The 72,089-nt window shown below is 36.5% G+C and overlaps 3 protein-coding genes across 8 annotated transcripts in view; all 3 read left to right on the top strand.

Annotated features, from left to right (window-relative positions):
* The window catches only part of lrrc8c (leucine rich repeat containing 8 VRAC subunit C), a 14,515-nt gene extending 6,590 nt beyond the window's left edge, over positions 1-7,925 (top strand). For both annotated transcript variants that reach the window (XM_067459557.1, XM_067459558.1), the window contains one exon: positions 3,820-7,925. In XM_067459557.1, the coding sequence (XP_067315658.1) occupies positions 3,820-6,060 (2,241 nt within the window). In that variant the 3' untranslated portion in view covers positions 6,061-7,925. The remainder of the gene's footprint in view (positions 1-3,819) is intronic.
* Positions 7,926-31,977: 24,052 nt separating this feature from the next.
* On the top strand, positions 31,978-45,357 carry lrrc8db (leucine rich repeat containing 8 VRAC subunit Db). Of its 2 annotated transcripts, none has more exons than XM_067459556.1 (2): positions 31,978-32,098; positions 40,864-45,357. In XM_067459556.1, the coding sequence occupies exon 2, from the start codon at positions 40,866-40,868 to the stop codon at positions 43,380-43,382; it is 2,517 nt and encodes an 838-aa protein (XP_067315657.1). In that variant the 5' UTR covers positions 31,978-32,098; positions 40,864-40,865; the 3' UTR covers positions 43,383-45,357. The 2 variants fall into 2 exon arrangements, with proteins under 2 accessions (XP_067315657.1, XP_067315655.1); XM_067459554.1 differs by lacking the exon at positions 31,978-32,098 and adding an exon at positions 32,113-32,678.
* A 2,464-nt stretch (positions 45,358-47,821) lies between these two features.
* On the top strand, positions 47,822-58,177 carry znf326 (zinc finger protein 326). 4 transcript variants are annotated; one of them, XR_010908505.1, is made up of 14 exons: positions 47,822-48,026; positions 48,771-48,817; positions 48,944-49,016; positions 49,221-49,584; positions 49,665-49,821; positions 49,962-49,978; positions 50,048-50,093; positions 51,381-51,462; positions 52,397-52,544; positions 52,639-52,738; positions 52,906-53,036; positions 55,489-55,551; positions 57,443-57,538; positions 57,628-57,665. XR_010908505.1 is itself a non-coding variant. In XM_067458390.1 (13 exons), the coding sequence occupies exons 1-13, from the start codon at positions 48,022-48,024 to the stop codon at positions 57,727-57,729; spliced, it is 1,356 nt and encodes a 451-aa protein (XP_067314491.1). In that variant the 5' UTR covers positions 47,823-48,021; the 3' UTR covers positions 57,730-58,177. The 4 variants fall into 4 exon arrangements, 3 of the variants coding, with proteins under 3 accessions (XP_067314491.1, XP_067314492.1, XP_067314490.1); XM_067458390.1 differs by lacking the exon at positions 55,489-55,551 and having other exon boundaries at positions 47,823-48,026; positions 49,677-49,821; positions 57,628-58,177; XM_067458391.1 differs by lacking the exon at positions 55,489-55,551 and having other exon boundaries at positions 47,823-48,026; positions 52,397-52,526; positions 57,628-58,177.
* The last annotated feature ends 13,912 nt before the right edge of the window (positions 58,178-72,089 follow it).

The raw sequence follows: 72,089 nt of genomic DNA, 5'->3' as shown, positions 1-72,089 counted from the left end.
TTTTTCTTCCTGGTGTGTCCTTTAAAAATATTTAATGCAAAATTGAGTAGTTGTTGGACACCTTATCCTGCTAACCCAAAGGTATTCCACCTCCCTCTAGAATTCGAGTGGCCAGTGCAATGATTTCTCATTTCCTGCCTGAGTCATTACACTGATGTCAGAGCACCAAAATAGTTATCTTTAAAGAGATGCGCCTCATCAGATACTGTTACACTGTTCCCGGCAATCCAAAGGTGGTGTGGGATTTGAAATTCAATGCATAAAATGAGCCTCATCTACTGTTTTACACACTTGAGGTTTATCTATTTGCTCTGACGCTTTTGAGGTTTATTAGCTTTCATCTTTATTGTTTTATATCATAGGCCGTAAAAAAATATGGACGACGCGACTTAGTAATCGAAGCCTCCGAAGGGCAGAATATGGCGCTGACATCTTGCGCAGATTTGGGACCAGGTCTGCGCAGTAGAGATCTCAGGCCGGAATCTGCGCGGTAGAGAGCAGGAAGTAGAGGCGCGATATCAAAAGTCCGTCCACACTCGCAGATTCTGGACAATTTATTATGTTTCCCAAAGTATGGTCCGTAAACATGGTTTACTGACTCTGGTGAGGAGCAACTTGATTGGCCTGCACAAAAAACCTGTATGGCAAGCCGTTTTGACTTTTATCCATTCATAGGATTTGAGTTCTTGATCTCAACAATTTAATTCTTTGTCAGAAATGCTAATCTTTGGTATTTTAGGAATTAAATTGTTGATATCAAGAATTGAATTTAAGTGGCAGCAGATGGTGACATTTCACTAGTTGAAATTGAATTGTTGATATCAAGAATTGAATTTAAGTGGCAGCAGATTGTGACATTTCACTAGTTGAAATTGAATTGTTGATATCAAGAATTAATATTGTTGATATCCTGTGAATTAGGGCTGCACAATTAATCGAATTTCTAATCGCGATTTACAATTATGGATGCTACGATTATGTAATCTTCCAAAGCCGCTATTACTACAACCCCCCCCCACAGAAAACACATATTATTCTGCATGTTAAAAATAGCATGTTACTTTGTGACAGCAGTATGCTGACTGGTTGAATGCAAACAGCCTATTTGTTGTTTCGGTTAGCTTCTAAACACAAAATGAAGATGTTTATAAAACCTGCAATTTCTGTCCCTCCATTTCTGTCCATTCCCAGTGCCTTGGGCATCATAAATTATTAATGCTTAGGGCATCAAGATCGCCAACGGCGGGACTGTCCATTCCTCTCAAACTTTGGATCGAAAAGATCCAATAAATGTCATAAAAGCATTGTAAAAATAACTAATCGAGTGTCTAATCCAAATCCAAGTGTTCTGAAGAGACACAATATTGGCTTTTTTGATGACCAGATTTAAACAGGGACGTTTAAATGATTGCGAGACAAGCAAAAACAACATGAGAGTGAGTACATGCAGAATTAAAATTTGTAGATAGGCTAAACATTTACAGTTTAGGAAAAGTCATTTTGACACGCTTTCTTGCGATAAGAACTGTGATGGATTGCATTGATCATATAAAAGAAGCACTTCAGAAATAGTTGAACTTCCATTTATCATACAAAATTGCAGCTAAATTTTACATAGTTCTGAAATAAGTGCACAAACCTGCAATCACATGCTCAACCGCATCATGAGTTAACCCGCTACACTAACTGGCAGTTTGAAAGTAATTTATATTATTACAAAATGTTTTCCATAGTGTCTTGATTTACTCCACAACCAGAGATGACTGCCCAGCAGCTGCATCACATTATTGTTTAAATAACTAATTTATATTATTAGATGGTCTACTCAATAAAAAACGCAACACGCAAAACATATAATCAGCTGCTACTATGGCAGAGAAAAAAGAAAGAAAGAGGAGAGCCGCCAGCAGCTGGATTTCAGGGCTGAGGGGGTAGCTCCAGTTTGTCTCGACAAAGTTGGTCCAACATCTAAAAGCTGCTGAATTTGCTGTCGTGGCAGGCAAAATTTATTTTGAATAGCAGCTCCTGACATGGTAGCCAGGGGACTAAAGTTTTCACGTGTAAAAACTTAAATATTCGCTGTCTCGCTGCCATATTTTCACCAAACCCCTCCACAATCATTCCCTTTAAATAGGCTCCTAAGCCTCTCCTGTCTAATGGTTTGCCAGCTGATGTACCTTTGGATAATATAATTAAAAAGCTAACAACCATTAGTATAATGACAATTTTTTTAAGGATAATTTGAATCCTTGCATAAGCACGCACACGCACACGCGCACGCGCACGCACACGCACACACACACACACACACACACACACACACACACACACACACACACACACAAAACAATTCAATAGCCTAATTGAACACTGGGTATATTTTACAACTTCAGAATTATATTCATAGACTGAAATGTAAAGAAGCTTTTTGCACAGTGGTGGCCACTAGTGGAATTAACTGTTGTAGTGATAAGGTATAGCTATAGTGGTCCAGACCAACATTACGAAAGAATGACTTACAGAAGGTATTCTAAACAAAGATTGTTTCGAGGAACACATATTAACATTAAGGGATACCTTAAGGTATAAATTAAGAATGACGTAGTGTTAAGAAGGTTTCGGGAAATCCCCCATTAAACACTCTTTCAAGCTGTAGTAAAGTTAAAAAGCACACAGTTAATCAGAATAATATTCAGCATTAAGATTTGTCCACGCAAAAAATAATGGATTAACAAACCCCATTAATTAGAAGTGGGTATGCAATAGAGGTGGACACAATAATGACCATTCTGTATGTTCCTTTAATTTCTTAGTAATTAAACAATGTTTTACTGGACAAACTATGTCCCTTTAAATAAAACATAAAAAAGTCTGTAAATAGTGAGAGGGGGGCATTGGGAGATCAGCAGAAAAACAAACAAAGAACAGATGTGGTAACAGTGTTCAAGTGCTTGAATAGCAGTTGCCGACTTTAAACAAACGCCAATTCCACTGAATTGTTTTTATTCAGACCATTGACATTTCACTGTCTGAACAAGCCAGACATACAAGTTCCTCGCCATAGAAAAGCAGATGGGGGTGGATTTTCTAAAGGTTTAAAATGGGATGTGACCAAAAATGTTTAAAAACCACTGCTATAGGGCAAGCTATGTAGGTTTATGATTTAGTTTGAAGTGCTTAATGTAAAGCATGTCTCATGTTTAAGTCAACTTGCATCATGCACTTATCCGACAGCAGCTCACTCTTTGTCCTTAGTTATTTTTTAGTGTTTGCAACAACAAAACATATCAATATTACCAATATTGTCCTATCCTAGGGGAACAAATTTGGAGTTTGAAATTAAGTTTGCAAGCAGAGAAGTTCCGTATGTGAAGCGGGTAAAACAACACTGTATTTATTCTGTACACATGCATAACGAACCAAAAGACCTGTACCAAAAATGTTCAGTACAAATATGTATACCATTGCATCCCTAGTATTGACATAAATTCTGAAGTCTGGTGGCGTTCATTATTTATGAACTAATGCACTCGTATGATTCTGGCATTTAATAGCATTATGTATTATTGCTCCAGAATGGCAAATGTAACTCCCTCTGATGCAAGTTCTGTCAGCAGCTCCATGAAACATAATAAAGGCGTTTTCCCTCAAGATAATGTCCATAATGCATTTGGTGGCAAGGTTTTTGTTCTCTTTAGTCAGATTTCAGAAATGGGCTATAAAATATGCAAAACATTTAGATGAAAACTCAGCAATAGTCTCAGTATGTATTGATTTTATTGTGTTGATTCTAATATATATACTCTTTTATCCTTTTAGGTGATGCAGGACAAAATCATATGCCTTCCTCAAAGGACATTCTCACCAAACCAGACAGAGCTGATGTGCCCACCTCCTTCCTCAAATCATGTAGCGATAGTGCCTGTTCATGAGTTGAAAGGACTGAAGACAAACTTGGATATCCAGCAGTATAACTACATAAACCAAATGTGCTACGAAAAGGCACTGCATTGGTATGCCAAGTACTTCCCTTACCTGGTTCTCATTCATACCCTAATTTTCATGGTGTGCAGCAATTTCTGGTTCAAGTTTCCTGGCTCCAGCTCTAAAATTGAGCACTTTATATCCATCCTGGGAAAGTGTTTTGACTCTCCATGGACTACGAGAGCATTGTCAGAAGTGTCTGGGGAGAATCCTGAAGAGAAGGACAATAAGAAGAACAGTGCCAGTAGGTCAAACCTTGATACTCCAATTGGAGAGGGCAACCTGGAGAAGACTCAGTCTTTAAGATCAATTCCTGAAAAGATTGTTGTTGACAAGCCGGCAGCAAGTGTCCTTGACAAGAAAGAAGGAGAGCAAGCCAAGGCCTTGTTTGAGAAGGTCAAAAAATTCCGCCTGCACGTGGAGGAGGGTGATATATTATATATGATGTATGTCCGTCAGACTGTCGTAAAAGTGCTCAAATTTATCCTTATAATTGCGTACAACAGTGCCCTGGTGTCAAAGGTCAAGTTTAATGTTACCTGTACTGAGAACATGCAGGACATGACGGGTTACCGGTACTTTTGTTGCAATCATACTATGGCCCACCTGTTCTCCAAGCTCTCCTACTGTTATTTGTGTTTTGTCGGTGTTTACGGACTCACATGCCTTTATACATCCTACTGGCTGTTCTATATTTCTCTCAAGGAGTACTCCTTTGAATATGTTAGGCAAGAGACTGGGATTGATGACATCCCAGATGTAAAGAACGACTTTGCTTTCATGTTGCACATGATCGATCAGTATGATCCCCTATATTCCAAGAGATTTGCAGTGTTTTTGTCTGAGGTGAGCGAAAACAAGCTGAAACAGCTCAACCTTAACCACGAGTGGACCGCTGACAAGCTTCGGCAGAAGCTGCAAACCAACAACAATAACAGGCTAGAACTTCAACTCTTCATGCTGTCTGGTCTCCCAGATACCATCTTTGAGGTGACAGAGTTGCAGTCTTTGAAGCTTGAAATCATTAATAATGTTACCATACCAGCAGCCATTGCCCAACTAGAGGATCTCCAGGAGCTTTCGCTTTACCAGTGCTCGCTCAAGATCCACAGTGCAGCCACCTCATTCCTCAAGGAGAATTTGAAGGTGTTGCGAGTGAAGTTTGATGATGGCCGTGAACTTCCACAGTGGCTGTATGTGTTGCGGAACTTGGAAGAGCTCCATCTGATTGGCTCTTTGAGTTCTGATGCTGCAAAGAACGTAACCTTGGACTCTTTACGAGAGCTTAAAGCATTGAAGACCCTGACACTCAAGAGTAACTTCACCAAGATCCCTCAGTCCATCGTGGATGTGGCCAGCCATCTACAGCGCCTCTGTATTTGCAATGATGGCACCAAGCTGGTCATGCTTAACAACCTGAAGAAGATGGTGAATCTAATAGAACTTGAGTTGGTGCACTGTGACCTCGAACGCATACCACATGCCATTTTCAGTCTGACTAATCTGCAGAGGTTAGATCTGAAGGAGAACAATCTACGCTCCATTGAAGAGATCCTCAGCTTCCAGCACCTCCGTAAGCTGACCGTTCTGAAGCTTTGGCACAATGCCATCACTTTTATACCTGAACACATAAAAAAACTTGGGAGCTTGGAGCGCCTCTACTTAAGCCATAACAAGATTGAGATCCTACCTTCACACTTGTTCCTCTGCAACAAACTGCGCTACCTCGATGTTTCCAACAACGACATCCGTTTTATCCCACCAGAGATTGGCGTTCTCCAGAGTCTTCAATACTTCTCTGTTAGCTGTAACAAAATCGAAAATATTCCTGATGAGCTCTTCTTCTGTAAGAAACTCAAGACTCTGAAGCTGGGCAGAAACATGCTGTCTGTCCTTTCACCAAAGATTTCTTTCCTAGGTGTGCTGACTCATTTGGAGTTAAAGGGTAATCACTTCGAGTTTTTACCAGCTGAACTTGGCTCTTGTCGCGCCTTAAAACGCAGTGGACTTCTTGTAGAAGACGTGCTTTTTGAGACGCTGCCTTCAGACATCAGGGAGCAAATGCAAGAAGAGTGACTGCTTTGCTTTCATGCCAAATCTTGTAATCTGACTCCTTAAGAGACGAGACTCCAGATGTTCTGTCCTGTAGTTTGTATTGCGATCTATATGGGTGAGTACCTGCAATTTCATGTTTAAAGCTGGACTTATGCTTAATGGCGTTTTAATGCAAAAAGAAAAAAGTAATGAACACCTTTAAATGCCTTATATTGTATATTATAAAAAAGAGGTCATGTAAAACTAATTTTAAAACCGTTCATCTTAATTTTCTAAGATAATGTTGTTTTTTTATATCTGTAAGTCATAAAAATAGACAACTTGCGACAGGGATTCATTTACAGACAGTGGAATGCAATTCCATTGTATGCTTTCGCTTCATATGACTGACATTGATTTCATAACCCATTAAGCTTTTACAGGTCAAGTACTGTACAACATGTTTTGCACTGGAAATAGCAATATTAGAATTTGCACTGGAAACTTTAACATTCCTTTCATTTTAATTTTTTAATGTGTATATAGGACTTTGAAGTTTGATTTGAAGTATATATTATAGGAAAATATACAGTTCATTTAATCATGTATACTAGTAGTGTTTTTTCATGCATATTTACTCTAATACTTATAAAGCTTTTGTAGAGCAGGATCCGTGTGCATTGGTTTCTCAGGTAGACTTCACTTTTTTTTCTTTGCATAACTGTTATGAGGTTACACAATGCCTATGGAAAAAACGCTGTTGTTTTTGGATCTGGCCAGATAACCGCATTGTAGTATGCATCTTATAAACCAGTGGTACCAGCTTCAGCTGTCATATAGTTTTGTTTTTGTTGTTGTCGGTTACTCTGATTTGACTACTCCAGTGCAAGACAGAATTCAGATGCAGATATTGTTTTTTTTCTCTCTCTTTAGCCTTATATTGTTCAAGCATTTTTCTTATAAATCAAAAATATACTCTAATAGACATTATAATCATCATACTAGTCAACAATATTTGTCAATCTTGTATTGTACGCTGTAATTGTTTCTATTTCATGCTAATTTAAGGAAAACATTTCAGAAACTAATCTCTAAGATTATATGCAAATGCATTTTAAGAAATGTATTCTTTTATAATGCAAAAAAATTAAATAAAAGTCAAAGATCTCTCAAGGTGCAACAAGACAAATCAGGTAGACTTGGTTTCCTTAGTTTTTAGTATTCCTTAGCATTTTCTCTCAGCTACTCCAGGGAGATTACGAGTGTCTTTAGGTCATGTATGGTAATTAAACGTATCTGATATGATCTTGCCTTGAGAAAGGTGACTCGTCTGTACTAAGATAAGTATGTGGCCTTTTTCTATAGACTGCCAGTTACATTGCCATCATAAAGAGGCATTGAATCAGTGTTTTACATGTGTTACCAGAGTCTTGGAATTCATATATCTTTAGGAGCTTTAAGAAGTTAAAGGGATAATTCACTTTGAAATTAAATTTTGATATGTTTTAGCTTACCTCATGGACATCCGAGATGTAGGAGTATTTGTTTCCCCAGTAGTTTCAATTTTGATCATTTTAGGTCAAACCGTTCTTGTCTGTGCCTCACATAATGCAGGTCTATGGTCACCACCTCAAAGAGCATACACAGAGAAGTCCAAATTAAACAATCCCCCATCGTAAGTACACACTGATGGCCTAAGACACGAAACGAGCGTCGAGTATCGTTTTTACCTCTTGTACACCACAGGAAACACGCACGCGCACCCTCGGATCAGACACAAGAGGTAAAAACGATATAAATACTGTTTGTTTTCTCACACAAACCGCTCGTTTCGTGTCTTAGGCCATCAGTGTGTACTTACGATGGGGGATTGTTTAATTTGGACTTCTCTGTGTATGCTCTTTGAGGTGGTGACCATAGACCTGCATTATGTGAGGCACAGACAAGAACGGTTTGACCTAAAATGATCAAAATTGAAACTACTGGGGAAACAAATACTTCTCGGATTTCCATGAGGTAAGCTAAAACATATCAACATTTAATTTCAAAGTGAACTATCCCTTTAAGACTGAATACTTGAGTTATAGATTACCAGGCCTTTTGTGTGTTTTTCATGTTGTGTTTAAGCAATATTATCTACATGAATAGCTTTTTTTTTAATAGATATGTGAATACATACAGTAGACCTGTCTGAGGTTAGAAAGGTCATTTGCTGTTCTGGTCTTGTGTCTGCATGTTAAAGGTTGTAATAATGAAGATGCCAAAGTGCAACTCTGTGCATAAAATGAAGGATGTTGATTTACATTGGATATAAATGCTGAATGTAGTGCTACCATATGCCTTATTTTTCTGTTTTGTATCATTTGCATTCTACCAAAGTGTTTTTAATTTGTAAAACAGCATAAATAAAATGCCTTTTTTTAGTCCCTTGCATGGAGTTCAGTTAATGTTTCGTCATTCCCAAGGGAGAGTTGTCACCCAGGTGGCAGTATTGTGCACTAAATGCAACAGGATAGTCTGTGTATAGTGCTTAAGGATAATGTGCTGACCTCCTACACCAGAAAGTCTGACACATTGCTGGCATTGAAAATGAAATTACAAACAAGATGACAATTTCAAATTTAGATTTTTGAAGAGAGGACAGTATGATGAGGAGGACATTATTTGAATATGTCTGGGACTCTGGGTCATATTAAACCACTGAACATAAAACGTCATATGGAAACAAATTCACATGCAATTGCATCATTTAAATAATCACCTGAATTGCATGCCTTCATAATAATCTGTATGTGGGTGTTTTTTCCCATCATATCTCCTGTTTCAGTTACATGATCAGCTGTGATGTTATACAGTGAATATCCAATAGGCTATAGCTTCAGGCATTTTTTAAAAGGCATTTTTCTCTGCATTGCTTGTGGTAATTTGATACAAATTATGAATTTAAAGATTAAGAAATCTATTCTGTTTTCTGTATCATGTTCTCTAAATTAGACACATATCTTTATGCATCAGGAAAGTGCAGCTTACACTTTAAAACATGCTAAGTTGTCTCAACCCAAATTATGATCAAATATGGACAAACCCAGCCACCATATTACATTAAAATGTTTTTTAATTATATATATTTTTAACCCAATGGCTGGGTTTGTCCAAATTTAGGTTAAAACAACACAGGACGACAACACACACACACACACACACACACACACACACACACACACACACACACACACACACACACACACACACACACACACACACACACACACATATATATATATATATATATAGGGCTGGGCGATATGACGAAATATATCGTTTGGACGATAGAAAATGTCTATCGTTTTATATAAGGCTCTATCGCTTACGCCACGATAAGGCGATTATGGCAGAATTTTACGTCAAGATGCACCTCACGCCACGGCATGCCCATGCAATACATAAACGCGCTCCCTCTGTCTCTCTCTCGCTCTCTCACTCTCTCACTCACACACACACACGCGCTGCCGCCTCCCTTCCACTCACGTCACTTTTTTAAAATCCCCCACAGCGCGAAACACGAGTCCCGCAAACGCGCCGCAGAGGAGCTTGTTTGTAATCAGAGGACAAATGGCTCCTTAGTTTCGAAATGGTTTGGGTACAAGGTGATCGCGTTGAAAATAAAGGCGTTTGTCCAGCGTTAGAAGCTCATTTGAAACATTGCCGCGGCTCATTTAAGAAAATGACAGCTCCGAAGAGACGCCGCTTTAGTTTGAGGTAACGTTACTGCTAACAATAATAAAGAAAGACGATCAACACCTTATGTGTTACCACTGAAATGAAGATGTAATATATTTCCAAATGTAAGCCCATCTTAAGCGAAATGCACGCTTCATACTGTCGTCTGCTCTGGCTCTAACCTCGAGTGTTTACTTTTTGCAAACCTTGTGAGCGCGCAAACCCAAACGCTGTGACCTCGCGCCAAATGTTTTTATTGGTTTATTAAGTACAAACAGGCAAGTTATGAAAAATTGAGTGCGAGGGATATGTTCAATCACACAAAAAGATTTTGGAATGAGACGGCCAACTGTAGTAGCGTTTAGTCCACTCTATAATAGCCTAATTTAGAGATCACTTTTTTATTTATTTTAACCGACAACTTTGATCGGTTAACGTTGATACGGTCAGCCATCGGTCAAACGTTCATCGGTAAACATCCCTAGGCAGGTGTTAACTTTACTAACAGTCTTGCTTTAAAAAAAGGTTCTAAATAAAATAAAAATGTAGTCCATGCTACCTTTATTTGTTTTGTATATCATTTCAAACTGCATTTCCACATTGCAATTTTGTATAGACTATTCATAAACTGAATTAATAGAAAGGTTGCTATATCGTTATGTATATCGGTATCGGGATATCAAATGAGCTATATCGGGATATGAAATTTTGGCCATATCGCCCAGCCCTATATATATATATATATTTGTAATAACTATAGCTACAACAATAAGCATAGTTTGATGCTAATATATTGTTACAACTTTCACTGATTTGTGTTATAGCTGACTAAAGTGGACAGCAGTGTCTGGAAAGTTACTTTGGAAATGTAATAGGTTACAGATTACAAGTTACCCTATTTAAAATGTAATACGTAGTGTAACTATTTCAATTACTTTATTAAAGTAATGTAACTGATTACATTTGATTCGTTTTTAAGTTTTTAATGAATGTTTTCAGCTGTTAATAATTTACAAACATTTAAACCAGGCAGGGTTAACCTACAGTATATTCAACAATTATTACAGACAGACTTTTAAAATCCTTCATTACTTGAATTAAGATTATAATAATGGAATTTTAAAGCAGAGCCACCACAAAATAAGACTTTAGCATCTTTTTTTACTTCGATCGTTCTGAGGTAAATACAGATTTTAAATCTAAGAAAGTTAAATAGCTATGAGAGTGTTTCTGAATCAAATCTTAAGCTGTGATAGGAAACACTGACATCTAACAATGCCTTGGAAAAAAACAGCTCATCTTAAAAAATACAGCATATACATAAACACCCAAAATAGGAATATTAAAAAACATGTGTCCTGTTCTGTGCCCTCTGAAACATTTCATATTTTAGAGCAGTTAATATGATTTGGGAAAGGAATCAATTCAATCTGGATGTGTGTTTGTGCTCTTTATCTTCAAAATCTTATTGGACAATAGACTGACAGTAGTAGTTTTTACATTTCCAGCACTGGAATGCATTTTTATCACTTGCCATACTGGCAACTCTCAGACAGGTTGTAGCCTAAAGCTTTCAGCGTCAATGTGGATTGATGTAGTTTAGTTGGCAGACGCGGTACGCTGCAAAAAGAGAACCAGTCAAAAGCATCGGAATAACATAAAAAAACAGGGAATAACATAAAAAAAACAGGCAACAAAACAAATTAATATTATTCAACATAGCCTAACATTTTACACAAAATATTCAGATGTAACCTCCTATGTAATTGTTAAAAGGTTAGTTCACTCAAAAATGAAAATTCTGACATTAATTAATCACCCTCATTTTGTACGGGTGTCGAACGACCTGAGGGTGAGTGATTCATGTCAGAATATTCATTTTCTCAAATCAACCCTGTCTCAAATCAAGCCGTTCGACCGCGTGACGTCATACCGTGTGACCGTATGATGCCTCCAGACCCGCCCTGAGCGAGCTCATCATAGTCCGCCATTGTTGATACGCAGGAGCAGAATGGTGTCTAAGCGATTGTGGTGTTCTGTTATTTGGTGTAATAACACACACAGCAGTCATTTTGATCTTCCTAAATCGGAACCGCTGAAGACGCAGTGGCTGAGTTTTGTTTTCAAAGGGAATATTCTCCCCGATCAGCATCATGTTTTCATGTTTGCGCAAATCATTTCTCACCAGGCAACTTTATAAACGAGGATCAGTAAAAAGCAGGTTTGGCTAAGAAGCTGCTCCTGAAAGGATCGGTACCAGCTATTCGTAGTTGAAGTAGAAGAAGTGAGTGTAGTTTGAATCGCTTGCATGCTTCACGATGAATGCAGCTAAAGTTTACAGGGTAAGTTACAATACGCCATGCTTTCTATGTGCCGTTCTCAGTATAATTCATAATCCCACGTTTATAATGGACAACACGTTATGGTTATTGTATTACAAACTGTGTAAGTATTACAAGCTAGTGATAAAGTTGACGTTGACATGGTAACACTACTTTTGTAGATAGTTTATTATGGTGTCTGTTACTGTCAAAAAAAATTGTGTTGTAACAGTGATTACACTGCATAGATAACGGTATGCCTCACTGACAAGCCTACATTTACCAATAAAGAGGTTTTATTGGCATTAGCTGTAACATGGCGGGGTGAGCAAAGCTCATTATCATTTAAAGTCACATGCACTGAAAACAGAGCTGTTTTTGACCAGGTAAAATTAGTGTTCTCTTACAATACTAATTAGAATTTTTAATTAAAGTACAAAGTTTTCATTTAGACACTGAAGAATCATATTAACTTGTACAAAATGGCAATGTATGACCCCTTTCATTTGTGTTCCGAGGAAGGTCTTACGGGTGTCGAACGACATGAGGGTAGATAATGACAGAATTTTCATTTTTGGGTGAACTAACCCTTTAACATTTTCATAAGCAACTGTAATTTAATTTTCACATATTTTTCTCAGTAACTAACGAATTACAGTTACATTTATTGAGTAATTAAATTGCATAATGCCGTTACATTTAACTAGTTACTCCCCAACACTGTCTTCATTAACATCCTGCCATGTAAAAGATCTAAGGCAGGTAACTTACTTGCACCCTAAAATTAGTATGAAGGATTCATGGACAAGGATGCGTCACGATCGCTAAAGAAGTACAATTGTATGAATGTTGTATGAATGCAATCTGGATGTGTATACTACATTCGCCATGTTGCCCTTATCATGTGACTTACCAACATCAGTTGCATGACTTGGAAAGTAAAGTGTCTGTCATATGCACACTTCAGAATATGGCCGGAAGTAGGTCAACCGGGTACTTTCTGATTACTCTTATATGAATACTGTGAATTTGGGCATAATTATTTTGTAACACAGTTTTTTTTTGCCTGCTATAATAGGGAAGTATGTGATTTTAAATTCAGCCCAAATGTAGACCACGCTGCAGGGAGTAAATTAATTATTATTATAATTAAAAATTAATATTTCAAATATTTTAATCCAAAACACAGCATGTTGCGATAGTTATGAGTAAGTTCATTAATCTGTTTTCTGTGGAGAATTTTTGCAGGTCTATGAGGGAGAAAGTTATGCTGCGGACCTCAAGCTGATGACCCTGGACAGCGTGGTCTTGAAAAATGACCCTGAAGAGAAGATGACTATCTGTTCAACAATGAAAAGCCACGGTGCAGCAGCTGTCAAAGTGGAGCTGAAGCAAAAGGACACTTGCAATGTTGTGATTAGAGGAAACTGGATTTGAATGCAAAATAAATGGGTAGATTCAAAATCTAAAAGCATAACTAAAATCATATTGAAAAGGATTTATTCAAAGAACAATTATTTTCACGTTTTCAAAGAGAAAAATTTCTCATTTAATCTCTAGAAACATTTAGGCCTGATTTCACAGACAGGGCTTACTAAGCCATGACTAAGTCTTGGTTTAAATAGGACATTTAAAAGCTCAATATGTACGATTTTTTTAATTATACAAAATATCCAAATAATAAATACACTACACTGTAAAAAATTATATGTTCAATAAGTTATGACAACATATGTTTTTACATTGTTTTAACTCATCAAAATAAGTTAAGAAATGTTAAACTTTTTTTAAATTAGATATACAAGATGTAACTCATTTTTTAAAGTCAGTTTAACATAATAATTTAAGTTGAAATAACTTAAACATCCAAGTCGATTGTACTGCAAAAGTTCAAAATTTACCTTTTTTTTTACAGTGTAGATAATATACAATAATACATTATCTAGTATTTTTTGTGTATTTATACAAGAATAAATACACAAAAAACAGTAGAACTGTGTTATATGTTGTTGACTTGAGTACTTGCATTATCCCAGATGTTTCCAAGAATGTTTAAATACAGATAAAGAAGCAATTTTAACCAGGACACAGACCACGTCCATGCGTCGCGTATCAGTGACGTCATACCTGCCTTACTCTTGATTTCCGGTTTTATTTTGAATTGGTTTTATTTTTACTCTTTAATATATTGTATGTTTTATTAGACAAGGGAACAACTGTTTGGATTTATAGACAGATTATTGTACAGTAGCATTTTCTCCATCATACAATATGTTTTAAAACGAATTGCATGCCATTTAGCAACACAAACCACTAAGCATTTATTAATAAGATATTCTAATATCAATATAGCTTACTGCAGTATAGCAGCTGTGGAGCGAATGCACAGAGTAGCGTTATAACATAATTTTCAACACAGCGTTACCCCACATACACATGACTGAAGGAAGTTGGAGTATCACCTGTGGCCTAATAAATGTTCCGCTGCTGTCGAGCTGTGTCACACTCGTGCAATTGCTCAAGATGTCTCGTTCAGCTCCCACAGGACTCATACCACAGTAGTAATAGGGTTCAGCTTATGACAAAAAGATTTATGGCTTTGACCTTTTGACCTTTTGCCCGATTGAACTTCCGGGGTCACGGTCATGGAGGGGTTTCCGGTATGATTTATGACGTGACCTTTTGACCTTCCGGGGGGGTTATGGGGATTACGGGTATAATTTATGACGTCCCCTTTGACCTTCCGGGGTTGATGGGGATTACCGGTGTAATATATAATGTTTTTGACAGATGTTTTTATCCTTTGAAGTGGGTATGATATATTTGTGACGGAAAGTTTTTATCCTTTGAAGAGGGTATAATATATGATGTTTTGAAGTCGTTAATAATATATGAAGTCGTTAATAATGATAATATATGTTGTTTTTTATCCTTTGAAGAGGTTATGATATATATTTGTGACGGAAAGTTTTATCCTTTGAAGTTCGGGCTATCAGGACCCTCCTCCACCTCATTCCATATTATCATGTTGTACTGTGAAAAAACTGTCAAGTGTATCTCTCACAAGCATTCTCTTCTTTTCAAATAATATAAACGAAAATCTACCCCACAAAAGTTGAATGTTTATAAAATAGTTTAATAAAAAACAATATTTAAAAACCCTGAACCAACCATTTCAGTTTTAAATAAAATGGAGTCACAAAAAATTGCAAATTGCATCAAAAAGTGTTTATAGATTCGAAGTAAAAAAAAAAAACACACTGCTTATAAAGCAATACAATGTATGAAACGGTTCACACAAAATCATTTAGAGATATTATTTAGCAATATTTAGAGAGTCTGCATCTAACTTTCCACATCTTTTAAAAAATAATTAAATAATTAATTAATTAATATAATTTATAAGCTGTTTTGCTCATGGGTCAAATTTTGATCAGGGGAATACCTGAAACGCACACGCACACACACACACACACACACACACACACACACACACACACACACACACACACACACACACGGTAATTGGTTCTATAAAATTAACTTTTCTCTATTTTAAATGAATAAAAACAAATGTTACTCAAATTATTTGAACACTTTTAGTTATAGTTTTAGCAAAATATAATAATAAATATAAAAATAAATAAATATAAAAATACCTTTAATTTTTAGAGAGTTGAAGAAGATAAAAAGCAAATAGTTTAAGCCAAAACACCCTCCGATCCTCCCAGAGTACTCCACTATGAAATTAATGCTTCAGACCCTCTCTGGACGGGAGGGGTTAGAGCTGAGACTCTGTGCATCATGTCACAGCACATGTTAAATTTGTCTGCCAATGCCTTTCCAGAGCCAATATTTTGTTTGTACTAATTTTCTTTCAAAGTATAATCTTTAAAGTTTAAATGAGATCTAAAGCCAATCTTTAAAGTTTAAATAAAGTCATATGTTCTTTATCTTGCTATAAGACATCCGTATAAGATCTGATGCCACATTGTAGGAATGATTTTCCTTAAATTCAACCTAAAGTATATTCTTACTAAAATCGTGTGTTCAAAAACTTTAGCTTTTTTAAAATATAAAATCTTAGATCTTATTTCTACAAATATTCAAATCAGGTCTTAAACTATTAACCTTGTATGAACCCCATGCTATGAAACACATCGACAAAGTTTGTCATCTGTGGTCAAAGACACAGCATTAGTAACGTTTAATTTTACTCGTCTTATGTCTGAGCACGATCTTTAAATAATAACCGGTCATATCTTATACTACTACTACAATAGTCCAACATTTTATGGTAGCCGTGATCTAGGATTGTAAGTCGCATATGATTTTTATTTTCTTGCATCTTCCAAACTGGTCTTCATCAGTTTGAAAACATACCCCTTACATAAAATATACTATCAGTTATCTACTCAAAATGCATAGAATTTTGAAAATGTAATGCTCATGTATGTTGTTGAGACAGTTTGTCTGTTGGCCAGCATGAACAGACTTTGGGAGAGCGGATGACGCTAGCAGGGAGATTGCCCTTTGACCCCAACGATTTTGCAGGCCCTGCAAGGTAGTCATTCATTTCAGTTGTTATTCACAAAACAGCGCACAGTGAATCTGTAACATTTAAAATTGTGCATAAAAACCTTACTATTAAACTTACATTTTAAGATGGTACATGTCCCATGGATCTATATTTTACTTTTCTTAGTTCTACAAAGTTTCAATATCAATTAAACTCCTAGTTGACAATAATGTTTGCTGCAATGCACACAACTGTAAGATACACTACATATGTAAGATGGCAAAATAAAACACTGTATGACACTAGTTTAAAATTTGAAGAAAAAGTTTACCAAATGCATCTACATATCCGTTGTGTTCTGACACAAAGCCGTTAATTGGTACGTTTTGTTTTATAAAATGTACTTTTCCTATTTCTGCAAAGATTCATGCTACTTTTACTAGCCTGATAAAAATGTAGTTAATACATTGTGAAACAAGACAATCACGCTACCAAATACATTTGATTTTAAGAAAAAGCAATGTTTTAAAATACAACTAAACAAGATTATTTTCTCTTTTGACAAACTATTAGAAAAAATACTTTCTCTGTGATGTTGGAATAGACCTAGGTCTTTTTTAAGTATCACATCAGGCATGTAACAATCATGCAGTGCAATGATCCAGATGAAGCTTCTTATCAAACAAAGACAATTATATTTATCTTTCACTTGTGAATATTTGTACGCTACTATCACACTTACCATTTTTAATTGTCTTTACTATTGCCTTACGCATCCCAATCCAGCTAAGTTATGCGTTATTTCAACTGTTTATGTGTTTTTCCTTTATTATTTTTGGCACAATTGAATCGATATCGATTAAAGCTTATCGGCATTGCTTCTTCCCTATACGGATACAATCCAAACATGTTCTTTGTAGGAATTATGTGGGACACAAAACTCTGCGTAAATTCAAGAGGCCTAGAGTAAGAAAGCAGTGACATTGTATAAGAAAAAGTGTCCGCTTTATTGCCATACGCATCTCCCCCCCCCCCCCCCCCCCATTGCCTATTCTTAGTCATATGATCAAGATTACTGTTCACATTTTATTTGCCCGGCGGTATTTGTTTTGAGGTAAAGATTCCTATCTGGTCGTTGTCAGTGCAAGTTTGTGCAAATCATTTTAAGCATTTTTACTAAACGTCTGACTAAACTTATTTGTTTTCTTTTGACAAACCTACATTTCAAACGATTCACCTCCAATGTTCCACAACCACAGGGAAAACATTTTGTTTTGCAACACTCCTGAAACCTAATCTTAGTGAATTTTTCTCACCTAGAACACAAAACTTTGTTCATACCAAACAAATATGTTTTACACATGTTGACTATTTAACTATTTTTGTAGGTATCATGACATTTTAGAGGAATTACTAAAAGATTAAAACACCAAGAATCACAATGTTTGTTGATGATGTGATTGTCATATTTAGTTACATTTCAGATGACCGTTTTGTTTGTTGAAATTTTGTTGGCAAAGGCTCTTCTTTGAGCACCATCAACATTATAGGAATAAATGAAAATTAAGAAATGACACGACAGTCTTTCTATTTGACAGTGTTTGACTAAAGTGATATTTCTTTTACTGTCACTACAGTCTCAGTCTCATCTACGATGAGGAATCACATGAACCGTCACCGTGAAAAGTAAGTCTGCTGTTCTACAGCTGAAACATATACGCCTGTTGCATTCATTAAAGTTTGCGCTTGTTAAACAAAGTTAGACTCCTCTTATAAAGGTTATAGACACATTTTGAACATTAGCCTTATACGCGTTTTATCCATGCACAAATCTCTATGTAATTCGAGAAGTACATTTACGAAATTATCATTTTATAATCAATTTAGGAAAAAAAACATTCACAAGCAATTGTGAAAGTTTGTTATTTTGGATTTGTAAATAATGACTTTTACTACTCCACCAGATAGGCATGAGGTTTAGATGATTTTAAATGTGTGACCAAACTCTTCTTTTGACAAACCAACATTTCAAATTATGTAACGAATCGTTTCTTTCAACATCCCACTTGACATTAAAGATTGTGACGTGTCGTCAACTATCTTCGACATCTGACCCTGACGTCCGACACATCGGTTGTAATAAACAAGATGTGCTAAAAATTCCATCTGATTTGTTAGCGGGATAATACCTCATCAACATAACCTGTTCCTGTTTTAGGTTCTAGGTCAATTCAAGCATAATCTTTATGCAACAATTAGTACGCGTGCACAATTTACCACAAATGTTTACCGCGGATAAGATAAGAGACATTCAGCTATAATGAAATCATAATACAGAAATCCTTTCTTCTGATCTATTGTAAAAGTTTGTAAAGTAGATTTTTCCCTGCCAGTAGAGGACAGTTTTACATTTTGTTTCGAAGACTACACTTTGAGCAGAGTCAAACAGGCATAATACAGCATTAAAAAAATTAAACTATGTTATTTTAGGGGGTCTGTCTGCATAATGCATCAACATGAATAGCGAGTCTTGATCTTTTTGAAATATTACGTTTACCATCCACAGAACAGGGGTTAGAAGCCGTGACATGATTAATCTCACTGAGTCTGTTAAAGCGGCTGGTGTTTTATGGCTATCGAAAGCACCACATTCTTGTTAGTCACATCAAAGCTACAGCCCCTACCTACATAATTTAGTAGGCCTGTTTAAAGAAGTTAGGAAACGGTCTGCAACTCTAGCGTTACAATGACTACTGAAACATCTTTGGTGGGTGTAACACCGACAAGAAGTTCTGTTGAAACGGTAGAAAACCTTCCTTACGCACTACAGAAAAAACAGAGGATCCATTTGACCAAGTTTCTTCATGAAGATGAAGATTTTGTCAAACAGGAATTTCTGCTAGGTGACGTTTATATCGGTGGGTTTGTTTTTGACAAGACATCACACACGGTCAAACTCTACGCCATGGAATTTTTTGAAGAAGAACTCACATCGGAGACACCTTGCGTGCTTTTCTCCGCTAAAGACTGGTCGTTTTTCTACAACCGTGTTTGGAGCGATCTTAATGGGGTTGCTAGTAAAACCTATTACATAAACGAATGGGATGGAGCGACGCCCAATGTGAGGTACAAGGTGACAAAGGACAGTAAGGAACCAAAGCCTGATGATTACGTACTCGTATCAACCTGCAGGAACAAGACGCTACATGAACAAAACCGCCTTAAGTTGCGTAAATGTTATGAGGAGGCTGAAATTCGAAATTCAAAGTATTGGCTTCAAAGCAGCAGTGATTCCGACTCTGATAATGACTTCCCAATTCCAGAGGACTACCCTTTCGAATGCTGTACAAAGAGTCTTGTCCTCTTGTGGAGTGACATGCCTATGCTGCACAGCACCTTTTCACTGATAGACATGTTCTTTAAGCTGAGTTATATGTTGAGTGATACTGAATGATCAATCAATCAATCAATCAATCAATCAATCAATCAATCAATCAATCAATCAGTATTCGTATTACATGGTTAAGTCCTTTGTATTGAAAATATTAATACGTTTCAGTAAAACCATGCAGTATTTTAGCAATTACATTGTAATTGTAATGTTCCTTGTTTTGTGTTACTTGACATTATCTTAGTTTTTTTTGTTTATTGGAACCAATTTCAATACCCTCTATGTTACAAACTTAATAATAATTCACTCAAATTGTAGAATATTGTTTAAAATTGTTTGTATTTTTTGAAAAACATTAAAATTATTATTGATGTGTTACATAAAATATGCGCATTGTGTTTTAATTTTTCTTGAGACAAATTAATATGACTGTGTCAGTAAAAGTCTTTAACTGAAAATATCATCTTAGCATTATCTTAAAAGTCTGCACAAAAAGAAATTTCAACACTATCTAATTTCTGTTTTTTGTTTTGTTTTGTAAATCATAACTGGAGTGCGTTACAATTATACACTTCTCTCTGGTGACATGTAGGACTTTTAACATGCGGGTACTTGTAGGACACAATCTGTAGGCGCATTTTCCAAAACTCGAATCACAATTCGCGCAACGACCTTCTGTTTTTACCACACATTAACACAATCCATGTTGGTTTCACACAATATCCAGTCATTTAAAATAATTCTAAAATGCATGCATTTTCTGTGCACACATGCTTAGCCAATACCAAAAATCATGGTTTCTTCCGGTCTTATTTACAAATGCTTAAACAGTACGTCACAAATGAAGAGCTAATGGTCCAATCTTTAAATATAGTATAAAGCCTCTACTTCTGCAACAACAGCAGCATCTTGAACGTATTGGAATACCATATAAAAGAAAGACCGAAACAACTGATAAGCATCGTAGATCTCTGAAATATTTTCTTATTTGTATTAAATATTTTAACAGCTTCTATGTTTGAAATCATTTAAGATGATTATTATTTACCTCCTAAAGAATCAGCGTTGCGAGCTGTCTAATACTGTTTGTAACAAGCTCAGACATTGTTCATAAAATAATCACAAATGATTGAACCTTTTATTTTTTAATAAACCGTTTCTGGACCTTGATACACTTAAGCTCTCTCCTAAAGTTGAAGAACAAGCTGCTCAAGCAAGCTCTTTGAAAAACAAGCTGCTTGGTTGACTTGTTTCTTTTTTTTTGTACTGTGAATGTTCATGGGCATTTATATGCATTATTGACTTGCTTTTTTTATTATTATTTACCCTGTGACATCTAAAATGTTCATTGTGTGCAACCTTTACACTAACATTTCTATTAGTTGCATGTACTGCACATTATTTAATAATGAGGGTTGCCATCATTTGATAACTGTTTTGAAAAAATATTTTTACATTTTAAACATTTCAGAATTTTATTTCAGGTTTTTGTTAGTTTAAAAGGCTTTCCAAGTGTTCTGATACTGAGATTACACTATCTATGCATATAACTGCTACTTCCAATATCTGTTTAATATGTCATTGAACGCTGATGTTTATCATCACTCAAGCTGTTTAAACCTTTCAACTGATTTCAAGAATTATTATAACAGTAACATTTAATTATATTTAAAACAATTACCAGCATATCATAAAACAAGTAAAATGTATTTAAAAGAGCAAATTATTTTAAGTAATTACATTAATTACATCAGACTTGTAAGTAAAAAATACTTTATATAACTTAACAGGACAAGTTACATTTAATTATTACTTTGTAAATTTTACTCCGCATAGTTCAGTAGATTTCCATATCTGTAAAATTTACATAAAAAAATATTAGAGCAAAAACTTGTCAGCGAGCTCTGTCGTTGCTCTGGTTGGTTGTAGCACTATCCTATCGCGTGCAGAGGGAGTTTGAAAGACAACCGTTTATCCCGCCCCTCAGATTGAGCCCTGTCTGGTGAGTTTCCAGACCAAACATCTTGATGTGGGTCTGGCTTGTCAGGCTAGAATTTCTTTCCATTACTTGGAAAAATAGGACTCTATTGCTTCTTTAAATAAGAATAGTTTCTTTAAATAAAATAAAAAAATTGTTGATCCTTGTATAACTTGTAAAGAAAAATTATTGCTAACCTATGTTGGAGGAGAGAATGTGTAGAATGGCTTACAGTAAAATTAAACTGAACACTACAAAAACAATGGCATTCCTATTGTACTGTGTTCTACCTGTAGATTTTTCATAATGACATCAATAGTTAGTGTTTTGATAGAGTTTTGACGGAATGATTACATTTTGAATTTGTTTTGCTGTGTTTTGATTCCATTGGTTACATTTTGAAATGTAGATTTTGGCAAGTTTTTGCTCTAATATTTTTTTATGTAAATTTTACAGATATGGAATCTATGGAAACTATGCGGAGTAAAATTGACAAAGTAATAATTAAATGTAACTTGTCCTGTTAAGTTATATAAAGTATTTTTTACTTATAAGTCTGATGTAATTAATGTAATTACTTAAAATAATTTGCTCTTTTAAAATACATTTTACTTGTTTTATGATATGCTGGTAATTGTTTTAAATATAATTAAATGTTACTGTTATAATAATTCTTGAAATCAGTTGAAAGGTTTAAACAGCTTGAGTGATGATAAACATCAGCGTTCAATGACATATTAAACAGATATTGGAAGTAGCAGTTATATGCATAGATAGTGTAATCTCAGTATCAGAACACTTGGAAAGCCTTTTAAACTAACAAAAACCTGAAATAAAATTCTGAAATGTTTAAAATGTAAAAATATTTTTTCAAAACAGTTATCAAATGATGGCAACCCTCATTATTAAATAATGTGCAGTACATGCAACTAATAGAAATGTTAGTGTAAAGGTTGCACACAATGAACATTTTAGATGTCACAGGGTAAATAATAATAAAAAAAGCAAGTCAATAATGCATATAAATGCCCATGAACATTCACAGTACAAAAAAAAAGAAACAAGTCAACCAAGCAGCTTGTTTTTCAAAGAGCTTGCTTGAGCAGCTTGTTCTTCAACTTTAGGAGAGAGCTTAAGTGTATCAAGGTCCAGAAACGGTTTATTAAAAAATAAAAGGTTCAATCATTTGTGATTATTTTATGAACAATGTCTGAGCTTGTTACAAACAGTATTAGACAGCTCGCAACGCTGATTCTTTAGGAGGTAAATAATAATCATCTTAAATGATTTCAAACATAGAAGCTGTTAAAATATTTAATACAAATAAGAAAATATTTCAGAGATCTACGATGCTTATCAGTTGTTTCGGTCTTTCTTTTATATGGTATTCCAATACGTTCAAGATGCTGCTGTTGTTGCAGAAGTAGAGGCTTTATACTATATTTAAAGATTGGACCATTAGCTCTTCATTTGTGACGTACTGTTTAAGCATTTGTAAATAAGACCGGAAGAAACCATGATTTTTGGTATTGGCTAAGCATGTGTGCACAGAAAATGCATGCATTTTAGAATTATTTTAAATGACTGGATATTGTGTGAAACCAACATGGATTGTGTTAATGTGTGGTAAAAACAGAAGGTCGTTGCGCGAATTGTGATTCGAGTTTTGGAAAATGCGCCTACAGATTGTGTCCTACAAGTACCCGCATGTTAAAAGTCCTACATGTCACCAGAGAGAAGTGTATAATTGTAACGCACTCCAGTTATGATTTACAAAACAAAACAAAAAACAGAAATTAGATAGTGTTGAAATTTCTTTTTGTGCAGACTTTTAAGATAATGCTAAGATGATATTTTCAGTTAAAGACTTTTACTGACACAGTCATATTAATTTGTCTCAAGAAAAATTAAAACACAATGCGCATATTTTATGTAACACATCAATAATAATTTTAATGTTTTTCAAAAAATACAAACAATTTTAAACAATATTCTACAATTTGAGTGAATTATTATTAAGTTTGTAACATAGAGGGTATTGAAATTGGTTCCAATAAACAAAAAAAACTAAGATAATGTCAAGTAACACAAAACAAGGAACATTACAATTACAATGTAATTGCTAAAATACTGCATGGTTTTACTGAAACGTATTAATATTTTCAATACAAAGGACTTAACCATGTAATACGAATACTGATTGATTGATTGATTGATTGATTGATTGATTGATTGATTGATTGATTGATCATTCAGTATCACTCAACATATAACTCAGCTTAAAGAACATGTCTATCAGTGAAAAGGTGCTGTGCAGCATAGGCATGTCACTCCACAAGAGGACAAGACTCTTTGTACAGCATTCGAAAGGGTAGTCCTCTGGAATTGGGAAGTCATTATCAGAGTCGGAATCACTGCTGCTTTGAAGCCAATACTTTGAATTTCGAATTTCAGCCTCCTCATAACATTTACGCAACTTAAGGCGGTTTTGTTCATGTAGCGTCTTGTTCCTGCAGGTTGATACGAGTACGTAATCATCAGGCTTTGGTTCCTTACTGTCCTTTGTCACCTTGTACCTCACATTGGGCGTCGCTCCATCCCATTCGTTTATGTAATAGGTTTTACTAGCAACCCCATTAAGATCGCTCCAAACACGGTTGTAGAAAAACGACCAGTCTTTAGCGGAGAAAAGCACGCAAGGTGTCTCCGATGTGAGTTCTTCTTCAAAAAATTCCATGGCGTAGAGTTTGACCGTGTGTGATGTCTTGTCAAAAACAAACCCACCGATATAAACGTCACCTAGCAGAAATTCCTGTTTGACAAAATCTTCATCTTCATGAAGAAACTTGGTCAAATGGATCCTCTGTTTTTTCTGTAGTGCGTAAGGAAGGTTTTCTACCGTTTCAACAGAACTTCTTGTCGGTGTTACACCCACCAAAGATGTTTCAGTAGTCATTGTAACGCTAGAGTTGCAGACCGTTTCCTAACTTCTTTAAACAGGCCTACTAAATTATGTAGGTAGGGGCTGTAGCTTTGATGTGACTAACAAGAATGTGGTGCTTTCGATAGCCATAAAACACCAGCCGCTTTAACAGACTCAGTGAGATTAATCATGTCACGGCTTCTAACCCCTGTTCTGTGGATGGTAAACGTAATATTTCAAAAAGATCAAGACTCGCTATTCATGTTGATGCATTATGCAGACAGACCCCCTAAAATAACATAGTTTAATTTTTTTAATGCTGTATTATGCCTGTTTGACTCTGCTCAAAGTGTAGTCTTCGAAACAAAATGTAAAACTGTCCTCTACTGGCAGGGAAAAATCTACTTTACAAACTTTTACAATAGATCAGAAGAAAGGATTTCTGTATTATGATTTCATTATAGCTGAATGTCTCTTATCTTATCCGCGGTAAACATTTGTGGTAAATTGTGCACGCGTACTAATTGTTGCATAAAGATTATGCTTGAATTGACCTAGAACCTAAAACAGGAACAGGTTATGTTGATGAGGTATTATCCCGCTAACAAATCAGATGGAATTTTTAGCACATCTTGTTTATTACAACCGATGTGTCGGACGTCAGGGTCAGATGTCGAAGATAGTTGACGACACGTCACAATCTTTAATGTCAAGTGGGATGTTGAAAGAAACGATTCGTTACATAATTTGAAATGTTGGTTTGTCAAAAGAAGAGTTTGGTCACACATTTAAAATCATCTAAACCTCATGCCTATCTGGTGGAGTAGTAAAAGTCATTATTTACAAATCCAAAATAACAAACTTTCACAATTGCTTGTGAATGTTTTTTTTCCTAAATTGATTATAAAATGATAATTTCGTAAATGTACTTCTCGAATTACATAGAGATTTGTGCATGGATAAAACGCGTATAAGGCTAATGTTCAAAATGTGTCTATAACCTTTATAAGAGGAGTCTAACTTTGTTTAACAAGCGCAAACTTTAATGAATGCAACAGGCGTATATGTTTCAGCTGTAGAACAGCAGACTTACTTTTCACGGTGACGGTTCATGTGATTCCTCATCGTAGATGAGACTGAGACTGTAGTGACAGTAAAAGAAATATCACTTTAGTCAAACACTGTCAAATAGAAAGACTGTCGTGTCATTTCTTAATTTTCATTTATTCCTATAATGTTGATGGTGCTCAAAGAAGAGCCTTTGCCAACAAAATTTCAACAAACAAAACGGTCATCTGAAATGTAACTAAATATGACAATCACATCATCAACAAACATTGTGATTCTTGGTGTTTTAATCTTTTAGTAATTCCTCTAAAATGTCATGATACCTACAAAAATAGTTAAATAGTCAACATGTGTAAAACATATTTGTTTGGTATGAACAAAGTTTTGTGTTCTAGGTGAGAAAAATTCACTAAGATTAGGTTTCAGGAGTGTTGCAAAACAAAATGTTTTCCCTGTGGTTGTGGAACATTGGAGGTGAATCGTTTGAAATGTAGGTTTGTCAAAAGAAAACAAATAAGTTTAGTCAGACGTTTAGTAAAAATGCTTAAAATGATTTGCACAAACTTGCACTGACAACGACCAGATAGGAATCTTTACCTCAAAACAAATACCGCCGGGCAAATAAAATGTGAACAGTAATCTTGATCATATGACTAAGAATAGGCAATGGGGGGGGGGGGGGGGGGAGATGCGTATGGCAATAAAGCGGACACTTTTTCTTATACAATGTCACTGCTTTCTTACTCTAGGCCTCTTGAATTTACGCAGAGTTTTGTGTCCCACATAATTCCTACAAAGAACATGTTTGGATTGTATCCGTATAGGGAAGAAGCAATGCCGATAAGCTTTAATCGATATCGATTCAATTGTGCCAAAAATAATAAAGGAAAAACACATAAACAGTTGAAATAACGCATAACTTAGCTGGATTGGGATGCGTAAGGCAATAGTAAAGACAATTAAAAATGGTAAGTGTGATAGTAGCGTACAAATATTCACAAGTGAAAGATAAATATAATTGTCTTTGTTTGATAAGAAGCTTCATCTGGATCATTGCACTGCATGATTGTTACATGCCTGATGTGATACTTAAAAAAGACCTAGGTCTATTCCAACATCACAGAGAAAGTATTTTTTCTAATAGTTTGTCAAAAGAGAAAATAATCTTGTTTAGTTGTATTTTAAAACATTGCTTTTTCTTAAAATCAAATGTATTTGGTAGCGTGATTGTCTTGTTTCACAATGTATTAACTACATTTTTATCAGGCTAGTAAAAGTAGCATGAATCTTTGCAGAAATAGGAAAAGTACATTTTATAAAACAAAACGTACCAATTAACGGCTTTGTGTCAGAACACAACGGATATGTAGATGCATTTGGTAAACTTTTTCTTCAAATTTTAAACTAGTGTCATACAGTGTTTTATTTTGCCATCTTACATATGTAGTGTATCTTACAGTTGTGTGCATTGCAGCAAACATTATTGTCAACTAGGAGTTTAATTGATATTGAAACTTTGTAGAACTAAGAAAAGTAAAATATAGATCCATGGGACATGTACCATCTTAAAATGTAAGTTTAATAGTAAGGTTTTTATGCACAATTTTAAATGTTACAGATTCACTGTGCGCTGTTTTGTGAATAACAACTGAAATGAATGACTACCTTGCAGGGCCTGCAAAATCGTTGGGGTCAAAGGGCAATCTCCCTGCTAGCGTCATCCGCTCTCCCAAAGTCTGTTCATGCTGGCCAACAGACAAACTGTCTCAACAACATACATGAGCATTACATTTTCAAAATTCTATGCATTTTGAGTAGATAACTGATAGTATATTTTATGTAAGGGGTATGTTTTCAAACTGATGAAGACCAGTTTGGAAGATGCAAGAAAATAAAAATCATATGCGACTTACAATCCTAGATCACGGCTACCATAAAATGTTGGACTATTGTAGTAGTAGTATAAGATATGACCGGTTATTATTTAAAGATCGTGCTCAGACATAAGACGAGTAAAATTAAACGTTACTAATGCTGTGTCTTTGACCACAGATGACAAACTTTGTCGATGTGTTTCATAGCATGGGGTTCATACAAGGTTAATAGTTTAAGACCTGATTTGAATATTTGTAGAAATAAGATCTAAGATTTTATATTTTAAAAAAGCTAAAGTTTTTGAACACACGATTTTAGTAAGAATATACTTTAGGTTGAATTTAAGGAAAATCATTCCTACAATGTGGCATCAGATCTTATACGGATGTCTTATAGCAAGATAAAGAACATATGACTTTATTTAAACTTTAAAGATTGGCTTTAGATCTCATTTAAACTTTAAAGATTATACTTTGAAAGAAAATTAGTACAAACAAAATATTGGCTCTGGAAAGGCATTGGCAGACAAATTTAACATGTGCTGTGACATGATGCACAGAGTCTCAGCTCTAACCCCTCCCGTCCAGAGAGGGTCTGAAGCATTAATTTCATAGTGGAGTACTCTGGGAGGATCGGAGGGTGTTTTGGCTTAAACTATTTGCTTTTTATCTTCTTCAACTCTCTAAAAATTAAAGGTATTTTTATATTTATTTATTTTTATATTTATTATTATATTTTGCTAAAACTATAACTAAAAGTGTTCAAATAATTTGAGTAACATTTGTTTTTATTCATTTAAAATAGAGAAAAGTTAATTTTATAGAACCAATTACCGTGTGTGTGTGTGTGTGTGTGTGTGTGTGTGTGTGTGTGTGTGTGTGTGTGTGTGTGTGTGTGTGCGTGTGCGTTTCAGGTATTCCCCTGATCAAAATTTGACCCATGAGCAAAACAGCTTATAAATTATATTAATTAATTAATTATTTAATTATTTTTTAAAAGATGTGGAAAGTTAGATGCAGACTCTCTAAATATTGCTAAATAATATCTCTAAATGATTTTGTGTGAACCGTTTCATACATTGTATTGCTTTATAAGCAGTGTGTTTTTTTTTTTTTTTTACTTCGAATCTATAAACACTTTTTGATGCAATTTGCAATTTTTTGTGACTCCATTTTATTTAAAACTGAAATGGTTGGTTCAGGGTTTTTTAAATATTGTTTTTTATTAAACTATTTTATAAACATTCAACTTTTGTGGGGTAGATTTTCGTTTATATTATTTGAAAAGAAGAGAATGCTTGTGAGAGATACACTTGACAGTTTTTTCACAGTACAACATGATAATATGGAATGAGGTGGAGGAGGGTCCTGATAGCCCGAACTTCAAAGGATAAAACTTTCCGTCACAAATATATATCATAACCTCTTCAAAGGATAAAAAACAACATATATTATCATTATTAACGACTTCATATATTATTAACGACTTCAAAACATCATATATTATACCCTCTTCAAAGGATAAAAACTTTCCGTCACAAATATATCATACCCACTTCAAAGGATAAAAACATCTGTCAAAAACATTATATATTACACCGGTAATCCCCATCAACCCCGGAAGGTCAAAGGGGACGTCATAAATTATACCCGTAATCCCCATAACCCCCCCGGAAGGTCAAAAGGTCACGTCATAAATCATACCGGAAACCCCTCCATGACCGTGACCCCGGAAGTTCAATCGGGCAAAAGGTCAAAAGGTCAAAGCCATAAATCTTTTTGTCATAAGCTGAACCCTATTACTACTTACCACAGTATTGTTAATTATCTCTCCCGTGAACATAAGTCCCGTATGAGGTGAAGACAAAAACTCCCAAGATTCCGCACTCAATCTCGGCGTCATCAAGCTACGCCTTTGTTTTGAATAGGTGACCTCTGGTGGAGTAAAACTACAAATTGTTAGCCTAGAAATCTAGACGCACCCTAGCGGCAGCAAATCTAATCTCCTGCGTGTGTCATCTAGCAACTCTCAATACCCTTCTGAGCTGTAAAAGCCAAACTCTGGTCAGGCCAATCACATCGTGTATAGAGTCGGTGGGCGAGGCTTAACATAATGACGACCTAGTTGCACTTGCTTGCTACTAGTAAACACAGAAACTGCGAACGGCGGTCTCTCGAATCAGTTTTGACCGCGACTCTGGAAGACTTGGAGTTAAGCTTTTCTCTGAGAAAAGCACAAAGAACGGCACTGAAGTCATTCTTAAGAAGGGAAGATGTGTTCAGAGTTTTGCCGACCAGATACGGCGAAAGTTTAATCTGTCAACGAGCTCTGTTTCACCTTCGTTGCTCTGGTTGGTTGTAGCGCTATCCAATCGCGTGCACGCCGTGCAGAGGGAGTTTGAAAGACAACCGTTTATCCCGGCCCTCCGACTGAGCCCTGTCTATGGTGAGTTTCCAGACCAAACATCTTGATGTGGGTCTGGCTTGTCAGGCTAACAAATTGTGCCTTTAAGTACAAAATGACTGGTATGCGTCTTGAGACAAAACAATGCCACTGACATATTTTAAGATGTGGCAGTCCAAGTTGTTGTCAGTTAAAACAGCTTAAACATGCATTATACACTAAAGGTACAAACAGCTAAAAGCTGTCACAGGTGGTACCTTTTCCAAAAGTATACTTGTTTTCATTTTTGGTACTAATATGTACACTTTATCTATTAATATGCACATTTAATGTACTAATATGCACCCTTTGTGTACAAAAGTGTACCTTTTGAAAAGGTACCGCCCCAGTGACAGCCTACCTTTTTTTTTTTTCTGAGAGTGTAGTCTGAGTCTTAGGTTTGTCTGTGAAACTGGGCATTAAATTGTCATTTTAAAGATGAGCCATCAAAGTTAAAGCTCTTTCACAGAATCTTCTTTAGACCAACCTATTATAGCTGAAGAGGCAAAGAGCTTAAGTGCCAAGAAACGTCCTCATGGACCCAGAATCTGCCTGCAGCACAAATTGGAATGTGGGATTCACCTTGTCACCCTCTGTTTCAATCAAACTCTGAGACTTAGATCTGTGAGGTTTTCTGATATCTGCCTTTTGTCTTTGTCTGTGTGTACGCAGGTGCTTAGTCAAACAAAACATCCACAACCCCCTGCACTTTAACGTTAAATATGACCCACACCAAAAGGTTCATACCAGTGGGGTGGGGAAGCCAAAGTCTCTTTAATCTAATTTGCAACCATATGGTTCGCTTGGGAAAAATAAAGGATTTCATTCACCTATAAGCAAGACAGAATGCATTGCTAATTAAGGCATGGTGAGGCTACTCATTCACTTCATGGTGAGGCGTCTGGTAATAGGCTTCTTGTTTACTTAAAAAAAAAAAAAAAAAAATATATATATATATATATATATATATATATATATATATATATATATATATATAATTGTATATTTTAAATATTATTCACATAGTTCTATGCATAAGGTGATAAACTCAAATAAACAGTTTAACATATAGTTGATATATCATAAATATTAGATTCAGTCCCCTTTATTTTAGAATTACAGCCTACTTAATCTGTAACAGTTTCGGATGCTAATTTAAATAATAAAGAAATTAATGTAGGACTATAAAACAAAAATAACAACAACAAAACATTTCCCTCAATAATAACAAAAATATGAAATACAAAATTATTAAGGTAGAATAGAGAATTATCACATTAGCCTATTTTTTCATTTTTTTCTTCCACATTTTAGTAAATGCAGTCATCAGTCTCAAAAATTCAAACCAATTACCCAACTATATAATAATAATAATAATAATAATAATAATAATAATAAATTAATTATTCATATAAGAGTGACGGCTTAATTTAGAATACACTTGCACTAATTTTGGCAAGTGTCTACTTTTATAACCTAAAAAATCTGTAGAAAATACATGAAAAACACAAGTTTGTCAAAATTACATAATAGGCTATAATTAATAGAAATTAACACGTTTCTTATGATTTAGACACAAGTTTAAACACGATTAATGGAAAGTGTCTTCAACGGACCTTGAAATAGTTCAAGTGTAACAAACGGGGTTTGGTTGCTTAGTAACTTCAGGAATACCGGTCAGGTGTTTCGCGCGTAAATCCTCCCGTAAACTTTAGCCCCGCCCCCATACACTTCCTCTATGACAGTACATTTCTGTTTATTGCAGAATATTCTCAATATTCATGTCGCTTGCATGGACATAGTGGCAGCTTTGACGTTTTAAAAATGACAGCTTTGGTTTGAGGTATGTATTAGCCTGTGGATGTGTATTTGTGTGGGGTTTAAATGTGGCGAATATGCAGTGTAGAGAACTGGTGCAGACTGGTTGACTCTGCTGCTGTGCGCGCGGCACTGAATGTACCATAATAATGAGATGAGCGGGGACCCTTACATGTGCATTAAGCCCTTTCGGGTAAATGATTAGTAAGTTGTCCTTTTGTACCGATACTTTTTCCGCTTTTACACAACAGTATCATCAGACCTCCAATGGTTTCCTACCAGAGCTGCTTTAATCTGCACAGAACCGCGAAGACATGACAAGACACCGGATTGCGTTCATAGGGAATATTTCAGTCCGTTTCTGTTAATCGCGTTCTTCTTGCAGTTTACGTGTCACTGGAAAGTAAACCTTTGTCGTTTACATTGTGACCCGGTATAGAAACTCAATCGCGTGAATGTGCTCAAAATGACGTCTCCCACGCGAACGGACAGTATAAATGTCTACAACAGTGTCCCCATTACTGCAAGGACAAGTGGATGAAATGGGTTTCAGATTCTCATTGAAGTGGTACATGGATGACGTTTGATGACGTTTATATGAGACAGTAAGTATACGTTATGTTAAGTATGAAATATTACAATTTAGTGTCTTCTTAAGGTTGTGTTAATGGTCAGTCTAAGTAGTTCTTAAAGCAAGATGTTTTTGCCACTTTTTGAATGAGACTGGACAAACAGTATTGACTATAGTTGTAGAGGCTAATGTATAACACATTATATTAATTTCAGGTATACTATAATAAGTTACAATGTGCAAATTCTGCTCAATACATACATATTACAAAATGTGCTCTATTATGTTGTACACTTATCCGCGTGTTAAGTCTCTGACGTCACGAAATCCCAGGTGGCCATACAGTGATTCATCTTTTACAAATCGTTACAATAGGCTATGTGTCTGGGACGCCTTGAGCACGGAGACTGTAGTGTAGGCTACACCGTTTTTTTTTTTTTTTTTTTTTTTTGTAATGCTTTGCTAGAATTGTGTAAATTAAAAATAAATGATCATAAACTGTATTCTCAGGTGTTTCACGAGTCTTGGACCCGGAAGCAGCATTTCTTATGCCACGATTTAACAAGCAGATTTTTGCCGAATTGCCATAAGTGCCATGTTAATAATAATAAATAATAATAAAAAGTGAATTTATCCATTCATCCAAAAGTGAATTTTAAAAAGAGATTATTTTATTATAATTTAAATTTGAGACTTTTTTTGATATATTATTGTCAAAGGCTATTTATGAGCAGAATATATTCTTCATTTCGTCTGACCTTAATACTGTTCTAGATTCATTTATTTTGATTTCTTACACTTGACTTTGCAGATATGAACAAATGGTCAATTTAAGTTTCAGCTTTTCATAAATTTTTCTACATTATATAAACTGTTTGCTTTTATTTAATTGCCACATAAACATTTTAGGTGTGGGTATTTATCATTATATACTCAAAAGCACAAGTGTGTAGCACAAAACTCACTGACCTACAGTATATGTAGGCTATATGAGTCACAAATGTTTACCCTACACTAAAATCTGCAGGATAACATGATTGGTTACTACCATTGTCATTTCAAATTTCTGTTGGAGCCACAGCAAATGAGAATAACAGCTGCAGCTATGACCTAGTTTCGGGGGAAAAGCTCAGACTGAGGTTAAATAAGGCTAGCTGTGATGTTTTTGGTGGATTAGGTTTATGTTACCCAGGTGAGTAAAAAAAAATAATGCAATCCCACAGTTAATGCATTTCTGATTTATTAGTCAGAATCTATTCGCTCATCCAAACTGATCCATACTGATCAGATTAAAGAGTAATATTATATTTTCAAAGAATGTTCTGAAATAAGGAATTATTATTAAGACTATATTTTTTAATAAGCAAATTCATTGTTATTTTTGCCATATTTTGTTTTAAGAAACAAATAATTAATTTTCAAATTACACATTGTTTACCTCAAATGGCTTTAAAAAATGAAGTGAGTAATTTCTGTGCCACTATCAGCAACTGACAAAATGGAAAATCTTTCTAAACAGGTGTTTCTAAACTCAGAATATTGGTTAATATATAATCACAGCTATATTTTGTAAGTGCCATAGAGCCTTTAACCTTAAGTTTTTGGATAGTCAACTTACAATCAATTCACCTTTATTTATATAATGCAGCCTAACAATCAGTTAACTGATTTGAATAAAATATATAGATAATGTTCTGTGTATGCCATAGTAAAGAGTTTTTAGTCTAGATTTAAACTGACAGAGTGTGTCTGCTTCCCAAATAATACTAGGAAGAGATTCCAGAGATTAGGTGCAATAGAGGAAAAGGATCGACCTCCTGCAGTTGATTTTGATATTCTAGGTATTATCAACTGGCCAGAGTTTGCAGACCGCAATAGATGTGATGAAGTATAATGTGCTAAAGGTGGGGTAAGTGCTTTCTGGTAACCGTTGTTGATATTTCAAATCACCAAAACAAACACACCCCTACCCACAAAAGGGTCTTGCCCCTATTTTGATTGCTCAGCCCCACACATGCGTAACCCAGGCAACGGCTATGGCAGAATCTGTGCGTTACTAATCCAGGTTGAATATTCAATGAAAAAGTCATCCCTTCCATCACAAAAACACAAACTGTTCTTATGAACAACTTGATAGTACACAAGCACAACAGTCAACTAACGACATATTACAATTATGACAAGATTAGAGTTATAGCGATCACAAAAACACAAACCGTTCTCATGACAACTCGATGGTAGCCTACACGAACGTGACAGTCCAGCTAACGACATTACAATTATGAAAAGATTAGTTATAGCGATCACAAAAACATTTATAAAATTATGACCAGATAAGGGTTGTATAGATCATGAAAAGTGGAAACAAGTATCTTACTTGTCGGACACATTTTGTGAGCTGATGCTTAAAACAGACAGTGAGGAGATTTAGGCCCCGTCCACACGAAGCCAGAGCTTTCCCAATCCGATCTTTTTTTTCTTGTTTCAAGAAATATCTGCGTCCACACGAGATTACCAAAACCAACTAAAAACAATGTAGTTTGCATGCCAGGCCAGTGTATGGCGCTGTAATTCTGCCACAGAAATACACTAAAAACGGAGAAGAAGAGTTGTGGCTAGAAGGGGTATAGCAGTGGTCGGAGGTGAGGCACAATCTCACAATAAAATAACAATAAATACATTTGCTACTTAACAGATGTGTTTTATTAATGCCTACACCTACCCCAACCCAAAACATACCATTACTAATGCAGATACGTTAATTAAATGACGCGATATTGATGTGCGCATGCCCAGTGCCCGTAGTTGTATCCCTTAACTCTTTCACCGTGCTGGACGTAGTGTGATGACATCACCGTATCAGAAAATATGTGGATTCGCTGTACACACGAAAACGGAAGATGGTCGTTTTCAGATTTATCCGCTTTGGGATCCGGTTTCCAAAAATATCGGATTCATGCTTCCAAAACGCCGGATCCGTGTGGACGAAACGCTGATACGGTACAAAATGTATACGTATACAGCTAAACGCGTCTCCGTGTGGACGGGGCCTTAGATGCTCCATACGGTGTGGAATGAATGGGTCTTTATCATCGCTGAAGTGAGCGACAATACGATCGCAAATGGACAAACAAGCGATTGAAGTGAGCATGACACATGAGCATATTCAACCAAAAGCCTGCAAATGTTAGTTCTCAGCTAATGTCCGTGTTGTGTATTTTGAATAATGACAATAATGATGCTTTCTTCTCACCATCATTATTAGACACGCCCCTTACCTGCTGATTGGCTACAAGTTTGTTATTGGACTCGGCCCAAGTCGGTTTTGGAAAACAGTTTTGAAATAACACTTACCCCACCTTTAAGAGCTCGCTCAAGTACTGGGGAGCTGAACCATTTAGTGCTTTGTAAGTAACGAGCAAGGTTTATTTAACTGATCCATACTGATCAGATTAAAGATTAATGTTATATTTTCAAAGAATTTTCTGAAATAAGGAATTATTATTAAGACTATATTTTTAAATAAGCAAATTCATTGTTATTTTTGGCATATTTTGTTTTAGGGAACAAATAAATCATTTTCAAATGAAACATTGTTTACTTCAAATTGGCTAGTAATTTCTGTGCCACTATCAGCACCTTATAAAATGGAACATCATGTTAAACAGGTATTTCTAAACTCAGAATATCGGTTAATATATAACCACAGCAATATTTTGTAAGTGCCATAGAGCCTTTAACCTTAAGTCATCTTGGAAAACAGTCTCGACCAGTCGAGCTGCCAACGCTTTGCTAAGTGATGAACTGTGACTTGGAATCTCATATGGGACACCTTCTCTCCTCGTAGTAAGTCAACCATATATTTTAATAAACAGATATAATCGATGCGTTTCCATGTTATTAGATTTCACAAACTCAATTACTATCGATCAGCTCACTTAGCACAGTGTTCGTGGCTCGACTGTCGAGACTGTTTTCCAGGATGGCTACTGTCTGTAAACGCGTAATGTACTGTCTTTATAAAGTATCTTCTTTTTAAACTGTTTGTACACGTACAAAGTTCTCAATGCTTCGCATGTAGGGACCCTCATTGTGCTACCGTGTTAGTGTGAGGCTATTTAGAGCCTTGTTAGTGGTATTAACTAGCGATTTCATTTTACTTTTTCCATGCTCCATACACTAGCTTATTAAGCTGATCTATTTTTAGAGATCAAAGTCTTTACATTCGATGATTTACATTTCATGAAAGTGCATCCCAGAGAATGATCTACTTGGTAACCATGTGTTAATTACCCCTAGGTTCATTTCTCAACTGAACTGAATTGTCCTTTAACTTCTCATCTCATAGGGTTAGTGTGTGTAATCTTTTAGTTGTAGATTTTATAACTGATGTATAGCAAATTATTTGGGGTAAGCAGTAGGAAAAGCAATTCTCAGATGTTCTCTGAAGTCTTGTTGAGCCCTACTTTGCCAGCCTTTGAGTATTAAATTTATTTGGTGACTTTTATATTTTTCACAGTGGTTGCTGGTGGCTGCATGTGCTCTCAATTTCTGCTTTATTTGATAGGCCTACAATAATTCACTCTACAGATGTTCACACTTATAAAATAACAGATCTGCCAAAATATATCAACATGTTGGAATATCCAGCCAGAATTTGAGTGCTTTTGCAACCCAAGGCAATTTTGGCAACTTACGAAAGAAAGTGATAATTGTTGTTTACGGCAATCTGACTTGACTAAATAAGCTATTGTGTAATTGCACTATATTAGTGACTAATGGAGATGAAAATACATGGTGAGGACATCTGTAATTACAGCTAGTAACTAAAGCTTGGATTGGATTCCACCCGTTAATCTGTGACACATACACTGTATTTGTATGTTTATTGAAATAATATATTTTAAACTTAAAACAGTTTTTTTTATCCTTCTTTGATTCTAACATCTTCCTTACAGTTGACATGTTGACATCAAAGCCAGTGTAAGGCTTGAACAAAAGATCTGTTGGACAGGCAAAGCACAGAACAAAGTGCTTGTGACTTAAATAGTTGGTGTGATGAATGGAAGGAATGTGATTGTCTTGCGAAGCAAGTCTAGACTTTGTTTTATTAGTAGACCATAGAGGCTGAAAATTGTGTGCTCAGGGCCTGATGGTAGAAAACTTAAATGTATTAAATAATACTAAATGCAATCTGATTATAAGGTTTCAATGAGAATAAATAAGTCAGCAATAAATTCATCTTACTCAAAACATTGACATTTATGATTTATATAAATTACAGCTTTATTAGCCAAGTGATATACAAGTGAATTAATCATTGTGACATTCAGTCAATTGTTCCTTGACAATGAGAAGGTCATTCAGTTTTTCCAATTGAATGTTTATGGTTAAGTCTTAGCAATGTGAAAGTCGAACTACACACATCAATATTACCCCTGAAAAATTCATTTATATTTGAGCAGAGTCTTGCAACTTGATAATAAAGACAACATTGTCTTTGGCCAGGTTCACCACTGCAGTACTATTGTCTTCATGCAGTACAGTTTGGACCCACTAAGGCTGATAATCTAATAAAAATGTCTAATGCAGTGCTTTAGTGCCTCAGCACTGATCAAGCTCTGTGCTGTGGAAAGTGATACAGGGCAGAGACACTAGGGTGTCTCCCCAAGTGATGGAACCATTTGTTATGTTTAGTGGTGTATTAGGCCACTCCTTGCATTTGTTCACTGATTTAATGTAATTTGAGAGTGAGACTTATGTTGTATCAAGCCAGTATTTCACATAAAAAAATGAGTGTAACATTGAGACGCTTGATTTGTTTGTTAGCTTAAAGAATGAGCAAATATAAAACAAATTTATTACACTTGATTATTTATTGTAGGCTTGAAACATTAAATAATTTATTAATTTGAATGTTTTAATAACTTATCTATAACTATAATAAAACAAGTTTAATAGACTATGTGTATACTCCCATTCAACGTATTCAAAGCCATATGATTTTAAGCCATATGAAATCAGCATGTAGGTTTGCTGCGATAGTCTGTGTTGCCGGTGTTCAGCTGCAACACTGGTTACATCACTTTCCCACTGAGGCACCGCCTCACCGTCGTTCAGATTTTTAAAAATAATAGTAAAAGTCATTTAGTTCATTAAGAGAACAGACACTACAATTAAAAACTGAACGTGTCTGCTTAATGCAGTGTGAGTCAAACGAGAGTCACACCACAGACCAGCAGTAGGAGTCAGGTTTCACGATAGTGAGGAGATGACAAGATGACGGAAGATAAGGTTTCATAACTAAATGTAAAAGCACCCGTTTAAGCGAGTTTGTCTTTGTACTGTTTTGTTGTGTTTTTGTTATGAATAATAATGAACCCATCATTCAAGCAGTTTTCCCCCGAATTGCCGTTCATTTGAAGAAAGTATAACGTGCAAGGCCGCGCAGGCATTCGTAACAGAGCACGTCCACTGCCATGGAGCGAACAGAGCGAGCGTCTTCAGTTCATTTCCTATGGAATCTTAACTTCCATATATGTTGGATGGTTTCCATGTTTGCTGCTTAGTTGCTCACTCTCATGACACATAGCAACACAGCTGAAGTTTTCTAATATGTTCAAACACTTGTAAATTCTGTTGACTTATGTTTGAGGGTGTTGCCTTGTACTGTGCCTGAGTGCGCTACTCCCTCACTGGCCTGCACTCACACTTACCGAGCCGGAGCACGCTTGCGTCAACTTTTTGTTTTGAAGAAGACAGAAAGAAAAGCACCTTCTCTAATAGACTGCCTAAAGGCAGGTGTACACTGTGCGAATTCGATCAGATTTTTGGTGAAAAAATCTGGGATTTTAATTTTAAAATTAAAATTATTGCCCAGCAATAGGTCAGGACTCTGTGCAGGCCAGGCAAGTTTCTCCACACCAAACTCGCTCATCCTTATCTTTATGGACCATGCATTGTGCACTGGTGTGCAGTCATACTGGAACTGGATGGGGCTATCCTGAAACTATTCCCACAAAATTGAGAGCTAAAATTGTCTAAAATGTATCGGTATACAGAAGCATTAAGAGTTCCTTTCACTGGAACTAAGGGGCCATGCCCAACCCCTGAAATACAACACCACACCATGCTACCCCCTCTTGGCACTTGGCACCTTGCAGTCAGACAAGTACCGTTCTCCTGGCAACTGCCAAACCGAGACTCATTCATTGGATTGCCAGACATAGAAGCATGCTTTGTCACTCCAGAAAACACGTCTTTACTGTTCTAGAGTCCAGGAGGGGTGTACTTTACACCACTGCATCAAACATTTTTCATTGCACTTGGTGGTATAAGGCTTGGATGCAGCTGCTCGGTCATGGAAACCCATTTCATGAAGCTCTCTATGAACTGTTCTTGAGCTAATCTGAGGTCTGTAGCTATTGACTCTCTAGAAAGTTGGTGACTTCTGCGCTCTGTGTACCTCAGTATGCGCAGCCCCCACTCTGTGATTTTATGTGGCCTACCACTTGGTGGCTGAGTTGCTGTTGTTCCCAATTGTAATACCACTTTACCACTTTATAATACCACTAACCGGGTTATAATACCACTAACAGTTGACTGTGGAATATTTAGTAGTGAGGAAATTTCAAAAATGGACTTATTGCTTAGGTGGCAAATTAATCTCACTACGACACTTGTATGTATACAGTAACTGTATATATATATATATATATATATATATATATATATATTTCACAAGTTCACACTTACATCAAATTAAATAGAATTAAGATTATGCACATTTGGCGTGCTGTCCAGGGCTCTGAATTTTGGCCCAAACCCAGATATATAATAAAGATAGTCTGGAACTTGTATTATGGATTGTGTTGACATCTAATGAGAGTTTATTAAAACAAAGTAAGGAGATGGGTTGGTTGAGGGATGCTAAAATAAAAACTGTCAACAAAAGAAATCTGCTCTGCATCTGCTGTACACCTCTTATCGTTTATTAAATTGATTAGCTTAATGTACTCCACTCGTATTTAATTAAGTTTAATTATCTGAGCGTACTCCACTTGTGTTTAATTATCTGAATGTGTGTAATTGGTACATGTGTTTTTAACTACATTTTAACTAAATTTTTCAAAGATTATAAGATTTGTAATTTTCATGGACACACATATTTGTCATGGATAATACTATTTGCTAAATTCCTTTTTTATGTCTTCATGTAGGAATGTTTACCCTCACAGAAGTTGCCTCTCTAAATGACATCCAGCCAACTTATCGGATACTGAAACCATGGTGGGACGTCTTTATGGATTACTTGGGTGTGGTCATGCTTATGCTGGCCATATTCGCCGGGACCATGCAGTTAACCAAAGATCAGGTGGTTTGCCTTCCTGTTCTAGAGTCGTTGGAGGACCGAAACCCTGTGCCCACGGAAAGGCCACCAGAAAAAGCTATTGGCTCAGGGTCAGGAGGAGGCCATGTGACATTGGCAGCTGCACCTTTGGCAAGCAAAGAACAAACCGACAGTGTTGTCCAACACTTCCCACAGTCGTCTGCTGTCAGGCAACCTCAGCCTACGGGTTTACGAACAAATCTGGATTTTCAGCAGTATGTCTTTGTTAATCAGATGTGCTACCATGTTGCCCTCCCGTGGTATTCAAAGTACTTTCCATATCTAGCTCTCATTCACACTATTGTTCTTATGGTAAGCAGTAACTTTTGGTTTAAGTATCCAAAGACCAGTTCCAAAATTGAGCATTTTGTGTCTATTTTGGGCAAATGTTTTGAGTCCCCTTGGACAACAAAGGCATTGTCTGAGACAGCCTGTGAAGATTCGGAAGAGAATAAGCAGAGATTGACTGGAGCCTCTACATTACCAAAGCATTTTTCAACCAGCAGTGAAGAGGGAAGTCCAAATCAGTCCACACCCATGCTTGCAAAATCTAGCATTAAGTTTTCTGCCGAGAAGCCAGTGATTGAAGTTCCAAGCATGACTATACTTGATAAGAAAGATGGAGAGCAAGCTAAAGCTCTTTTTGAGAAAGTGAGGAAGTTCCGTACACATGTTGAAGACAGTGACTTGATCTACAAACTTTATGTAGCTCAGACTATAATAAAAACTGTCAAGTTCATTCTGATTCTTTGCTACACCATGACCTTTGTCACCTCTATAAAATTCGACCATGATTGTGAGCCAGAAATTAAACATTTAACTGGATACTCAAAATTTAAGTGCACCCACAACATGGCTTTCATGTTGAAAAAGCTTCTTGTTAGCTACATTGTCCTTATTTTTGTGTATGGCTTGGTTTGCATTTACACACTTTTTTGGCTATTTAGACGGCCCCTTAAGGAATATTCCTTTGAAAAAGTTCGAGAAGAAAGCAGTTTTAGTGATATCCCGGATGTGAAAAATGACTTTGCTTTTCTTCTTCACATGGTAGACCAGTATGACCAGTTGTACTCAAAACGTTTTGGTGTCTTTCTCTCAGAGGTAAGCGAGAACAAATTGCGGGAAATAAGCTTAAATCACGAGTGGACCTTTGAGAAACTACGGCAACACGTGACTCGTAATGCACAGGATAAACTTGAGCTGCATCTTTTTATGCTCTCAGGTGTCCCTGATGCTGTTTTTGACCTCACTGATTTAGATGTCCTGAAACTAGAACTCATCCCAGAGGCACGTATCACAGCAAAAATTTCCCAGATGATCAACCTACACGAGTTGCACTTTTACCATTGTCCCGCCAAAGTCGAACAGACTGCATTCAGTTTCCTCCGCGATCACCTCCGGTGCCTTCACGTCAAGTTTACGGACGTAGCAGAGATTCCAACTTGGGTTTACATGCTGAAGAACCTGAGAGAGCTCTACTTGGTGGGAAACTTGAACTCTGAGAATAACAAAATGATAGGATTAGAGTCCCTCAGGGACTTGAGGCACCTAAAGATCCTCCATCTGAAGAGCAACCTTACCAAGGTCCCAACTAACATTACAGACTTATCACCCCACTTGATCAAACTTGTGGTTCACAATGATGGTACTAAACTCTTGGTGTTAAACAGCTTGAAAAAGATGATGAACCTAGCTGAGTTGGAGCTGCACAATTGTGAGCTGGAGAGGATACCGCATGCAATTTTTAGTTTGACCAACCTGCAGGAGTTGGACTTGAAATCGAACAATATCCGTACCATTGAAGAGGTCATCAGCTTCCAGCACCTCAAAAGGCTTAATTGCCTCAAACTTTGGCACAATAAAATCATTTCCATTCCATTGTCCATAAGTCACGTAAAAAACCTTGAGTTCCTCTATCTGTCACATAACAAACTCGAGACCTTGCCTACCACTCTATTCAATCTTCTTAAACTGAGATACCTGGATGTTAGTAACAACTCCATTGTAGTGATTCCTCCAGAAGTGGGGTTTCTCCAAAATTTACAGCACTTTGCCATCACAGGAAACAAGGTCGAAGTGGTGCCCAAGCAGCTGTTCAAATGCACAAAGTTGCGTACCTTATCCCTTGGACACAACTGCATCTTGTTGCTGCCGGAGAAAATCGGGCAGTTGCTGCAGCTCACTCATCTTGAGCTCAAGGGGAATTGTCTGGATCGCCTACCCGCACAGCTTGGCCAGTGCCGACTCTTGCGCCGAAATGGTCTCATTGTGGAGGACCACCTTTTTGATTCACTTCCCCTAGAGGTCAAAGAGAGCATAAGTCAGGAAATCACTGCTAATGGAGTGTGATTGTGAATCAGGAAAAAATTTATCTAAAACCCAGTCATGGTTTTCTAAGTGGAACGGAATTAGAGAGCTCAAGAGGCAATGTTTCAATACTTCTGTTATTTTTTAAGGCTTCTTTCTTTCTTTCTTTCTTTCTTTCTTTCTTTCTTTCTTTCTTTCTTTCTTTCTTTCTTTCTTTCTTTCTTTCTTTCTTTAAGAAATGTTATCCAGGACTGCTGGCATGAATGGATGTTCCAGGTATAAAGAATGAGTCCAGTATCAAAGCTTATGTTAACATTTATTATTATTTTCTGCACAGGTAAAATATAGTAAGCCAATATAAAACTTTGTGGACATTAAGGGCCCTATTTTAACAATCTAAGCGCATGGTCTAAAGCGCACGGCGCAAGTGCTCTTAGGGCGTGTTTAAATCCGCTTTTGCTAGTATAAGACAGGAATGGTTGTTGCGCCCGCCACATGGTCTAAAAGGGCATGGTCTAAAAGGGCATCTTGCAACATGGCAGATACGACATATAAATTGTGGAATTTGTGAGCGGAAAGACTGAATGCTACTGAACTACTTTTTATTTTTAATATTTAAAAATGTTTGTGTGCTACTGCGTGTACCTGTTTTGTAATAAGCAGAGTGTACAATGTGGAACTGCCTATATATATTGCACCACTTACTTTAGATTTCAGTTGCCTCAAAATAGCAACGTGCCAACAAAACGTCTGAACCTAGTTTTCTGACCAGCATAATGCCCCAAATGGCCGTGAATCTATTGTCTTTTAAACAATGTGGCACAGGAGGTGAAAATAATAACTGTCGGGCTGAAACTAGCAAAAAACACTTGCGTCGTGGGCCCTAAATATGCTTTAGATTTCTTAAGGATTATTCAAATCTTTGGGATTATTATGCCTGTGTGCATGGGGTTTTGTTGTTTTTAATATTTTTTTTATTATTTGCCCATATTACAGTGTAGATATAATTCAGATCACTTTTTTTCTGTTCATTTCCAGTAGCACTTTTGTCCATTGTTTTCACCAGCTGTTATCCGCACAGTCTGCATCACATGCATTGTGCATTGTGGTGCCGTCAACGATTGTATTCAATGTTTGGAAGAACCCAGAACAACTGACATATATTAAAAGGTTGAGTATGAGTGGTAAAAGAGTCCAGTACCTGGAATTCCTCAAAAAGAAAATCTGATTTGAGTTTGGTGAAGAGTGCTCTACAAACTGAATGTTTGTGTCGATAAAAATTTACTGTATCCACCCGGTTCAATCAAACTGCATATTTTATACTTCAGTTACAGTCTGTTCCATATTTCTGTAATGAGATTGTGTCCTACTCAATTTCTAATGAACAAAATATTTTGAACTGTATAACCATGTTCTGCATTGAAAATGTACTAAATGCTTTTGCAGCAAAATGGTTGGATTTGATGATGCACAAACTAAAGGTAACAATGTGCATTGCACTGCAAGTCTTGGCAACAAAACCTCTTTTCCTTCTAACATCATATTTTTACGTGGCTTACAGAAGTAATGCATAGGTTACGGTGACTTGTGCATGTTTTGTATATAACACAATATTATGATGGGACAGACCTGTATTGTGTTTACACTGCATGGTCCTTGCTACTCAAAAACTCCAATAGACATGTATAGTAAACTTGCCCTGATATATACTCTGTCATATCTTAGTCTGTAAATGTGTATGACTACCACCTGCTTAAATGTTAGCCCTTGCTGGCTATAAAAGTAATGGAAATGCTTGCATTGTGTGAATCAGTGTTTTAAGTTTCCGTGCTATTGGCTTTTAAGGCAAATGCACAAAAAAGGTTTCTTGCCAGATGTTAGGTTCCGATATACACTCTGATGACTGGATTGCGTGTTAGAAAATCCTTACCTGATTTTTGTTATTTTTCTTGATAAAGTAACAAAGTTGTCATATAGAAATGATTGAAACATGATCAAGATATAGATCAAATCAATCTTAGTTCAATCAAAAATAAATATGGTCATCATTTACTCTTAACGTCATTCCAGACAACATATTTATTATGTGGGACACAAAAGTTTGTTTGGACAGGTTTGAACCAACATGAGGGTGAGTAAATGATGACATAATTTTTATTTATTTTTTTGGTAAACTATCCTATGACGCTAACAAACTATAATAACTCAAATGGTTTCACTGTTGCACCCAAATACATCTTAACCATTTTCTATTTTTAGGTCATTGATTTGCATGACGAGGTGCAACTTCGTGCTAATCTGTTGAAACATAAAGGGTATACACATTATTTTTGTTGAATTATTGAAGTACAAAATGGGGACATAACAGATCAAGTGGTGTTTGATTCAAGCTATTTAGATGTTAATGAAATATTTTAAATGTTTGATAGACTGCAGTGATTTAATAGTAATTTAATAATTTGGAAGTCCATTGTATTTTCATTTAAACCAATAACATTAACAAATCAAACCAAAAGGAGTTCAAGAGGACACAAACTGCACAAACTTTTTTTTTGTGTGTGTCCTGTTCACATTTCAAAGAAGACTTGTCTAATTTTTTAGAATGATTTTTCCCACACGTGTTATATTTGTCCCTCTGAAATGCTGCAGGGTCTGATCTGTAATTGGTATCTTTGTGACCCCTCAAGAATCTTCAGACTTGTTGATCTCTTGCCAGATGTGGCTTGAAAATCAGTTTTGATACATGTGTGACTAACAAGAAATCATAACCACATGTGAATCTAAAGATGGGTTTCAATGTTCTGCGTGAGTTAAAATTAGATTAATGTAGGTTTTGTAAAATGTAACTATGTTGCACTGTTAAAACGGTTCTGTTTGATGTTTTGAATGAAAGCTTGTTTTCATTTATGTAGAGATTTATAATTGTGTTCCATTTCTATAGCCTATTAAAAGTTTGACTTTGAAATACCTGATTTTGTAACATACATTGTGTCCATTCAGGTAGGCTACACAAAATCTGAATATTGTTCATTCCAACTGAGTACTTATTTTGCGAATAAAGTCAATTTTGAGTTTAATTTTTCAACAAACTGCTTTAAGGTGTATTACTCTTGCCTTGAATTTAGCCTGATGATACTGCACCCCTTTCATGGTTTAGCCTTTCACTTTTTGATGGAAAGAAGAATGAAGTCAGTCAGCTTTGCTCCTAATCACAGATGTTTTGTTTAAAAGGAATTTGCAACCTGCAGTTTTTAATATAATAAATGCGTTAAAAATAAATACCTTGTTGTCTCCGCAGTTTGAATCATTTACAGCTTAAGGAAAGTAATTTCCACCCCAGTCATACTGGAGGTAAAGCCAAGACGCAAAGGAAAGGCACATTTAAAACGTTCTGTCGGTCCATAGTTTTGGACACGTTTCAGTATCTTGTGGGTGTAATTATTTTTAAACTGTACCTGACTGGCAAGAAACCTGTCTCCTTACACTGACCCTATAGGGATATATATATCACAGGAAACGTTTTAACATTTTCAAAAGCATTACTAATTATTATTAATCTACCTCGTGATCTTTGTTTACAATCATTGTGGGTACATTTTGCCCGCACAATGTATAGGTTAAACAAGCACACCCACATACACACACACACACACACACACACACACACACACACACACACACACACACAGTCTGGCACAATCTATCTTTCTGGGGACTCGCCATAGACGTAGGCCTAATGGTTTTTATACTGTACAAACCGTGTATTCTATCCTAATCTACCCCTACCCCTACACCGGACCATCACACGAACATTTCTGCGTTTTTACATTTTCAAAAGAACTCATTCTGTATGATTTCTAAGCCAATTTAGGCCCCCAGAGTGACACTGTCTGTGCGAAAGAGTACGCATTCAGCTTAGAACCATTAGGATATAAACACGCGCACGCGCACACACACAAACACACACGCACGCACACACAGGTTTATGGGATCCTTACACAGTCGTGTAGCTCCCTCTAGAGGTGAAGAACAAAAACGTCATTGTTACAAATATTGTTTTGTTGCTATTTTAAAGAAATAAAAAATGATAACAAGATATGCATACTATTTTATAATGATATGAAGGGCTTAAAGTGGGCGGAATTTGCTGGGCTTGAAGTTGTCTCAAATTGGTCTTTATAGTAACAGTGACTGACTCTGTTATGTGTAAATATTGTCCAGCTGAATTTGCTGATGCGCTAAAAATGTACGGTCACGTGGTACCAGTTACATTTCACAGCGCTGTTCAGGTACGTGTGATTTCGAAAAGTCACGTATTTAATCATTATAGAGATTTATTTTGCGGTTTTACGTTTATACATTTTGTTTTAAATGTATTCAATGTAAGTATTTATCATTAAATAATATGTTATAGTAGCGATGTCTTAGTGAGACCAAAAATCATCAACGATTTGAATGCAGGACCTGTCTCGGTTTGTGAACGACAAGCGCCCTCTAGAGGAAAACAACTTCCAATAGGAAATGGTCATGAAGTACTAGCGTTGTTGCAAAAAAATAGAGAAACTGTTGTAAAACAGCCTGAAAAACAGCCTGACACTGTTGTTCAGCTTGTTTCCAGGGGGAAATGATTTCAGTGACACGTGCTTTAATTTAGCGCAGTAGGACTGATTGACCTTCGTTAATGTGGTAAGTGACGCGGCCTTACTGCGTTTGGAAATAACGTTGCTTTTGTTAAAAATACATATAAATAATTAAAACGAAAGGATTCGTAATTAGGGCCGGGTTCAGTATTTACGGTGTATTGATATTTAGAACGTTAAATATATTTGTTTTACCATATGTGATGCATTTGGTTTTAATAAATATGCATGAACACTTAAATGTTTAATAAATGTTTGCAAAATAAGCCATTATTCAAAAAGTTTCAAATGACAGCTGTGTTTGGAGTTTGCCAATAGAATAGAAACACAAGTAGCATTTCCCACACCACAAAACACAAGGGCAAAAATTCACACACAATGCCCAGTGAAAATCATGTCATGTGGCTGGTATGTGCCCTCTAGCACTTTTACCTGAATACACAAATATGGCTTTGTGACCACGGATTATTATTATTTTTTAACAGACTGTGATGATCAATTTCAGGAACAGTAAACATTGTAAATCTTGCAATGCTTTTTATTTTCTTTATGTATGTGTTTTTAGTTATTGTATCATTGTTATCGTAGCACCTTAATAGAAGTTTACCCTGGTCAGTCATTATTTATGGCCCATTAAAAAAAATGAATGAAAAGCTTATATTTTGGAGGTAACGCCACCCCCCTTATTAACCGACAGTAGCAGTCAGCTAACCTATGGTGTGTTTTCTACTGGTAGTAATCTATATTTAAACAGGGCTTTAATTATGATATTATACAATTTGTTTTAAAGGACTGACAATAAAGAAGAAATGTTCCCATCCTCAGCTGAAAATTCAGGTAATTAAATAAATCTCTCAATCCTGTGTTGCTATAAGTTTATATATAGCTGTATTCTATTTGTTTATGAATGAGGTAAATTCCCACACACTCTCAAATAATCACATTCACATGTCAATTGTCCAGGGAAATGCTACTGTCAGCCATTATTTGGATCGTTTGCATCCTCTGAGTCCTTTGAGACCAATGGCTCTGACAGGTAAGAAGTCTTTTTTTTCCCCCTTTTTTTAGGCAATATAAATCACTTTACTGTTTAAACTGTTGAAGATCTAATAAAATAACATAACTACATTATGTACAATAAGGTTTGAAATTAAACAGGTTAAATGTATTAAATTATTTAAATATATGATTTTATATATGGAGACTTATTGTAAATTGCTACCATTTATTCTGTCCTCAGATATGGTGCCTATGAATCTTTTGGACATGGAGCCTTGAGCACTGAAGATGTAGATAGCGTTTTTGATCATTCTAATGGAGGGTACAGTGATTCCTATTCATCAACCTGGACTGCAGATGTCTTGTCAAACTGGGATAGGCCCAATGTCATGTCTTCCCAGAGGTCCAGGTCTCCATTTTCAGACAGCGGCAGAGAGAGTCAGTACTCAACTTCCAATCTCTCTGATTCCTCCAGCCTGTACTCTCCCTCACACTCTCGGCCTGCACCGATTGGCTCACGGGGGAGAGACATGCACCCATATGTGCACAGAAACTACCAGGGAAGAAGTGCTGTCGTACCTGAGACAGAAGCACAAGGTGTAAGGGTATGTCTGGCGTCTACGTGATCTTTTAAACAAAAGCTATTACTTAGTGTCGAATTTTCTCAGTCTCTTCTATTCTGCAGTGCTCAAGTCAGAACCCGTCTATTTGGATAGAGAGATACCACTCAGCATCTGCTGCTCTAGTGTTTCGAGGAACCAAGAGGAAGATGATGGAACCAGTGCCTCCTTGCAAGCTGGTTAAAAAAAAGAGGATTGTTAAAGCAACTCCCAGCATCGTGGGTATGTGATCTGCTGCTTTGATAGACCAAACATATGGCAATACTAAGTTTGCTCTGATAAATTGTTGCACGTACTGTATTCAAAAAAAATTATGCTTTGCATTGATGCTTCTGATGCTTTACTTTGTTTACTTTTCTTAGGATCACACATTTCAAAGGTAAGAATCTTCAATCAAAGCTGCCTTATAGAATCAGTACTGTAATTCCACATATTTTATTTTCCACAGGACAGCTGCTTTACTACCAATAGCAAAGAAACAAATGGAGAGCATGGTATGTAACTGCTCGTGTGTGTGTGTGTGTGTGTGTGTGTGTGTGTGTGTGTGTATATATATATATATATATATATATATATATATATATATATATATATATATATATATATATGTATATGTATATATATATATATATATATATATATATATATATATATATATATATACACATACAGGTCCTTCTCAAAAAAATAGCATATTGTGATAGCTCATTATTTTCCATAATGTAATGATAAAAATTTAACTTTCATATATTTTAGATTCATTGCACACCAAATGAAATATTTTCAGGTATTTTATTGTTTTAATACTGATGATTTTGGCACACAGCTCATGAAAAAAATCTAAACAAATTCAAGCATATCATGAAAAGGTTCTCTAAACGAGCTATTAACCTAATCATCTGAATCAACTGATTAACTCTAAACACCTGCAAAAGATTCCTGAGGCTTTTAAAAACTCCCAGCCTGGTTCATTACTCAAAACCACAATCATGGGTAAGACTGCCGACCCGACCCTGTCCAGAAGGCCATCATTGACACCCTCAATCGAGAGGGTAAGATACAGAAAGAAATTTCTGAATGAATAGGCTGTTCCCAAAGTGCTGTATCAAGGCACCTCAGTGGGAAGTCTGTGAGAAGGAAAAAGTGTGGCAAAAAACGCTGCACAACGAGAAGAGGTGACCGGACCCTGAGGAAGATTGTGGAGAAGGACCGATTCCAGACCTTGGGAGACCTGCAGAAGCAGTGGACTGAGTCTGGAGTAGAAACATCCAGAGCCACCGTGCACAGGCGTGTGCAGGAAATGGGCTACAGGTGCTGCATTCCCCAGGTCAAGCCACTTTGGGCTACAGAGAAGCAGCACTGGACTGTTTCTCAGTGGTCCAAAGTACTTTTTTCGGATGAAAGCAAATTTTGCATGTCATTCGGAAATCAAGGTGCCAGAGTCTGGAGGAAGACTGGGGAGAAGGAAATGCCAAAATGCCTGAAGTCCAGTGTCAAGTACCCACAGTCAGTGATGGTCTGGGGTGCCATGTCAGCTGCTGGTGTTGGTCCACTGTGTTTTATCAAGGGCAAGAGTCAATGCAGCTAGCTATCAGGAGATTTTGGATTACATTATTACGTAATGGAAAATAATGAACTTTATCAAAATATGCTAAATTTTTTAGAAGGACCGGTGTATGTATGTATGTATGTGTATATATATATATATATATATATATATATATATATATATATAGGGGAGAAAGTTAATTCAAGGCAAGTGGTTTAATATTTGATTCCAGAACATGGCAAAAAAGTTAGAGCCAGAGAGAAGCGCAGAAGACGACGAGAGAAGAATCATGAAAAATATGGCGATAAACACAGGTGAACACTGACAACATCTGTTCAACATCACACATGTTTTTAAACCGCATATGCATTCATTGGCTGGATAATAATCCATGTTTCAAAAACACTATATATATTGCCAAAAGTATTGGGACACCCCTCCAAAATTATTACAATTAAGGTGTTCCAATCACTTCCATGGCTACAGGTGTATAACATCAAGCACCTAAGGTTAGGCTTGGCCCCTTAGTGAAAGGAACTTTTAATGCTTTAGCATACCAAGACATTTTGCACAATTTCATGCTCCCAACTTTGTAGGAACAGTTTGGGGATGGCCCCTTCCTGTTCCAACATGACTGCACATCAGTGCACAAAGCAAGGTCCATACAGAGATGGAGGAGTGAGTTTGGTGTGGAGGAACTCGCCTGGTCTACACAGAATCCTGACCTCAAACCGATAGAGCACCTTTGGGATGAATTAGAGCGGAGACTGCGAGCTAGGCCTTCTTGTCCAACATCAGTGCCTAACCTCACAAATGCGCTTCTAGAAGAGTAGTCAAAAATTCCCATAAACACACTCCTTCCATTGTGGAAAGCCTTCGCAGAAGAGTTGAAGCTGTTATAGTTGCAAAGTGTGGGTCAACTGTGGGTCAACATATTAAACCCTACGGATTAAGAATGGGATGTCTTTTTAAAGTGTATGTGCATGTAAAGGCAGGCGTTCAAAAACTTTTGGCAATATAGTGTATATAATAATAATAATAATAATATTTTTTAAATATATTATTTGAGGTAGAACTACTGAAGAATTGAAGCCAAGTCATTAAATGAACTTGCTAATACAAAATATTTTAAATAATACATTGATATTCATTATACAAATACATTTTAACATTATATGTCAAGGTAAATGCTAATTTATGTCAGCTTAATATACACAGTGTTATTATTATTGTTTTTTTTTTTTTTAGGTGGGCTTTTACATGTGCTTTTTGTAAATTTCACACGTTTGAAGACAAAGACATTGAGAAACACTTTGGAAGCACGTATCACAGAGAGACTCTTGACTATATAAGACGGCAAGCCAAATTTGATGACAAGGTCATGAGTTTTTTGCATGTAAGACTCCTAAATGTGTATATATATATATATATATAGTTTTTGTATGGCTTCGTATTATAGATGTTGATGTACATTTTTAAATATTGCACAGGATTGTATGGTTCACAAATTTCATAAAACAGTCTCCACTCTTCACAAACTGAAGTTTTCCTGTGGACGAAGCAAAGATGAGTGGGCGAAAATAATGGAAGGTACATATGAAATTAATAAATCAATTGATATATTGTAACGCATACACGGATTGTTCCTTACATGATGGAAATAGGCTTTATCAGTCTATATAACTGCAAAGATGATTATTAACACTTTACTCAAAAGATGATTATTAACACTTTACTCAAATATCTTAATCTTACAGGGGTGACAGAAGACGATTACGTGAGAAGGATGGAGGTGGTTTACTGTGCTGCATGTGACAGCCACATTCCTGTGGTTTTCAGCTCTGTACAGCAACATCTTCATTCACTCACTCACCTCAAGAGCAAAATGGTAAAGTGTCTTTATGACCTTTCTTAATATCCAGAACCTTTATGTTCATTCATATACTTACACACTCCTGAGCAAAAATGGGCCAAAACCAAGAGGGCTAAACACAGCTTGTAATTATTGGTCAGGAAATAGTCACATTTCAGCCAGTGCATTACTTAAAAAGCTATTGTTGTCTCAGAATAAAGATCAAAGACATAATGACGTTTTTGGCAGAATATGATAAGTGTGTGGAGTGATGAATCACAATTAAACACAACAGCATCATGTCCCAGAGCGTTATCTTGCTCTAGAGTAATATAAATGCATCTCTACCATGGTGAAGCATGGGGCAGGAGGTGTCATTGTGTGGCTTTTTCACTCTGAAAAGTCATTTATAGCTTTGGAGTTTATGAGAATATTGCAGAATGGCTTGCTTCCTGCAAATTAAAAGTTGTTATCTAAAGAGGAATTATCAGATGTTATTTTTCAAGAAGAAGAAGCTCCTGCCCAAATCCTGCAAAGTCCATCAAGCTCATGTTTCAGTCTTGGCCAGAGTCCAGATTTGAACCCTATAGTGAATATTTTGTCTCGCATTAAACTCAAACGAGCCGGGAGACATGTTTCAACTACTCATGAACTATTTAAAGCCATTAACATTGAGTTGAATATCACCGACTCTTCTTCTTGTAAAAAGCTGTCTGCAAGTTGGAAAAGGCTATTCTAGGCTAAGTTACTTTATCTACAGTATTTGTGGAGTTCTTGCTAATTTCCTGATTAACATGGCTAAGACCAATAAAAGACCACTAAATATTTTGCCATTTTTGGCATGACCTTTTTTGGCCAGGGGTGCATATATTTATATTATTATTTTTATTTATGTATATATTTATTTATTTATTTAGAACTGGATGATTCTGGATGAATTAAGAATTACAGTTTTGTGTGTTTAAAATGGAGATCACGATTCTTACACAATGGTAAATACTGCAGTCTATTAAAAAAATATATATATTTAATTTGAATCATTCATTCATTCAAACAATAGTTTTAAAAGTGATTCAATGACTCATTTAGCCTGGGAAAACCCAGACAACTTCTGGCAAATTTAGATTTGCTCTGCCATTATTCTGGCAAAGAGCCCAGTCAAGCCCATTTCTAATCTGTCGAAATGACAGCACCAATCAGAAACGTTGGGGCTGGCTTTACACGATGACGACAGCGCAGCGACGGTGAAGCAGATTTTGTACATTACAAAGATGGATGCCGCCGTGGAACATCACTCGTTCGAATCAGCTATTGCGTCTGTCTTAAGCGATTTCAACTTTTTCTTTTCGTTAAAACCCGAGCAAAGAACAACACTCGGCTACCAGATGTGGATTACACATTACTACTTGATGAGGAGGATGGGGAGTGTGATCATGTGCTAACACCACACAGCTCTGGATCTGGCCTTTCTGTGCTAATTTCCTCACACTAGATCTGGTAGTCATGTAAAACATAATTGTAAATAAATAACTACCGTAACTATGCTGAAGTCTGAAAATGTTCTAACATCTGAAATGACTGAATTTGAATAAAGTTTGTGAGACCATTTTCCAAAGACTCATCAATATTATGTTCAAAATATTGCAAATCGCGTTCTAATCGCAATACAAATGCCTTACAGGTGGGGCAAATGCGATCAGATCTTGATGTTTTCTGTTCGACCGTCAATCTGAGATATTTCAGTCGGTCTGAGATGCTGTTAGGTTTTCCAAATTTTGCAAAAATGTTGATGGAGTGGCGATGGACACAAGCTATTATCATATTTCTTTTACAACAACGGCAAAAGTCGTCAGAAGCCATTGCAACATCTTCCTCGAAATCACAAACAGAGAATTGCTGTCTCAGAAGTTTCTCCGTCGCTCTGCATATGTCATCGTCCGTTTTCTATGAAGCTTTGCCAGACCATAACTCAGTTACTACTGAGAATGGTCTGGTTTTAAACAGGCTGTGATTACTCATAATCACTTGAATAAATGGTTCAATGTCCATTCATGAAATACATTTTTTTTTGTCACTTGTTGTCACCTACTGGTGTAATGATGTAACTGATACATTTCTTTAAAGGTGCCCTAGAATGAGTTGAAACAATATGTTTAATTGTTCTCTGATATCTACATAGACGGTATGTGGCTTATTTAAGGGCAAAATTTGTCCAGATACAGTTTACAGGTCCATTTACAACCCTATAAATTGTCCCTAGGATGTAATGCTCTGTTTTTGCCTTATTTGGTAGGGTTATGAATATTAATGTTGAGCTCTGCTCTGATTGGCTTATTTCAGCAGCTCACACAAGTTCAGTCGTTCAGTGAAGCGGCTTGTGAGTCCTGACCGTTTTGATAGAACACAGTCTGACTGAATGACACTTTAAGCAGAAAATCTCAAATGGAGATTGCTAAAATGCAGCTTACTTGTTTATTTGTGTTTTCAGATCATCCGCGCACGCAAGAGAGCGAGCTTGCGTGCATATGGTTGCCAGATTGCACATATTTAGGTAAAACACCGGATCGTATATGTGTTCTTTCTCTGATTGGGGGATTTGGCAACAGCAAACACGAACGCTCTTCTTTTTCCCCTGACAACCTTTTTGTTCAAGTTTTTATTTTTTAAACTACATTTTAGACTCGCCTTTTTTCGGCAACGATATTGCATCTTTATATAATGTTAGTCACAATGTAGGCTATGCAGTGACTGTGATGTACTCTGAAATACAAGCATGCAAAAACATCATACTTCATTTATTAATTATAAATATATATTTTTACAAAATGAATAGAAGCCTTGTCAAATTACTATAATTTTAACTTATGTGGTGGAGAAGGTGACGTTAGCAAGAAGGATCGCGTGAGTGATCTGTGAGCAATTTAACTAATGTAGTATGACATCTACGGTTGTATTTTGAAACACAAAATAATATTAACCATTGTCTTCATTAGATACACTATTTAGTGTTGTATGCTACTTGGAGTTTTTTATTGTTACTGTACTAGCATCTTGTGTTATCTAGACAATGCTGTCTCTCTAAGAATCTTTCAATTTAATCAGAAATTGTTTAAATAGTCAATAAGGGGATAAATCCCTACTTACTGATTGCAGGAATATAGTTGGAATTTCCCCTTTCTTCAGTTTTAGATGCTTGAGCAAAGCTTACTTGATGTTGTCCCAGGTTAGACAAACTGTCCGCGGTGAAATGGGCAGAGCAAACGAACGATTCTGAATTAAATTGTTGCGGTATCCGATTATAATAAACATCAACCATGACTGTTGACATTTTTTATCTGTGGGAAGGGTATGAAAAGTCCTCACATCCCCTGCACAGCCTGGAACATGATATTTGTGTCCATGAGAGCTCCTGTTTTACCTGATGATTTGGCTGTGCGGTTCCGCCTGACAATGAACATGTTTGGACATATGCAAATGTTGGGGGCATACATATTAATGATCCCAGCAATTGTGTCACAGTTGGCATCATGTTGAGATTCACTTGTTTTTCCGTGGCACTTTTCATGCACAAGATTTACAAATGAATAAGGAGGCAATGGTGTTTTGAGACTCAGTATGTGATGTCCATGTACTGAACTCTTATTATTTCACTATGGCAAGGTTAATTCAATTTTTCATTCTAGGGCACCTTTAATTTATTAAATTCTTAATTTCTTTGTAGCCAATCAGTAGTAGGAGGCTTATATACTCATGATGGAATAGGAGGAGGGGGTGCGTCCTCTCAATCAGGCTCAGTAGTTCGTCCATTGACTGATTGCCCTGACTACTGAACTAGGGAGCTGATTGAGACACGCCCACAGTAAGTGAGAGATGGCTGATAAACATTACAAAAGAGAAAAGGTCCTAGGGATATCCCTGGAAAAAAAGAGTTTTGATCAGGCAAGTGCTTTAGGGTCCGCGTTAATATTAGAAATGATTTCCAGTGCTGGAAAGACCTAATCGTGAAGGCCTGAAAACAGAGTTTGCATTGTTTCTGCTCCAGTCACGAGTAGCATGGGTTTTTGCTATGTTTTACAGAACTGAGATACGGTGTTGTTGTTGTGTTCTCTATAGTAACAGGGCAATTTTGAGTGTCATTGTTTGTCTGGGGCTGGTGTGCTGTTGGGGGCTAACAATTAACTAGTGCTTGTGTATGTACTCTTGTGTACTGTATGTTCTCTTTTTTTTGATCCCCTTGTCATTGGTTTGTCATGTTTGCTTTGTTTTTACGAATAATTATTTTGCTCTACTCATGTTCGTGCATTTAGGGGTGGAGCAATGAAGTGAGGGTGTGTTTGTTTGAGCTGATTTTAAATATAAACAGTGTTTCTTAGAACTGCATCTTTCTAAGCACTTGTATATCATGTTTGTTTTTTGTGTATTTTTTTTCTCTTCTCTCAAAGGCTTATAAGGAGCAGTTAAAAAGAGACAGCGTGGTCACAGCCAAAGCCATTATAAATAATGACAATGTGAAAGTGCGCTATGAGAAGTACATGAAGGTAATAAAACATTTGTAGCATGTTGAAACGCATAATAAGGTTAATATTTTAAAGTAATATTTAAAGGTATTTCTATTTTAATTTGACAGGGAGAAGACCCATTTGCAACGGATGCCAAAGACACAAGTTCTGATTCTCAGGACCCTGAGAGATCCGATGAGGCGGAGGAGGACGAAGAGAACAGTGACTGATAAGAATAAGATATAAGCAGTATTGAATGAAGAAAAAGAGAAAAGAGGGAAAAGGCTCTTTCTACGGTAGTTTCTTATTCTAGAACTTCAAATGTGCTGGTGACCTTATAATGTAAAAGGCCTGAGATAATTTTGAGATTATAATTCAGTCCACATTGATCCACATGTATACGTGTATGCTAGGTTTCCTCTCAAAGTGTAGGCATTTTCTCCTGTTTTTTTTTTATTTTTAATTGTACTCTTCACATTGCAGTCTGAGATTGTCAAGTTGTACTCGTCATGTTTGTAGTAAAAATATTTTGCCACTGTTTTGAACGCCATTCAACTTTACAGTATTATATTTGAATGCAGATACTTTTTGTTACTCCCTATAATATTTGGGATTGGAAATTTGCCTTTTCACTGTTTGTTCTGAGATGAGATCTGTTGACTATTAAAGTTTCCCTTTACACCAGACTTGCTTGCTGTGAAAATATATTAAACAGCTGTAATTATTCACTTTACCCATTAGAATGGTATGTATGACCATTCTATTATGCCACTGAATATTGGCAGTGGCATCAGCTACAAATGCAAGATTTAGTGGAGCATTACAACTGCTTAGACTGTAAAAAAAAAAGGTCCCTCTACTGGAGGAAACCAGTAATGTCAGTTCTAGAACTGATCAGAAATCTCATGGTATGAAATGAAATCATTGCCAAATGCGAAGACGTCAGTAGGACCAATGAGAAAGACTAAGTGTTGCGTGCATGACAAAAGACTACAATTCAGTTTGATTGAAAGGTAATTTTCTTATATAAGCATATATATATATATATATATATATATATATATATATATATATATATATATATATATATATATATATAAAGTGCACAAAATATCAGTGCAAACATAATCCATATGTTGTAGATAAAAAAAAGGTTTTATTTTTTTTGTCTCAGACAAGCTTTTTTGCTTGACTGCGTTCTATTTACAGCGAAGAAACCACGTACCTAGTTCCTTTTGTATCTCCAAGTTCAAAAATGCCTACGCTTATTTTCTTATCCTACTATTCACATAACATATTGAAGTTGTGAGTGCGCAGATGTTCTTTCAAATATCAAAATCTGGAGAGAAAGAATTAACCAATGAGGGTTGTGAACAGTTTTCTGCTGTTTTCTCCTTGGTGTCGAGCAGACGAGCACACTATGAACTCCTAAACAACAAACCGACGTTCTGACGATGATCGTCATCAGAACGGGAGGAAACATTTTTGAGTAAATAAACACTTATATTTGGGTCTGTTTCTCACACAAAGCTCGAATGACCTAGTCTGACAAGCCAGACCCACATCAAGATATTTGGTCTGGAAACTCACCATAGACAGCGCTCAATCCGAGGGGCGGGATAAACGGTTGTCTTTCAAACTCCCTCTGCACGCGATAGGATAGCGCTATACCAACCAGAGCAACGAAGGTGAAACACAGCTCGTTGATAGATTAAACATTCACCGTATCCGGTCGGCAAAACTTCAGAACACATCTTCTCTTTTTAAGAAGGACTTCAGTGCCGTTCTTTGTCCTTTTCTCAGAGAAAAGCTTAACTCCAAGTCTTCCAGAGTCGCGGTCAGAGCTGATTCGAAAGAGACCACCGTTCGCCAGTCTCTGTGTAGTCGTCAACTCGGCCGTCGTCATTATGGCCCCGCCCACCGACCCTATACACGATGTGATTGGCCGGCAAGAGTTAGGGGAATACAGCTCAGAAGGGTATTGAGAGTTTCTAGACACTTGCAGGCAGATTAAATTTGCTGCCGTCTAAAATCATATGGATAACTAATAGGCCAAATGCTATTTGTATGCTTTTTGGACGCAGATGAAAACATCATATGGTTTGGAGAGACAATGTGAATAAATGGCAGTACTCTTATTATTATTAGTAGTAAACTATATTGTTCAGAATAGTTTTTTTTCTTTTTCTGAAGCAATTAACGGTACTAGCAGATACCTTTTAAAAATCTTTTTAAAATCTTTTTTTTTTTTTTTTTTTTTTTTACTTCTTGCTTAGCCTTTTCTTTAACCCTAGAAAGGCATGAACCAAAAACCTTACACAAATGTATCAAGGTTTTTGAATGAATTGTTTTCATAAATTTTTTTAAAAAAATCTTTAAAGTATATACAAACCCGATTCCAACAAGGTTGGGACACTACAAATTCTGAATAAAAACAATGCAATTGGAATTGTGGAAGTTTCGAATTTCAATATTTTATTCAGAATACAAATAACATATCAAATGTTTAAACTGAGAAAATGTATCATTTTAAGGTAAAAATATGTTTATTATATATTTCATGGCATCAACAAAGTTGGGACAAGGCCATGTTTACCACTGTGTGGCATCCTTCTTTTTATAACAGTCTGCAAATGTCTGGGGACTGAGGGGTACAGTTGCTCAAGTTTAGGAATAGGAATGTTGTCCCATTCTTGTCTTATACAGACTTCTAGTTGCTCAACTGTCTTAGGTCTTCTTTGTTGCATCCTCCTCTTTATGGTGCGTCAAATGTTTTCTAGATCTGGACTGCAGGCTGGCCATTTCAGTACCTGGATCCTTCTTCTACACAACCAAGATGTTGTAATTGATGCAGTATGGTATTGTCATGTTGGAAAATGCAATGTCTTCCCTGAAAGAGACGACTTCATCATGTCCTATTAAGTCCGGAAGACACAGTGTCCCAGTATTCCAAAAATAACAAATTTTGATTTGTCTAACCACAAAACAGTTTTCCACTTTGCCACAGTCCATTTTAAATGAGCCTTGGCCCAGAGAAAACACCTGCGCTTCTGTGTCATGTTTAGATATGGCTTCTTTTTTGACCTATAGAGTTTTAGCCAGCAATGGTGAATGGCATGGTGGATGGTGTTCACTGACAACATTTTCTGGAAGTATTCCTGAGCCCATGTAGTGATTTCCATTACAGTAGCATTCCTGTATGTGATGCAGTGCCCTCTAAGGGCCGAAGATCACAGGCATCCAATGTGGTTTTTCGGCCTTGACCCTTACGCACAGAGATTGTTCCAGATTCTCTGAATCTTTGGATGATATTATGCACTGTAGATGATGATAACTTCAAACTCTTTGCAATTTTTCACTGAGAAACTCCTTTCTGATATTGTTCCACTATTTTTTTGCCACAGCATTGGGGGAATTTCTGAACCTCTGTCACTCTGAGAGGCTCTTTTTATACCCAATCATGTTTTTTTTCTAAGCATAATGATTGGACAGAGTTTGCATTTCATTCTTTGTTTGGGCCTGTAGATGTCCTTTCCTGAAACCTTTTTCTCCTTACTGCATCTGAAATCACATACTGTAGGTTTGTTACATGGGTATATTATAGATGAAGAACTTCATGACTGTTTCAAAAGTGTGTATGTATAGCATAAATATTAGCAAGCAGCAATGTGTGTAGCATGAATGCTGTCCAAATGTATTTGATTCGCTACCATGTCATGGTGTGAATTCACAACACCTCTCCCATGGCCTATTGATATAAAATTGTCTATTGTAGGGGTGTCCAACTCTGGTCCTGGAGGGCTACTACCCTGCAGATTTTAGCTCCAACTTAATATTGAACACCCCTGAACAAGCTTATCATGGTGTTCAGGGCTGCTTGATAGTTACAGACAGGTGTGTTGGAACAGGGTTTGAACTGAAATATGCAGTACAGTAGCTCTTCAGGAGATGGGTTTTAAACCCCTTGTCTATCGGATGCAAACTTAAGAATAATGGCAGGAGTAGTAGGTCATGTTGTGTGTGGGCTTGTTTGAAACAAGACAACCTGTTCTAAATAAAAATGTTGACTTTGGTTTACTAATGTTTTGTGAAGTTACAAAGCAGAACGTGACGATCTTTATGACATGACTTGAACAAATATGTGCTTTTCGTATATAATATATAATTCTGTAATTTTTGTTTTATCCTATTGCTTACTATATTTATTGTTTTGCTGTGTGTTGTTGTGGGTTTTGGTTATTTTGCTGTTGTCTGTTTTAAAGATATTTGAAATAACTGAAATCATTTGGTGAAGTGACATGGAACTGTAATTCGGTCAAGACCTGCCTGGAACTAATTTAGCCATGTGGTTTCGTCAACCAATCATATTCAAGCATTCCAACAGTAGTGTAGTATAACATAATAATAATTAGTTTATTTGCATCATGCATGCAATACTTTTAAAATGCAGTATTTCTTTATTCATTTCAATGAAAAGCCTTTGGCGTCATACACAGACACAATGGGCATATCATTATAATGAAATTATATTTTGGGTTATGATTTTGCCATTATGAGATGTTGGAGTATATTTTTATTTACGCTAGTTAGACATGTTTTAACATGTAACCCAATGCCATCCCATCCCTAAACCTACCCATTTGTTTATTATATGATATAAAACGAGCCCGATCTCATGAAAATGCATATAAATAGTATGTGTGCAATCTCGTAGCAAAAATGAGTTTCCTCAGACCGACTGATAAAAAATAAACAGACATTTTCTGACTTTTGAGCCGTTCGTTACTATTGTACACTTTGTCATGTTGTTATAGGTCAAATTTATTTTGTTTTATTGACCACAAATATTATCATTGATATTTGTCTGAGAGGGGCACTTTTGATTTATTTTGAAAAAAAGGGCTGGGGCTTAAGCACCCAAAGCTGCCCCCTCTGCACATGTCTGGTCACAAGAGACACGAGAACCAAACAAAGTTTTTTTTTTTTTTTTTTTTTTTAATAGCTTTTATACTGTTTTGGTCAGTTTGCAATAAATACCTGTGACCTGTAGATTTGCCTGTTATGTGTTTTATATTGTTGAGAAGTGGGTAGGTTTAGGGTAGGAGTTGGGATATTTGCTCCAAAATATAAAAGTAGCATATAAATATATCATAAAACCATGTCTACTTTTACAAAAGCAAAGAATTAAATGCGTCTTGATCTGACATATTAGGCAAACAATTGTAATTAATAGAGCACCCTGCTTGTTGGGGGGGGGGGGGGGGGGGGCACTCAGTTTCAGTCAATCTCATGTCAATCTTGAGTACCTATAGAGTAGTATTGCATCCTTCATATCTCCGAAAAGTCTTTAGTTTTATTATATTTATAAAAGAAATATAGGCTGTACCGAGTCTTTCCGGAAAAAAACGAGCGCCTGGAGGCGTATCGTGTGGGCGGAGCTAAAGAAGGACGAGCAGCAAAGCGGTAACGTCGTCAAGCATGGCTATCAAGCTCAGCTAATAGATATATGATCCAGAATCATTCGGAGGCTGAAATAAATTGAACAGGAGAAACAGCAGCAGCAGGACGTCCGTCTCTGTGGTATGTACTGTATTTTGTGGCCTGTCAACATTTGTGCGGTTTACTCGCAGTTTATGAGGACATGATTCGGTTTATGGACTATTGTATACGACTTAACCTTAGCAGTAGCAAGCAAAACGGTTTTGCACGTCAGACTAGTGTAACCTTATACAGAGAACAACAATAGAGTAACCGTTAGCGCATTTGAATGACGAAGCACGCGATCGTGTCATTTACTGATGTTTACTCACGCGACGATAGCCAACAACACAGACATTTGAAGCAGTTTTACTCACCGGCTGCTTCTAAAGCAGGACCGAACCTTTATCGCTGGGACCGCTCCGTCAAAAACACACTTCTTTGGTATGATTTGGTGAAGTAACTATTCCTGGTCCTGACAGCAGTGAACGGTGGAGATCCACTTTGCGACGCGACTGAAGCGATGTTGTGAAGCTTCCCGTCATTTCTGCGTTCAAACCGGTTTAAATGCAGCGCTGCCTTCCCGGAATGCTGTGCTGAAGCGTTGAAGTCGCTTGATGTCACCCATAGGAATAAAGTGGTGCGTGGCGTGGAGTGTTTATGGGCGTGCATTTCCTCTCTCTCGCGCGCATACAAGGACCTTCCGCTCTGTCGACGTCAAGCCGAGCCATACTCGAAAAATACTCTCCGAAACTTGTGAGAAACCGGAAGGAGTATTTTTGACACAGAAAAACTCCATCAAACGTCCAACATTTGTTTTTGAAACTTTGTCTAGGATGGGAATTCAAGTCTTTAACAGTGTAAAAAGCTCAGTATGCATGAAACAGCATTTCACAGTTTATTTCTTTAAACAATGACGCTAAAGGGGTACCCCGTGCATTAAAAAGTGACGCATGCGGGGTCCTGACCAAACGTCAGGCATTTGACGAGTAGCGAGTGAAACTGTGTTGACATGACAGAAATTTACAATATAACACATTTGCTTTGCAGAAAAAAAAGAAAGAAAAAATGCACATGCTTTAACCGTATACAGACATACAGACTGTGCAATAAATGCATGTTGATTTTCCATTAGAAAATACCAAAAAGAACTACTTCTAGTATATAAAGATGTTAAGTGTTGCTTTTGAGACGAGGGCAAGTCTGTTCTAGATGTTGAAGTTCCAATTTTAATTGGGCATTAAACCCAGTGAGAGATTGATTGTAAAACTTTTATCTAGGGTATGGCCTTGAATTTATTTGTGTCTCTGTGTGTGTTTATGTGTGTGTGTGTGTGTGTTGCCCAAGGGAAAAGAGCACAAATCCAGAACTGGCACTTTGTAAGCACTTGCACAGATGATGAGCAGTAATTATGCTTTAATGATTTCTTTAGGGCATCTCCCCCTCCCTCCCTTACTAACTCTCTCTCTCTCTCAGTGTCTTTCTTCTTACTCACTACCTCTAAATTAAGACTTATTTTGAAAACATTTGGTGATGAAATGCAGCTTACGTCCTCTAATTGCCACACGAACCTCATGCGGGCATTTTCACTTGGCATCTTTGATGTCAGATGCCCCTGCCTGGGTGTTCCGGGCACCGTTTGGTGCTTATTGGCTGTAATTGGGACAAGTTGTTTTAAAAAGGGCATCCTCTGCATGACTTTGATGGATGCAGTGGCCTCGCTATTGCTCAGAGTGGAGGAACCCTCCCCCAGCATGCACCCATGAGCACTAAGGCCCTGTCACTTATTAAAGGAGGTTGTCACCACAAAGTGACAGATGTCCTGATAGGATCTGGCTGAGTCTTTGGCCCCCGCCTGGCTTGTTAGTACACATGGTTCAAGGGAAGAGAACTGTTGGTTTTTTTAATAACTGTTACTTGTATTCTTCGGAGGCCTCCATCTTTCCCACCCTCTGTTACTTGCTCATTCTTCGGCGTATATTCATTTCCCTCCTCCTCTCTCTCTCTCTCTCTCTCTCTCTCTCTCTCTCTCTCTCTCTCTCTCTCTCTCTCTCTCTCTCTCTCTCTCTCTCTCTCTCTCTCTCTCTCTCCCCCCATCCCTCTGTTCTTTTTCTCCTGCTAGGAGGTGTTTTAAACTCCACGTAGCTGCTCTCAGATTCGGAGCTCTGTTCTTTCCCTCAGGTGCTGGCCTTGTCATGTCAAGGGTTCAGTGCCATCCGAATGTTTTTAAAGCTCCATTTTCGCTCTGCGCTGCTCCCCTTCTTGTCACATGAAGATAAGGCTGGTGTCCTGGGGTACACACCTGGCACTCTCAGTCCCTCACAATCCTCCATCAACCTTAAGCAGCCCTCTGGAGAGTGGCCCGTCCTTTTAGGTTTTTTCCACAGGTAAAATTGTGAAAAACCTTGCAAGGCCTCCGGTTCCCCTGGAGGTAAAATCTATAATGGAGTTTTGATTCAAGCTACAAGGGCCTTGAAAATTGACTGCTTTAACCACACAGCTGCCTTTCAGAAGGTCAGCGCTGCACAGAGACAAGAGAAAATCATTGGCCCAAACAGGGCTGGAAAAGGCCAGAACAGCTCACCACAAATTACACATCAGCAGGGCACCATGCAGACATGCCTTTCCCCCAGCAATAACTTTTATTTGTGCAGTATGGCTTCTTAAACTTTTAAATTTTTCAGCATGAATTATTCAAAATGTAAACTTATTGAATTGTGGAACTTCCAAACTAATAACAGTGTTCATCCATGCAGTGCTCAACTCTCAAGGATACAAAGTGGTGAGTTTGCTATCCTTTGATGATTATGTGAGGTCAGAAATATAGCTATAAAGCTTGCTATAAAGAGAATATTATTATTGGTCTCAAAATGTGACTTGTAATGGGTCTCTATTAGATAAATATTGCAAATATTGTGTACTAGTTGCAAAAGACAGAGGGCGCTATAGTATAGCTTTGCAGTATTCAGCAGTGGAGTTTTTTTTGAACATATTCAAAGATTTTTTTTTCAGTGTCAGTCAGGTTTTTTTTGTCATTTGATGTCAACTGACATATAACTATTCTCTTTTGTAAAGCTCTTGTTATATCCCATCATATGTCAATTTCAGAGCAGGAGGAAATTCTATAAATTTCCCCACATCATTACAAAATCTAATCACCAGACTTGCACAATGTTTGTTTTTAATCAATTTAATTTAATTTCAATTGCTATTTTTAAAGACGCTGAATCTAAATAATTGTGAATTGCATCTGTATGCAAAACCCTAAATTATATTATACTTCAACACCTGACAATATTTAATAATTCATCATCCATCTCTTAAAATAAATAAATAATTCATCCTTCTTCCGGTCTAGGTTTTGATATGAAGTCAAACAAGGCATTTCCATTGCTTGACAATCATCGCTTTATCATCTAAAATTGATTGAGATAAACAAAGAATTCCTAACTTAAAATTCTGTTTTACTGCACCAATAGCAACTGCATGTTTGTTAGAAAAAAGAAAAAAAAACACACCTGCCAATAGTCATTACTTCCTGTCAGGACCCTTTCAAAGTAAAGCTACCTGACAGTTAAATTCAGCTTCTGACAGAACCAAACTTGTTGAATTCCCACAGAAGTTAATACTCTAAATACTCATTGTTGCAATCAGTTAAACATCCCCGGGAGGCTCAGTGGAGTTTCCCTTTGAACAAATACCCGAGGGAGACCAGCCTGGGACAGTGCCAGAACCTACAGGTCTTAACGGCAGGTACTTCTGGGAGTTTATCTAATGAAACAATTGGTAATTTCTCCTACGACTGTTGGGAGAAAAGATGTAGAAAAAGAGAGGAGAGAAAGAGTTGAGGGTGCGTTTTAAGTAAGAATCTTTATCTGGGCTTAATTTCCCATGCTTGAGCAGAGTGGAGGATTTTTTTCCTCCTTACAGATCTTTTTGTCAGATCCTGCCTACCCAAGATAGACCCAGGGGCACTCTAAGAACATACACATCACCTAGATTTGCCTTCCAGCCAACTTTCCTCTCCAGCGATCACTCTCTCTATCCCCAACGGCTTCTTTGTGCAGCAAAGATGAGAGAACGTTTTAGAAATCAAATTTCACTTTGTCAGGGGGAACTTGGAACAGGCTCTAATTTGAATAGATTTAATTGAGCATAATTGCTGCAAAATACAGTGACATGTCACCGAAAGCTTACACAAAAGCAAACGTTAAAACTTCTAAATGACATGTGCAAAAACAATGCCAATAGTTTTATCAATTTCTAAATGTGAAGAAATCATAGATTTGATTTGTAGACTCCTATGATCACGCCTCCGTTTAATAGTCATAATCCAAGCGGTCATTGAATGACATGAATATATATTTTTTAAATATTTATTTAAAAATACAATACAAATGCTATTTATATATACAGTGACTAATACAGTTGAGTATTTTGGGTCACACATATAATTAAAAAATAATTAATCTGGAAAAAAAAAAACCTTTATTAAGTTTTATTATTTGGAAAAACAATATTTTACTGAAACGACTTCACTGCTTACAAATCAAGCACAGTCGTAATTTAACAGAAAATAAGGTCTCTTATCAGATATTTTGACCATCTTATTACAAGTTATGGTTAGTTCAGATTGTAATGTAAGGTGGTGTGACTCCATAACATTTTTTATATTTATTTTGAATTAATAATAAATATATTTTAAACAGCCATTAAGAACACATGTTCAAATCATTAGAAATATCTTCTTGTGATTACATGCACGAACAAGATTAAAAATAAATATAGTTTTTCTTGATTGTGGACACTCTTACGTCATTGACCTTAGTTGTATTCTGAGCTGTCATTGTAAATTCTGGTCAGTTAGAGTGTGTTTTTTGATTGCTTCTTGATTGCTCACTCATGAACACCTCAACACCCCTGTTCTCCTGAAAGCATCCCTCTTGTTTGTTACAGCAGCACATTGACAGACTTGTTGCCCTTTGGGGGATTTAATAGTGCACAGGTTATCATAAGGATGAGTCAGTCTACTAAGACACAGGGGACATAGAAGTGGTCTACAGAGAGAACTGTGGGCTGGGTAGGAGTGTTGGTGTGGGGGTTTGGAGGAGACACACATAGGCAGTGTATTCCTCCATCCCTCAGCACCTTGCCTACGTTGACCAGAGTGTCCATCAGTGTGGTCTCTCGAGTGTTGTAGGAATAGCAGTGCTGGCAAAAATAAAAAACACACCCCAGGAAAGTGCTTTTTTTCATGGCCAGAATAGGAGTGATGGATTGGGTTAGTATGAGCAGACAATGCATTTGTTACAGAAAGAAAGAAAAACAGAAAGAAAGAGAAAACAAGGTTTGGCAGAAAACCTTTCACTGGCAGTTGGCACTAAAATATGTAAGACTACTATGGGAAAGAAAGGGTTAAAAATAATGACTGAACATTTCGATGTTAGTGTTTAAGATTTCATGTATCTCATTTGCAAATGTATTTGTGTCCTAATCAGCATATGTTTGACTTTTTCAATAACACATGGGATGTTTGTAGTGTGCCCTTGAATTGATATCTGACTTAATGCGGCCCTCTGTGTTTTGTATGCATCTTTTGACCTTCTTTTTCACCAATGAAATGTAATTATTTGTGGGTACTGATAGATGTGAAACATGTTCTCCTGAGATTCATGTGAAGGCAGGCTACCTACCAATTTGAAGGGAGCGATTCTGAGAGCATAAAATATGAACCACCTTTCTGTGCAATAATTGTCCCAATTTCCTTTGAAGAAGGCAATCATCCTGAATGTTCACCAAGAGCTTATTTGGGGATATCCTTTTTCCATCTAGGTTATATTAATTAATGCATGCCTTAGCTCAAATTAGCCCTCTAAGGAGCAATAACTCAAATTCTTGTATTTATGTAAGTAATAGGTCAAAAAAAACATGCTAAACTGAAATAATTATGCAGTCCAACTCTTTGCTTTGAGAATAAATTGCTTGAAAAACCTGATAAAATATGAATGTGTTTAGGGTGCAAATTTGTAAAATATTTACAGCCTAGTATTGGTGGGGCACAGCAATTAAGTCGGCAGTCAACTTCAATAATTGTCAATAAATTAAACTTTTTGTCTAGATTTATTGTTACGCACCTATTTGTGAATTGTGTACCTTTTTAAAACAATAATTATTGATCTGGAAGGTAATCTTGGGATATCGGGAATGCTGTAAGTGCAGAATTCTGTCTTGGAGCGCAGTGCTCAGTTGTGATGTGAGAACTCAAGGAGACTGCATGAGACTCAGCAAGAAGCCCCCGTGGGGACTGATCTTATGTCAGGAGATTGCAGATTTTTACGCTAAAGAAGCTACTCAATCTCTCCAAAGACTGAATTATTAAAGGCCCTGTATGTTTTTCAAAGGCTGGGTTTAGCTTTTAGATGAGAGTGGGGGTATTTCATACTGGATCATATCTGTCCCACCCCCACCTCTACAATTCTGTCTATACTCGCTCAAATGGCCCTTTACTTTCTAAGCATGCTTTTACTGCCTTTGAAGAGTTATTTTTGTTGATGAAAAGGATATGCCGGCTTGGCAAAGTGAACTGCGGCGATTCGTTCGCTCGTTTAATACTCCTCCCTCCAAGGTTTGGTTCATAAATTTATTATCAGTAAAGTATACGAGGAGTCTCATGCCTTAGCGAGGCCTGGAAGCTAAGTGTTGCTGATGTGAAGAGATTGAGAGCCAGACAGAACATGAGAGAGAGAGAGCAAAGAGGTGAAGGGTTGCAAAAGAAAGAAAGGAGTGTTTTGGTTAGTGTTATCTCTGAATGACTGATGGCTGTGTGTGAAGTATAAAGCTCTTGCTTCGTTAAGCCTTGAATGACTCCTGATTTTGAGCTGTAGGAGAGCAGCCTGAGTTCTCTGTCCATTGCTGAATGCTGCAGCTGATTAATTCCCATCGGACGTGCACATTCTCAAAACACTTTGAAGTTAAAAAGTTTATCTGCCTGAATAGAAAATCAAATGTACTTTAACTTTTTAAATGCATATATAATATTTGAATAGTAGTTTACCCCAAATATTTTATTTGGTCAGTGATTATTATTATTATTTTTTTTTTTCAGATTATTTTTTTACTTTTATTTTTTATTGTTAAATTTTTTTTTAAAGGTTAAATCACCTAAAATCAGTCAATAATTACTCACCCTCATGTTCTTACAAACCCATAAGACTTTTGTTTATCTTCAGAACACAAATAAAGATCCTTTTGATGAAATCTGAGAGCTTTTTGTCCAGTGTTGGGTAAGTTACTCTAAAAAAGTAATTAATTAATAGTTACTAATTACATCTTCATTAGTGTAATTAGATTACTGTACAAAGTACTCTCTCCTAAAAGTATTTAATTACTTATTACTAATTACTTTTTAGTTACTTTCTAAATCCTATATCAACCTCAAGTTAAGCAACTCAAGGTTAGACATGAAACGGCTCTTAATTCATTCAAATAAATAATATAAAACTACATAAATTACTCTTATTAACTGACCAAAGTATTACAAATGTGAGAAGACATAAAAACATGCATTTTAAAGTTAGACTTTAAATGTTGATGGTAATTCCTGTATTATGTATAATTATATTTAGTATTTATTTCAATTACATCAGAAGTAACTGTAATTAAATTACAGTAAAATCCCTTACTTTACTTTTTCAAGGGAAAAGTAATTAAAATACAGTAACTAATTACTTAGTAAATAGTTATACCCAACACTGTTTTTGTCCCTCCATAAACAGCTACGCAACTGACACATTGGCGCTTCCAAAAGTTCATAAAGAGATTGTAAAACTAAAAGCGGTTTAGTCCAAAAGTTCCAGAAGACTCACGATTGCTTTATATGATGAACATATTTAATTTAGGCTTTTATTCACATATAAACATTTATCAACTCACATATCAGGGGGATATTCCAGAAAGCATGGTTCAGGTATGCTGGTTCCAAAAACAAGTCCTGGGGTAAGTTCAGACAAGTCAGAGTATGTTTTCCAGTTAACACACAAGACATTCTCAACAGAGCAACAAATCCATGATTAACCATGAAAACAGATGCCAAGAAGAAGCGTGCCATTCTACTTCCTCTTCTTCTACGAGGGTAATTAATGACAAAAAAATTGCAATCACTTCTTTAAGCATGATTATTTTTATGATTGTCAGGTGTATGTTTGGGTTCTATTTAGTTTTAGTGGCTGTGTTCAAAACAGCATACACACCCGATTCCAAAAAAGTTGGGACACTGTACAAATTGTGAATTAAAATAGAATGCACCGATTTGGAAGTTTCAAATTTCAATATTTTATTCACAATACAACATAGATGATATATCAAATGTTTAAATTGAGAAAATGTATCATTTTAAGAGGAAAATAAGTTGTTGTCCCATTCTTGTCTAATACAGGCTTCTAGTTTCTCAACTGTCTTAGGTCTTCTTTTGTTTTCTATGGGTGAAAGATCTGGACTGCAGGCTGGCCATTTCAGTACCCGGATCCCAGGGCCGGCGTTTGCTATAGGCGAGCTAGGCGGTTGCCTAGGGCGACAATTGTGTTAGGGGCGCGAGTGCGCTCTAGTGCCGCCCATTACTTCCCATTAAGCATAGAATCGGAACAAGCGAAATACAACATAATAATCATTAAACATGATCATCATAGGGCGCCCCCTCAGCCACACGTTTTATTACTTATCAACCTGATTATTAGATTGAATTGATGGTGATTATTGATTATTAGTTCAGGCGTTAGGTCAGGCAAGTGCTCATCTTGGGCGTTCATCAAAAGTGAAGCGTCTAAACCCGCGGGTGCACAGGGACGGAAAAAGAGAAAAAAAGAAAGCCCAGTATAGAGGTTAGTCTTCTTATCTCAGCCAATAAGTTGTCAAACAAAATAAAATTACATAGTATCAATCTTATCAACTAATATTTATTTTATAAATATTATTAATATTGTCACTAAGCTATCACTTGCTAGTTTTCTACATAATTACTATACGTATTGCAAACATAACTTCACTGACAGTAATCTACAATAACCTACATGGATGTCATTTAAATATCAAAAGTCCAGTTCGTTATGAATATGGA

This window comes from Pseudorasbora parva, chromosome 12 (assembly GCF_024679245.1).
Source record: "Pseudorasbora parva isolate DD20220531a chromosome 12, ASM2467924v1, whole genome shotgun sequence".
NCBI classification, from domain to species: Eukaryota; Metazoa; Chordata; class Actinopteri; order Cypriniformes; family Gobionidae; genus Pseudorasbora; species Pseudorasbora parva.
The sequence above is the reverse complement of the archived record's forward strand: the minus strand, read 5'-3'. Positions and strand labels throughout refer to the sequence as shown.

Excerpts from the sequence above, each read along its gene's own strand:
- lrrc8db (XM_067459556.1), top strand. The coding sequence starts at position 40,866 with ATGTTTACCCTCACAGAAGTTGCCTCTCTAAATGACATCCAGCCAACT.
- znf326 (XM_067458389.1), top strand. Across the intron at positions 49,585-49,664 it reads CAGAAGCACAAGGTGTAAGG|TGCTCAAGTCAGAACCCGTC; the intron begins GTATGTCTGGCG and ends TCTATTCTGCAG. Across the intron at positions 50,094-51,380 it reads AGAAACAAATGGAGAGCATG|AACATGGCAAAAAAGTTAGA; the intron begins GTATGTAACTGC and ends ATTTGATTCCAG.